Source organism: Pinus tabuliformis, chromosome Q (assembly GCF_031772625.1).
Source record: "Pinus tabuliformis cultivar Carrire ecotype Pingquan chromosome Q, CPIR1, whole genome shotgun sequence".
Lineage (NCBI taxonomy): Eukaryota > Viridiplantae > Streptophyta > Pinopsida > Pinales > Pinaceae > Pinus > Pinus tabuliformis.
The window spans coordinates 491,462,887-491,534,975 of NC_142296.1; the positions used below are offsets into that span (position 1 = coordinate 491,462,887).

Consider the following 72,089-nt stretch of genomic DNA (forward strand, 5'->3'; position numbering starts at 1 on the left):
ACGCTTATTCTGAACGAGGAACAATCCAATGATGGAGTTGGTGTTGCAGAACCAACATGCACTGGCATTCATGAAGAGTATGTGTGGGAGCTTGAGCATCAACAGTTAGTGAAGGATAACTGCCTTCCGTCTGAGGACCCTTCGTTCCTTCCTGACATATTCCGTGAACCTGCCATCCATGATTTCGCATGTGTATCTTCATCCATGGATGCACCCATCGTTGATCACTCGCAGGACACACGAATGTTATTCCATCATTCGACAACAGAGAGGATAAGTTACTCATTGAAAATCCACTTAATGTTTCATATGCCTTTTCCAGGAACACAGAGGATAAATTTGTTTGCTTCTCATCTACCCCTCTATTTGATTCATCAGATCATGAGGATGCCGATGAAGTCATCGATTTTTCGTGGCTGTCGTGATCCATTTTCTCCCATATTCGATCACGATCATGATTCTATCACCATTTATTTTTCAAAGCCACCAGTCTATGATGATCTATATGATGATGATGTTGAAACACTCTAGGCTGTCGAGGCACTTCAGCCCAAGATTATGGTCATGTTAGGCCCTCGCTGTCCGGAGGTCAGTTTCACTTCCGATTAGGAAATTGATCAATCACCCAAGGCTCCTCATCACTCATATGTATGCATTGAAGATCAATCTCACACATAGATCATGCTTCCTCCACTCGAACTGCACTATCCAATTGCTCATGCATTGGATGAATCTTCCATTGCAAGCACACGTGCATGACGCGAGTTGTCCTCATTTCTTTCGTTTGCTTGCATGTCACAGTCAAGAATGTGCATATTCTTCACAACTGCATGCAAGTATCACACAACACCATGATAAGTCCACAAACTTCTCCCCATGCACTTGCAGTCACTTATGTCAAGTGGGCACTTTGAAACATGAAGTGTGTTTCTCTTCATTGTTATATTTGTCTTGCTTGTCGGTTCGCACAACTGGGCTGATCACAGACCAAGCCTTCACCAACATGGGTCAACCGATGTGCTGATGGCTACATTGGAACTATCACTTCATGTGATCAGGCCCATGCATCATTAGCATAGGAGTAGGAGTAGTGTTTGCTTTCAGTTGGTTTTCTTGCATGCTTGTTTGCTTACTTGTTTTGTTTGTTTGTTTGTCTTCTTGCTTGTTTCCTTACTCACTTTGATTTCACTTTTGCTTCTACTTCTGCTTTGCTTTGTTTTTTTTTTCGCTTGCTTTTTTCATAGGTTAGTTTCGCATGAAACCATGTATGACTGTGGAAACAAGATAGGTAAAGTACAAGAGGCCTTGTGCTGCTATCACTACTTTCTTATATGTCATCCTACCTCTGTATGATGAACTTGTTATCTTTACTCCATGATATGTCAAAAGAAAATACATACTATTTGAAGTGAACCTTGATGAAAACACAACTCCTATGTGCTAACTAGTGTCACCTACTGTAGTCGGTTGTTTTTGGGTTAACCCTTGTCAGCTCAGTCAAGTAGAGTAAGGTGGGGTAAAACCTTAACAAGCACGTCAGAGGTACATAAACTAATTCTCTAAAGGAACAACCTCTTCTGCTCTCAATAAGTCGAGATCCCTCTTCTGCCTCTGAAATGAATAAGTGCTATGCACAGTTATGAAGATGAAAAATGAAAAAATGAAAAAGTGAAAAAAGTTTGAAAAAATGAAAAATGAGTAAGGCAAATGAAGAGAAAGGATTCTTGCGCAAAGAGGTGATGAAAGTAACTCCGCCGGGGTACTGACTAGTCTCGGTGATAGCAGAGCCATTCTTATGTTCCTACGTGACTCCATCGGGGTACTATCTAAGACTGTTGACAGCGGAGCAACACCAGAGATGAAACTATGACTATGATGACTATATTGCTTGTGCATCAATATACCCCTCAACCCAAATCGAAACAACTGTGTTTCCGTGGCTTGGAATGTGTGTCAATCGACCAAGAAGATGGATTATTCTACATCTTACAATCAAGCTATTGTGGAAACTAAGACGAACTGAGAACTGAACAATACTTCTGGAGGTGTTAGACTTGCTTTTCATGAACAAGGTTGATTCAGAGAGATGAATTTCTACCAGTGTGTCGCCAAGTGTTGTAGCAGCTACAACCACCCTCCAAAATTTTTCCTTAGCTTCATTTTGGAGCCTCCCTAGCAACCTTTCACAACAACATGTCTTGCTTCAAGTACACAAGCTTGAGTGATTTTCTTGTAAAATGACAACATATCCAACAAATCTTGTTGCATCCCCCTCACATATCGCTTCACCGGACTTGGTCTAGCTACAGGCTAAGTAGCTCCTTCAAGATTTGCCCAATTCTAGAGGGTAACCATCCTTCCCTCCAGGAATTGCACAACTCAGTCTCGCAGCCTGCTGTGCTCCATAATTGCGGAATTCTTCCAATCAAGCTTCATCTAAAAAATTGCACAATTCCTCCCAGTAGGGCTACTCAGCCCAGGAATTATGGAATCCTGGGCAACGGTCAACTACTCTACCCAGAAATTGCGTAAATCTCCTGGTCATCCATCCTAACTACCTTCCAAAAATGTGCATTTTCTCCCAGTAGTTGAGCAGGGCCTTGCATGTGTAGTTGAGTTGACCGGTTCCCTTCGGGACCGAGCAAAATTGATTTTCATGCATGGGCTCCTCCTCCCAAGGAAACATGCAAAGGCATCCCTGGATTCGGGGATTTATTTTTAGCAGTTGGAGGTTACATGCAAGGATCATCTCGAAAACATCGTGCCAAGTGTCGCTTTTCCTAGATTTTTGGCTTGCGGGGCACAACCTCGATCTTACCAAAACTCATCAACTTGATGCTGCAGAGCTCATTCATCACATCGACCTTGTGGCTCTGGAATCCCACATTGCATCTAGGAGTTGTCGGCACATTGAGCTCATTTTTCTTGGGGTAAGACCACCTTTCATGTCTTGTGTTGCATTTTTGTCGCTTTTTGTGTTTCACTTTGTGTGATTCATGTCTGCTTGATTTTAGTGAGTGCTTGTTGTCATTTTGATGCATGTTAGCTTATAGAAGCATCGTTTCAATTTCCGTTTGCGTCTCACTACTTTCGCATGCATGGAACTGTTTTTGCACAGACGGTCGTCGTTGCGGTGACTTGCTTAACACACTTGCATGCTCTCTCATTTCCTGAATCCTACACTTGTTGTTTACATGAATGATCACTCACTCTTGTTTGCACTCATCTCCTTATGCATTCACACTTCTCATATTTTCAATTTCCCGTTGGTCGAACTGCGCTACCTTGGCCCAAACCATGCCTTGCCCATCTAGCACTACACATTTCTGAAAGTGAAGGTTCTTCTTTCGCTCCAAAAATTGCACAAATCTAGCTAGGCACTGACCTCCAGGCTTGCATTGCGCAATTCTTAGAGGAAATATCTCAATGGCCAGAGAAACTGCATAATGCAGTTTGTTGGTTGCATGTCACTGCTGATTGAAATTGTGCATTACGTAGTTTCAGTCCCCAGTAGGCTAGGCTGGACTGTGCATTGCACAATTTCGAGCAGTCAATCAGCCTCTTGACAGCTTGGGTTGTGCCTTGCCCAGTTTTGGCTGTCAATCTCCCGACCTCCCGGTGGAAATTGTGTAACCTTCATGATCAGTCAGACAAGTATGTTGCAAGTACATTCTCAAGTTCATTTTGGTTTTCAACTGACAGATTGCTTTCCATGATTGTTTCCATGTCTCCAGGTATCGTAGGTGTTCATCTACCTCTCAGCAGCACATGTATAATGGTTTCCAGGAGATCAGAGTTGAAGACAGCGTTCAGAGCACACTTGGGGATGCAGTCGATCAAGTGTCTATGAACTTGCCTACCCATGAAGACATAAAGTTGTTCATAGACAAGGACATCAAGACATGATTACAGTAGCATTACAGCAACGAGCACCATGAACAATAGCTGAAAGCAACATACCAGATGCAACGAATGCAAGAGGAAGGTTGTTGACAACACAGAGGCGGAACAGAGTTGCAAACTCAAGCAGATCTACTTGGGGTTAGAGAAACATTGGAGACTTAGACTATGAGGTGACATCGCGACATGAAGATCACACGAAGGTAGAGAACAGGACAAACAAGGAGTTGCATGTGCTCAAGAAACAACTCAAGGAAGAACAGGAGCTGCACAGACGAGAGAATGAGTTGCAGTAGGAATAGGTATAACAGGGGGTGCAACATGCATAGACAGATCAAACTGTGCCCGTACAAGTTACAGATTCATCACAGTAGTTGACATGAAGCAGACACGGTGAGTGGTGTTGTCGATTGCATGCAAGGGAATTCAGAAGCATGCATGTCATTGTGCACACGCATGCGATCTAACCCATTTGGCACACTCACCGAGGCAAAGACAAGAAGCAAGGAAAACTGGAGCTGAACATGTAGTTGAAAATTGATGTGGATGACCACTACCACACACTAGAAGATCTACATGGACACTATTCATTAGTTTGTTGTTGGTTCGTCCGCACCCAAGAAGACCATGTAGATGCTAGCAGACGAGTTGGATGGAGGAGACATACCAATGCACCCGGATGCAATGGAGGCAAGAGTTCTCTTCAGCAAGATGTCACCATGGAGTGCATGCACACTGTCACGAACAACCAAGTTTGGCATGAGCTCACCATCTTCACCATCACAAGCATGTCAAAGAATTGGTCTCACCACAATGGATTGAGTGTTAGTGTTGTCTTGAATGACTTTCTCAAGCCATATTGTCTCACATGGGAACATGTGCATTGTAATGTAACGTCTTGTCAAGTGGAAGTTCAAGTCTTGATAGGTGGATGCAAGAGTCATAGAGTAGATGAAGAGTCATGATGGTAGATGAACTATCACAAAGGGGAATGTCAAGGGTCACCCCACCCTTTGCTATAAATAGAACCTCATAACCCATTGTAAAGACTTTTGGTCATCCAAGCTTCTGATAGGACTATCTTGGAGAGAGCTTGGACAATATCGTAACAAGCCTTGGCTTCTCCACTGTGTAGAGCTAGTATATCTCTTTGGAGGGGTAGGTAGTTGTGGCTATAACATTCCGCTATCAGAACTAGTGGTTGGACATGGATGTATTGTATGACTCGAACTTACACTTCTTAATATAACAAGAGCCAACACCTTTCATGCATATGTTGTATTGTATTCTATGCTATCTGGTTTACTCTAAATCATATATGTATTTGTTTACTTACACATGCATGTATAACTATCTGTGTATGTATGTATGAATCTTTCTGAAATGTGTTGTTGGTTTAACCATCACTTTGGATTGCTATCTAACTTTCCTTCCATGTTGTGATGCATCTTTGCTCATGTGCTCTCTTCTTAACTGTGTGCTATCACATGTTTCCAAGGGGTGCACTCATCTCAACCCACGTGTGTTAGAAACTCTCATGCACCTCCCTTGGCTCACTACAGCCATCACACCCTTACTACCAACAGAGTTATCTTACTTGCCTCTGTGCGAAATCGCTGTCAAGGCACTACCATACGATGCACTACTGGAACTCCTACACCAAATGGTCTGAGGTCTAATTGGGACTTGTTACCGGGGATATCCCCCGACATGTTGGCAGGTCTAGCACTGTTAACATGTAGTTAAAAAAATTAAAAAAATTGTCAATATTTTCAAGTTAGTATTTTCTATATGTTTATGTAATGTTACTATTTGAATGCACATCAAATAATTGTCACTAAAAAAACAATAATTTTAAACATATGAAAAAAAATTACATATTTTCAATATAAATATAATGAAAAAAATACACATTTTGGTACTTTTGTAAAAAATGACATGTCAAATAAATGAGTTTAATGGGAAAATCCTAACAATTTTTTTTTTTTAAATAACATTTTTTTATGAATTTTATGTTAAAAGATAATTTTAATCACATATGTTTAAAAAAAAATGATTCACATAAAAATTAAAGTGAAAATCAGATAATACAAATATTCAACATATAACAACAATAATCAAATGCTCATTCTTCTCATAAAATCTCAAAGAGAAGAATATGGGTCATCTTTATCTACATCCATTCATTCATCTGAAGATGTAGATTCTGATGGAATCCTATGGATGATTTTGAATAAATGTCTAAGCCATTTTATGTAAATGATGTTTGCATTGTAACTTGAAATACATATTTTGACTTCCATATGATCTTACATGAAGTTATGAGTCATTTCTATGTTTGTTGGATTATATGTTTTAATTATGAAGAATTCATATCTTTAGAGATGTTTGCATGGTAACTTGAAATAAATATTTTGACTTCCATATGATATTACATGAAGTTATGAGTCATTTCTATGTTTGTTGGATTATATGTTTTAATTATGAAGAATTCATATCTTTAGAGACGTTTGCATGGTAACTTGAAATAAATATTCTGACTTCCATATGATCTTACATGAAGTTATGAGTCATTTCTATTTTTGTTGGATTATATGTTTTAATTAAAAGGAATTCATATATTTAGAGATGTTTGCATGGTAATTTGAAATAAATATCTTGACTTCCATATGATCTTAAATGAAGTTATGCGTCATTTCTATGTTTATTGGATTTTATGTTTTAATTATGAATAATTCAACTCTTTAGAATATCCACAATGCAATCAGAGGGGATTCACTGGGGGAGCAATATCATACCATGTGGGTTCATATTGGGGGATATATATTGAAGAAATAATGACATAATATATTGGGGGATATATAGGGGGTAAAGAGTCTTCATATTGAAAAATATAAAAAATGGAGCTTAAAGTTAATGAGAAAATATAAATGGGTATAAAAAATGTTAATGAAAAAATAGATACCTACAATATCTAGTGAATCCATGGTGAATGCAAAAATGAATTACAAAAATAAAATGTATGTAATATTCAATCTACCAAAGTTGATATTTTGATTAAAAGTAAAGAAATATTAGAAATTAATGTTGATTTTTTAAATTATAACGTGATATTGCCATGATATTATTTATTATTATCATTTAGTATAAGATAGTTTTAAAAATGTTGAAATTTTAATGCCTCATTGAAAGGAAAATTTCGTTTTGATGGTTGGTTTTTAGGTTTTTGCTGCAATAGTATAGGTTGTCGTAGGATAAAATTTGAAAAGAGCTACAATTTTAGCCTTTGAAATAAAAATTACTCTTGGAATAATGAATCTTTCAATTACTTGTTTATTTTTAAAAATTGTTTTATTCATATAATTTGTCCATAATTTCATGATTGAAATATGTTAAAAACTTAAATTTTTTAATTCCATGGTTAAAAAATTGTCAAAATATTAAGGTTTTTTTGAGTTATGATATTTTATCTTTAATGCTATTGTTGAAAACAATTACAGTTTCAGGGTATTTTAGAGTCAAGATATTTTATCTTTAACAACATGGATGAAAATTGTTGGAATTATCACAATTTGAGATATGATATTTTATCTTAAACATCATGTCCAATAATTGTTGGAATTTTACAGTTTTTTAAAGTCCTGATATCTTATCTTTAATTCCATTCTTAAAAAGTGTCAAAATTATAACCTAATTTTTTTGTTATTGTTCCAACATCAACATTTATCTTTTTGAGGTTGTTTTTTTCATCCATTTTGCAAAAAATGTTGAAAATTTACCCTAAAAAAGACATCATTCTGGCATATGCAATTTTCATTTTTGGGTTGTTTTTTCATTTTTTTGGGGGTTTTTGGGCTAGAGTACCCATTTTGAGGTAATAGTTCCCGTTTGATCGGTAACTATGTTAAAAGTGAAAAATGCATATTTACTGATTACAATAAGTAATCAAAATATTACAAATTGTATAACCCTGTCACCAAGAAGACCATAATTAGTAGGGATGTTGTGTTCAAAGAGCATGAGTCATGGAATGAGACTGTAGACAAAATACTTGACGTGCAAGTACAACTAATCGAAGAAGATGATGTAGCAGAAAAGGAGTAGTGAGAATCACATGTGAAGACACCAAACAGAGACACGCCAACAAGGCCTCTAAGATTTTTTGAGCAACATGGATCTTCAAGCAGATCAACAGATCGAGATTCTCCTAGCAATCAATCAGGTGATGAATCAAGCAATGGTAAGAGAAAGATGAGAAGTCTGAAAGATATTTATGATGATTTGGATGTTAATTTAAATTTTGCATTGTTGTCATTATAACCTTCTTTGTTTGAAGAAGCAACAAGAGATGAAAATTGGGTGCAAAACATGGATGAAGAAATTGAATCTATTGAAAAGAATGACACTTGGGATTTGGTTGATTTTCCAAGAGACAAAAATCTCATTGGTGTAAAATGGGTGTACAAGGAAAAGTTGAATGAGAAAGGTGAAATTGACAGATGTAAAGCAAGACTTGTAGTAAAAAGATTCTCGCAACAACTAAGAATGGATTTTGGAGAAATGTTTGCTCCTGTAACCAGATTAGATACTGTAAGAGCAGTTCTAGCCACAATAGCTTAGAACAAGTGGAAAGTATATCAGATGGATGTGAAATCGATGTTCTTAAATGGAGTTCTGGAAGAAGAAAGTTATGTGCAACAACCTCCAGGATATGAAGTTGAAGGTAAACAAGATAAAGTTTACACGTTGAAGCAAGTGCTCTATGGACTCAAGCAAGCACCTAGAGCTTGGTATAGAATAACTGATAGCTACATGATCAAGAATGGATTTTGCAAAAGCAACATTGAGCCTACCCTGTACACAATGGTAAATGAACATTGACAAATTTTTATTGTTTGCTTATACGTTGATGACATGATTTATATAGGTGACTTTGAATTGGATGAATTTAAGGCAACCATGATGAAATAATTTGAGATGATAGATCTTGGTCTCTTGAAATATTTTCTTGGCATAGAAGTTGAGCAATCTGAAAAATGAATTTTTATTTGTCAAAATAAATATACTAGAGATTTGCTGAAAATATTCAGGATGGGAAATTGCAAACCTGTCCCTACACCATTTGCAACAGGTACAAAGTTAAGCAAGGATGATGAAGGATCAAATGCCAATCCAACTCTATTCAAAAGATTGGTTTACCACGTCATGTATCTCACAGCTACAAGACCAAATATTATTCAAGGAGTGAGTTTGATTTTTAGATTTATGGAGACTCCAAAAGACACACATTGGCGAGTAGGAAAAAGAATTTTGAGATACTAGTAGCAACTAGAGATTGTAGAATAATGTATGCAAACATGGAAAAGAAGGATTTGATTGGATATACCGACAGTGAGTTGGTAGGTAGTATGGATGATAGGAACAACACTTTTGGTTATGTGTTTCATCTTGGTTCATGTATGATTTCATGGGCATCTAAGAAGCAACCTATTGTAACACTTACGTCAGTAAAAGTAGAATATGTAGCAACAACATCAGCAACATGTCAAGCAGTGTTGTTAAGAAGAGTATTTGATGGAGTCAAGCAGAACAACATGGATCAACAACAATATATTGTGACAACAGCTCAGCGATTGCACTATCCAAGATAGTGTGTTTCATCAAAAGAGCAAGCATATTGATACTAGATATCGCTTTGTTAGAGAACTTGTGAGCAATGGAGAAGTTCACTTGAAGCCTTGTAAATTTAGTGATCAATTGGCTGATATATTTACTAAGTCATTAGCAAAAGATGTGTTTGAGTTCCATAGAAGAAACTTGGGTTTTGTAAGCATAACTGATACTTAGACCAACAAACATGTTTGAATTGTCATGATTCATGTCTTAGTTTAGTGGTCGTAATTAAAGGGAAGTGTTAAAATAGCTAATTAACTCCCACATGGAGATTGTTCTAAAATTAGAGAGTTGGTTAACTGAGCATTGAGTCATGTGGAGTTAAGTCATAGTTGAATTTAGTGTATCATCGCATGTCAAGTTATTTTAGGCGAGTCACTAGTTGGAAAAGGTTAAAAAACCTTCATTCGGTTCATTGTAATAATCAAATTAAGGTTAAAAAACCTTCACCAGATTCATTGTAATAATGAAATTTTGTGTGATCAATAAAAGAACTACAGCTCGTGTTTTGTATGTGAAATTTGTGTTTTGGCTCTTTTGTCTTGCCAAAACCATGACACAAAACCCATCTTCATGTGAAGAAACGGGTTCCCCTTTTAAAAAAAATAATCTTCGAACAAAAGAGCATCAAAAGAAGGACATCTGTAGCCCACTGATCCATGTGAATGTCCCCATGAGTATTGGGCAAACATTAATTCTTCAAAATTGCCACTGAGGACGACCGGGGCTGCTATTTCTACTTTTCCGGCGCATATGCTATTAAGTTTACAGGTTTTGGTGGCCACTCTTCGTAAAACAAAGCAAGAAACTGTACTCAAATGTGTTATGATTCAGGAGCCTCTCTTGGCACTACTATTCAAAAGAGAAGAAAATCCAGTTTTAAATTTTCGTAACTGCTACCTTCAGCTTTTAATTTTTCATATAACTTTCTTAACAATGATGGCCTTTTCCCAGGCTACACAGCCTCCTGAAAGGCCCCAGTATCATAATTGCTCATACCATAGTAAAACAAATATAGAATATTGTGTTTCTGTTTGTAGTGTTGTATTCATAAATATTACAGATTTATTTTCCACATGTGGGTGACAAAAGAATATTATGACTGTACTAACAAGGTATTGACTGCTAATCCCCATAAAAGTTGCATAAACTATGTTGTCCAGAGGCTATATTGGTTTCTCCAATTATTTTAAAATTTGCTGTAAACAATGAATTTCTGCGGACAGCACTTCTGAGAACATACCGTCCGAGACTATACATATGCTGCTTAAAACTTTTTTGATGGAATGATTAGAGTGGTCGTTTTTGTTAGTGATATGTTATGGGTTTATATGCTGGCTTCATCTTAGTCATCTATTTAAGTACGTGGTATTTGTTTTCCGAATTTATATTGGAAATTTATTTTTACACATGTTGATTCGTTTTAGAATAATCATCTTGGATTTTTGAGAAAATTAATAGATTGAGGTAAATAAATAATTAACCGTACACGAAAAGTTGAATATACATATGCATACCTGTATATATGAATTTTTATTAAAAGAAAGTAAGAACGGACTTTTTTTGATAAGTTTTCATTAAAAATTTTGTTAAATTTTATTATATAAATTTTAATATAGAAAAAAGTATTGAAAATTATAAGATATGTGATTATGATTATTAGTGTTTATATATTTATCCATTATTGTGATTTCAAAATAGATTTCTTAAAAATAAAAACTTAAGGAACTTGCTATTTCCATAAATATTTTGAAAATTAAATTGAATATGAATATAACATGGACAATTAAAAAAAAAATGTTTTTTATTTTTCATACTTTTAATGTTACAAAAGTGACACACTATTTCATCCATGGTATTTTGGATACTAATCAACTCATTTTCACTATATTTTAAGTAATTAAAAGTTTTTACATTAAAATAAATTTATATTGATGTATTTTTAACAATTAATTTATTTGAATCATAAAAAAAATAAAAATTATAATTAATATGGTTTGAATTTTATATTTCTATTTCTTTTCAATTTAATTTTTTAAACATAAATTTTATAATTATTTTTATTAAAAAATATTTCGTCTATATAATATTTATGATTATTTTAATTTAAATACATAAAAAAAATTAACATATTACCATTTTTAAAGTTACAAAAAAATTATAATTACTATAATCTTATTTTATTTTAAATACATGAAAAAATAACATATTACAATTTTTAAAGATATACAAAAATTATAATTACCGTAGTCATTTAAACTAAATAATTAGTTGATGTAGGTAAATATTAAAACATTTATTTTATTATATTTTTGAATAAACAAATATAATAAAACATAAAAATAAGTTAAATTATAACTTTATTTCAAATTATTGTTATTATTATTGATTATAAAAAAAAAATTAATATACGAGATCATATATATAGATTTCAAAAAAAATATGTAACAAGATTTTGAGGAAATAGGTTAACAGCTTAAAACCCAGAGGCATTTCAGAAGAGTGAAAGTCTGCCCGTTATGACGAGTTATTCTACTTGCCGTGGATTTCGTTGAATAACAGTGATGAGTGAACCTGCATTCCTTATTGCAATCAGTGATGGTTGTACTCACTTTGATCATTGAGTTGTGATAGGTTTTCCCATGGTGTAAAAAAACTATAGATACTTTCCCTACTTTATTATAGAAATTTTGAACTTAGGAATAAACTTTGTTACAATACCATGACCTTTTTTTCCCTACTTTATTATAGAAATTTTGAACTTAGTAATAAACTTTGTTACGATACCATGGGTCAGTACCAAGGGTTATTAATACCACAAGCCTAAAAAAATCAAAACTCATTAATTATTTTGAAATAAATCTTAATTTTTGATATGTCAATATTACTAAAAACTTCTAAAATATTACATGGAGAATAAATTTTTACCACCTTTCTAAATCCAATTCCAAAATAAACACATGCTTTGAACTAATTAAATAATTAAAAATTATATTTTATTTTTCAATTAAAAAAAATAAATCTTTTCAAATAAATCTCTGCTAATAAATTATTAAAAATATATATATTATATACCGGTAAATAACAGCCGTCATCCAAATAAAATTAATAACCCGTCGCTGAGTTCCATGGAGTGAAGAGGCTTTTATCGCCAACGTGGAAGCTGTAACAGGCCAATGCGTGGCAATAAGGGCCCGACTCCACACAGTTCATTTGTTATTGAGAGATTCCTCCTGTTGCAGCACCGTCTATGTATCAGCCGTTTATCAAAATTTGACAAAGCCGATGCTACAAAAGGCTGATGGTTTGGAAAGAGAAAAGATGCTTACATGTTAAAACCTGTCGAAGCTTTTCCATCTTAATTTCTGGTTTCTAGTCATTCGTGACCCAATGCCACCGACGACACTACATACAACTGCTAACATTTGAATGAAAAAAAATCTAATGGAATTCTCTACCAGTTATCTAGTTATTAATGTCATAACATTAGATTTATAATATTTAGTCGTCCGACATTTTTTTGGCTTGCCCTTTATTGCACACATGCTGGTAACAAATAACTATATCACTGGTTGTTGAAATAGTGAATTAGTTGCCACTCCTTAGCTGAAATCCCAAGGGGCAGCGTGAAATTGTGAAAAGTTATCACTGCCTCAACTGGTTGAAATCCGAAGTGGTAGTGTGAAATTGTGAAAAGTTATCACTGCCTCAACTGGTTGAAATCCGAAGTGGTTGTGTGAAACCGTGAAAAGCTACTACTGTCTCCGTTCGTTGAAATCCAAAGGAGGAGGAGCACCCCATAGAATTTACTTCAGTTTTGTCATTCTACCCAATCGAAATTCGATGGTTATCAATGGGGCAATTTAATTTTTTAATCTAATTAACCTACTGAAAATTATGTATAAATTTAGATAAATGCAACACTGAAAATTATGTATAAATTTAGATGAATGCAACAGAAAGAAGAAGACAGAGAGAGTAGGGGAATAAAAACATAGTATTTTTGTTTAGCTATAGATGGCCATTGCTATCTTTTCCTCTCAACTCAGCAAAAAATCATCTTAATTCAAGAAACCATGCATAGCAAACCTGTATCCATCTCCTATTTTAGGAAAATGTTTCCAACCTAGCACCTGGTTGCTTCGGAAGCCAAAGGCCTTTCTAGGGGGCTGGCGGTTTTGTGGGACCCTGTTTGGATTAGAGCAAAAGCATATAAATGTTTTGCGAGCATTCTCTTATCAGCCTCTATCAGAGGAAAAGACAGTCCCATTAATATCTTGAATATCTACGCCCCTTACAAGAACAGATTCCCTTTCTAGGAAAAATTATTTGCATCAGAAATTTTTGATATTGAAACATTGATGGTTGCAGGCGATCTAAATGTAACTCTAAATTTGGATGAACAATGGGGGAAAAGCAAAAAAAAAGACCCGCTCGCAGATCGTATCAGATATGAACTTCTACACAGGGATCTTGTGGACATAAACCCTTCTAAATTGATGCCAACATGGGACAATGGAAGGATAGAAGAAGCGTACATTTCAAAAAGAATTGATCGTTTTATTGTACATGTCAGCATTATTGACAGAATGGGTATGCCTTACTCCTCCATTGGAAATGTCTTCATATCAGACCATAGGCCGATATATCTCAGCTGGAGAGAAGAGGGTTTTAGGAAAGGGTACCCTTTTAAATTTAATAAGTCATGGTTAGAAGAACCAGAATTTAATGAAGTCATAACAAGAACCTGGAAGGATTTGTTAGCAAAAGATAAAATACGCCCTTTTTTTACCTTTAGGGACATACTATCCTCTATCAGAAAGGTTGTAAAAGAATGGTAGTTTAAGAAAAGACATCTGAACAGAATGGTCTTTCAGGAAATACAAATGGAACTAGATAGTATCTCTGGAGTTTTGGCTGCTAATACACTTCCATTTAATATGAGATGCCGCATAAAAGAGCTTGAAAGGAAAAAACAAAAAATTCTGAAGCAGGAAGAAGCTTCATGGAGACTTAAGAGCAGGGCGATTTGGCTCAAGGAAGGTGACAAAAACACAAAATTTTTCCATAGGTATGCAAATTCCAGGCGTGAGAAAAATTCCATATGGAAAATAAGTGATGGTCAGGGGGGCTTCCTATTCTCTCAACAAGACATCTCAAAGCAAGCTGTGAGATACTTTGAAAACCAATATAAAAGAATGGATGTTTGCAGGTTTCAGGATATTTTATGGGGCATTGATCTATTCCCACAAATGTTTGATGATGAAAAAAATGAATGCCTTTTCTAGCCCATAACAGAGGAAGAACTGCTAGGAGTTATGAAATCCTTCAAGAAGGATAAATGCCCTGGCCCGGATGGCTGGACAATAGAATTCTTTATCCACTTCTTTGATCTTATCAAACAAGATTTGCTAAGGATGGTCGAAGCAGCGAGAATCTCAGGCAGCATACATCAGATAATTTCCTCCACTCAAATAGCACTTATCCCAAAGAAAATGGAAGCTGAATCTTTTCAAGACTTTAGGCCGATTTCCCTCTGCAATATAACTTTCAAAATCATTTCAAAAATTATTGCTGAAAGGATCAAAGCTACCTTAGCTAGTTTTTTAACAAAGGATCAGCATGCCTTTTTAAAGGGAAGGAATATATTGGATGTTGTCGCCAATACACAAGAAAGCTTGTTCACCATGCTTTCAAAAAAAGCGAAGCTACCATATTGAAAATTGATCTACAAAAGGCATATGATTGTTTAGATTGGGGATTTATTAGATGCTTACTTGCAAAGATCGGTCTGAAATCTAATATAATAAATTGGATCATGGCATGTGTGGAGAAAGTAAACTATGTTGTGATTATAAATGGGATTCCTTCCTCTTATTTTCTAGCAGAAAGAGGACTGCGTCAAGGCTGTCCCCTATCCCCTCTTTTGTTTATCCTAGCAATGAATTCATTAAGTCTTCATATTAACAAAGCAGTCAGTGAAAACAGGTGTTGGCCTATGAAGATTTGCAGAAACAACTACATCTCGCATAACTTATTTGTAGATGATGTGCTCATATTTGCAATGCTATGCAGAATCACTTGGATATGTATTCATGACATTCTAAAAAGATTCCAAAATGCCACTGGTCTTCAAATAAACAAATCAAAATCTATCCTCTTCCATAATGATGTCAATTTGGAAATAGTAGAATGGATATCTGTGTTGTTCGGGATAGAGACGCAGTCCATCAAGAATGGATTAAAATATCTGGGATTTCAGCTAAAAGCAAAGGGATACACTAAAGTGGATTGGCAATGGATAATAGACAGGTACTATAAAAAGATATCAGCATGGGAATGCAAATGGCTATCATTGGCAGGAAGAATTGTTCTAACACAAGTAGTATTAACTCAACTTGTTGTATACTAGGCACACTTATTCTTCCTCCCTGCAAGTATCATCCAGAAAATGAAAAAGATAATTGCAAACTTTATATGGGGTGGCAAATCAGAACAAAGAAAATATCACCTTGCTAGAATGGCAAAGATCTCTATGCCAAAGAGTTCAGGTGAATGGGGACTATTGGACTTGAGGACTTTTGGGAAGGCACTCTTGTGTAAATCACTGTGGAGAGGGATTTATGGACAGGGTCTCTGGAGCATCACAATAAAGAAGAAATATATGGGTGGCAAAGATATTGCACACTGGTACAGATTAGGGAGGATCAGAGCCACGTATGGGTCAGCTATATGGTTAAGCTTTGGCAAGATTGAAAATTATTTTCTAAGGAATTTGGTATGGAGCTTCCAATATAGTAGTAGTATTCTCATTGGAATAGACCCTTTCATGTGTGGACGAGAGAAGATAACTCTACCTAAAAGACTCCTAAATTTCTTCCATAGGAAAGGTTTTTTCACCTGGGATAAACTCATAGCAGTATGGCAGGGCCCTATCCCTCTTTGGAAAGAGGCTGACAGTCTGGGGATGTCTGAGTCTTTGGCAAGGCAATGGAACATAATCAGAGATGGCTTGAGAAGCTGTGGTATACATCGTTCTAAGCTAGAAGATGTTCTTATCTGGAAAGTGCCAAAAGCAAGTGCTCAGGTACGTGTAAAAGACATTTACACTAACTTGATTGGATTAAAGATCGCTCATACCAGCCCAACTTTCCCACCAATTTTTTGGAAATCCGGATGTCCTCCCAAATTAATATATTTCTCATTGCTGGTCTTCTATAATAAAAACCTGTCCTGAGAAAATTTGAAAAGAGAAATTGGCATGGGCCGGGCTTTTGCTTAATGTGCGAATCAACTGAGGAAAGCAACTATCATATGTTCTTCCACTGCCAAAAAACTTCACAATTATGGCATGATCTGGCAGTATTATTCGGTTTCCCTCTTGTGTCTCATGCATCCACACAAGAAGCTTTTGATTGGTGGAGTGGGCAGAAAGATGCGTGGAGACCAATAATTATCATAGTTCTTTGGTGTGCATGGAAGTGGAGAAACAACATAATTTTCAAAGCCAGGAAAGAGCCTCTAAAGGAAATTCTACAAAATATTGTATCCTTCTATGATTCCTTGCCAGAAAAGCAACACAAACGGAAAAATGCCAATCGAAAAGAGCAAAAAGATAATCACTCAAGGATCCCAAGAGCGTACTTTGATGGTGCGGCTCAGCAAAATTCTTGTGGCTGCGGGGTACATATCATAATGGACGAGAACCTTCAATATCTCATTTCATGGAATGGGGGAAAGGGCTCTAACTGCATGGCTGAGGCGATGGCTCTAGCGGGTCTTCTTGCCTTCTGCCTCTTTTTTGATATTCAGTTTGTTACAATTTTTGGGGACTCCAAAATCATGGTTGATCATGTTCTGGGAAAATGCCACATCAGAAACCCACACCTTGCAGGTTGGATGGACAGAATCATGTATTTATGGGGAATCGTGAAAGGATGCACCATTCAACACATTTATAGATCCCAGAACCAGCAAGCAGACATCTTATCAAAGGAAGGTCTTCTATCAGAAATAGGTACCTGGAACATGAAGGTAATATATGACGAGAAATCCTTCTCCATCCAGGATTTCTCCATCCCTGGTACTTAATTCACTTTTTGCTTCTCTCCAGGTATGCACTGTTATTTTGTCCTTCTGCTTTATCTCCTCGAATATGTATGGTTTATGAATGGTCGAGCTATCTCTGCAACAAGTTTATTCTTCAGAAAATCTCATGTGCTGTGTAAAAAGTCTTGTATATGTTAGCTGTGTGACAGCTCAAATCGCTTCCATTCTGGATGGACATCTCATCTAGTTTTGTTTTTTGATACAGTTTTCTCCAGCTTTTTAAAGCTTTATGATGTACTATCTGGTTTCTTTATATTGTCTCAATATAATACAATCATGCTTTTTTTGTTCTGAAAATAGATGGCCATTGCTACAACTCCGTTCACTATCTATTGCGACAACTTTGTTCTCTGTCTGTTGCTGCAATTCCATTCAATTACATCGCTCCAACTCCATTGACAGTAGTGGTTATTGTTGATTCAACTCCATTGTCTTCTTGTTGGAACTCCGTTGCCTATAGCTATTATTGTTGTTGCAACTCCTTTCACTATAGCATATCATTGTTGCAGCTCTCTTGGCTTGTTGCTGCAACTTTGTTAGTTGTTGTTACAATTCCATTGTAACTAGTTATTGTGAACAATGTATTGTATCTATTATAGAGGATAATTCATTTGATGAAATCTTTTGTTTTATATGTTGCAATTTTTTTGCTACTCTGTGGTTTCTATCTATATGGTCAATATTTGTTTGTGGGATGGAAATTGTACCGGTGTATTACTTTGTGCCATGTTTTCAATTTGGTATGAGAGCTGCCATGTTTTTCAATTTGGTATGAGAGGTAGAAAGCACTGCTGCCTCTTTTTGAACATTTCAACTGGAAGATAAGTTGAAATGGTGTCAAACATTACTATGGCTTAGTGACAAGTTCCTATTTTGACTGAGAAAAATTATGAATCTTGGTTTATCTGAATGAGAACAACACTGCATTCTCATGACCTTTCGGGATTTCTCATTGATGTGTATCTAGAGCTGTTGATCATGCAACAAAAATGACTCTAATTAATGTTGAGTGAACTCTATTAAAAGAGAAAAAAAATGGATAAAAAATGTTCTTGGTCTTGTTCATCAAGGCTTAAATGACATCATATTTCCAAAGGTGTCAAGTGCAGAGTCTTCAAAGAAGGCTTGGGACACTCTTGAAACATGTTATCAGGTTGTATCCAAAGTGAAGAATATCAAATTACATAATTTGAAGAGCGATTTTAGAATCTGAAAATGAGATATAGTGAGACTGAATAGTTCTCTTACTTATGTTATGAGCATTGTTAATCAATTGAGACAATAAGGTGATGAAAAATCAGATAACAAAATGATTGAGAAAGTCCTCTAAAGTTCTTCAAAGAAATTTGAGGATGTGGTTGTATCCATAGAATAGTTATATATACTAGTCAAATGCAAATTGGTAATTTGACTAGTTCTTTGGTTGCACATGAACTCGAGATAACATGATATGATGATAATACAATGGAGAATGCATTCAAATCTCACTTGCAACTTACTAAGGTAAGAGGTAGAGGAAGGTCAAGTAATAGAGGAAGAGGAGACAAAATAACTGATCAAAGAGACAACAAAAACAATTCTAAATATGAGGAGAAATATTAGTAGCATCATTTTAAGTTAAGGGGGGGTAACATCAAAACCTGGGAGCAAGGAAATCAGAAGAATGATAAGTCTAATGTATAATGTTATTATTGCAAAAAGGAGGGTCATTTTTCCAACAAGTCCTAGAAGAAGTAGGGAGATTCTAAAAAATAGTTTGCACATATTACATAGGGCTCTAAAAATAATTAGAAACATGTGCTTTTATCATGTAAAGAATAGTAAGTTCAAGGGATGTTTTGTTTTTTGATAGCACATGCAACAATTCACATGACTAGAACATATATTTTTTCCATTCGAGACACTAGTATTCACTTCGATGTACATTCTGGAAATTATTATAAGGCATGTGTTAAAGGTAAAGGAGTGATTATTATATATACTATAAATGGTGAAAGAAGAAATTTTGATGATCTGTATTATGTACATAGTTTAAAATGCATTCTTCTGAGAATTGAACAACTAATAGAGAAAATATACAAAGTGTTCTTCAAGAACAAGGTATGTACAATCATTGATAAGTACCCAAGTAAGTAGTTGATAGAAAGGGTGGAGATGAAAAAGAATAGGATGTTTCCACTTATAATGAGAAATAAATTAACTGACTCTTTGAATGCTTATAAAACTAAGGGTTTGGATGAATCTTGGTTATGGCATTTAAGATATGGTCATTTATATTTTCGTGGTCTAGATTTGTTGCAAAAGAAGTTGATGGTGAAAGGGTTTCCTAATATTCAACAACCAGTAAGCTCATGTGAGAGTTGTATACTTGCAAAGCATCACAGAGAGAAATTTGTATCTAGAGTTTTGTATAGGGAAAAAACTCCATTGGAGATTCTACACACATATTTGTGTGGACCAATGCAAACACGTTCATTGGTTGGTAATTTTTATTTTTTAAATTTTGTTAACGATTACAATAAAAAACTTGGGTTTATCTTCTGAAACAAAAGTCTAAATCTTTTAATGTATTCAAAAGTTTTAAAGTCATAGTTGAAAAGTAAATAGGCAAATATATTAAAGTTTTAAGATGATATAGAGGTGGTGAATATATTCTAAATGATTTCATGGAGTTTTGTTAGTATCATAGAATCAAGAGACCATTTACTACATGTTATACTCCATAACAAAATGGAGTGGCTGAAAGGAAGAATCAAACCATTATGAATATGGCTCAAAGCAAGATGAAGGAAAATAATCTTGAAAATGAATATTAACGAGAAGGAGTTAATATTTGTTTATTTTATATTTTCAATAGGAATCTGACTAGGAGTTTGAAGGACAAAGTTCCTGAAGAAGCTTCAAGTAATAAGAGTTGCAATATATCCAATTTGAGGATTTTTGGGTGTGTGGCTTATGCACATGTACCTAAAGAGATGAAAAGAAAGTTGGATGATAGAAGTAAGAAGTGTATCTTTACTGGATACAATGAGGAGTCTAAGAAATATAGTCTCTATAATCAAAGTGCCAAGAAATATATTATCAACAGAGATGTTGAGTTCAAGGTAGAAGAAGCTTGGGATGGAATCACAAATAAATTTGTTGTGCAAAGAATTTTATTCTCATGGAGATGATGATATAGACAAGTAGGATGTATAAGGTGGAAAATTGATTCGATATACAATTTTTACAAGTACTTCAACAAGGAAATCACTAAGAGTCAACACATTATAGTTCAAAACAACCATAACTCAAGAACATGGTGAACAAACTCGTTTTGGTAGGAAAAAAATAACAAGTTCGGAGGTAAGTAATGAATCAAATCTCATGTTAGCTAGATTAAGGAACATAATTAAATATAAGAATACTAGAAGTTAAGAGAATTATATGAGAAGAATGATGAAATAGATCAAGTTTGAAATTTTGTATTAATTGAATAAAATCTTGTAAAGTTTGAAGAAACCATTAAATAATAGGTTTGGGTAAAGGTTATGGATGAAGAGCCATAGAAATAAATAATACTTGGGATCCTGTAGGTATACTTAAAGGAAAAAATTGTATAGGTGTTAAATGAATTTACCTAACCAAATTGAATGCTAAAGGTTAAGTTGAGAAATAAAACTTCATTCAACAACCCCACATTGATTATAATGAAACTTTTACACCTATAGTGAGACTTGACACATTAAGGATGGTGTTACCTATTGCAACATAAAACAAATGGAAAATGTATTGGATAAAAGTTAAGTTTGCATTTTTAAAAGGATTTTTGGAAGAGGAGATTTATGTGAAAGATCTTGTAGGATTTGAAATTGATAGACAAGATGATAAAGTCTACAACTTGAAGAAATAATTATATGGACTTAAATAAGCACTCTAAGTATGGTACATTAGGATTGATAAATATTGGAATAATAAAGGACCCAATATAAGTCCAAGTATGCCAACCCTATATACTAAGGTAAATCAAGAAGGTAAATTTTGATAGTTTGTTTGTATGTTGATGATTTGATTTTCATCTGAGATCTTTCAATATATGATTTTAAAAAGATCATGAAAACATATTTTGAATGAATGATATGGGGATGATGAAATATTTTGTTCGTATTGAAATAACTCAATATGAAGATGGTATTTTTGTTTTTCAATCTAAGTATGAAAAAGATATATTGAAAAGGTTTAGGATGGTGAATTGTAAGGAAATTGTAACGCCAATTGCAACTTGGACAAAACTCAGTAAGAAGGATCAAGGATCAAGTTTTGATCTAACCTTGTACAAGAAATTGGTTGGAACTCTCATGTAGTTGTCTATAATAAGTCATGACATAATGTTTCCTATAAGTTTAATTTCCATATTTATGGAGTCTTCGAAGACTACCATTTGGCAAGATGGAAAAAGGATCATAAGATATATTACTCGAACAACAAATTATGGTATCATGTATACATCACATCTAGAGTTTAAGTTGAATGGAAATATATATAGTGGTTTTGTCAGTAGTGTTGATAATAGGAAGAGCACATACGTGTATGTGTTCAGTTTTGGATCAGGTGTAGTAGCATGGGAATTAAAGAAGCAATCCATTGAGGATTTATCATCTATTGAGGTAGAGTATGTTGTTGCACCTTTAGCAACTTGTCAAACTATATGGATGAGAATATTCTTGACTAATTTTTTGCATGAACAAGAAGAACCAACACATATATTTTGTGGCAAAAAAGATTTTATTTCATTATCAATAAATCATGTTTTCCGTAAAAAAGTAAGCATATTGATACAAGGTATCATTTCATTCAAGAATTAGTAAACACTAATGAAATTTGTATGGAGTTTTGCAGATTAGAAGATCAATTTGCATATATGTTTACAAAACCCTTGGAAAAGGAGTTATTCAAAATTCATAGGAAAAATATAGGGGTGTGTATGGTGTAACAACATTTTTGATGTAACAACAATTTTTTTCCTTTTGGGTGAAATAATTAAGGGGGAGAATGTTAGTAATAGTAATTATTTCACAAATGGCCAAAATTGTGAAGAGTTACCACCAACTTAACTTGTTAAAATATGAAGGGGAAACATGAAATTGTGGAGAGCTATGACTGCCTCAATTCATTGAAATCACAACGAGCAGCACCACTATATAATTTATTTCATCTTTGTCCTTTTACCCAATTGAATTTCGAAGGGTTATCGGCCAAGGGGATTTTTTTTTTTTAAATCTAATTAACCAACTAGAGATTATGTATAAATGTGCATGAATGAAAAAAAATAAAGAACATAGAAAGATTAATGAAATAAGAAAAAAAAAATTGTTCAGTTGTAGTTGTCCATTGTTGCAACTTTATTCATTGTCTATTGCAAATCCACTCACTATATGTTGTTGCAACTCCATTCTTTGTACTTTGTTGCAACTCCATTCTTTGTACTTTATTGCAACTTCATTCTTTGTATGTTGCTACAACTATATTCTTTGTACGTTACTGCAACCCCCTTTGTTGTATGTTTTTGCAACTCCATTGATTGTAGTTGGTATTGTTGTTGCAATTGCGTTGTCTTATTGTTGCAACTCCACTGGACATAGGATGTTTTGTTGTAGCTCTATTGTCTTGTTCCTACAACTATGTTAGCTCTTACCATTGTTGCAACTTTGTCATCTTTTATTGCATATCTATTGTAACTAGTTGTTGTGAAAAGAGTATTGTATTTATTATAAACTACAATTCAATTGATGCAATCTTGTGTTTTATATGTTGCAATTTTCTTCATACTTTGTAGTTTTTGTCTACATGTTGAATATTTGTTTTTGAGTTGGCAGTTTTATATGTGCATTTTTTTATTCCCTCTCTCTTTCAATTAGATTGTTTTTAGGGAGTTATTTCTCTTACATCTCTTTTATTCCTTCAGTTTAGAGAAGAAAAATGGGAATTAGGGTCATTCTTATTTGGAAGAATACCTTATGATCACAGATAACTACACATTTGTCAACAAATAATGATAATGAGATTGAAATTTTCTTGAATTCATCCATATAGAAACTTAGTCAACTAGGCATAGATTCCAATACACACATACCCATCAATAAGGTTGTGAATGAATTTGGTGAGAAGTTATCATTTGAGACTCATAATATTTCACTCAGTCAATGTTTAGGATTCTTGTATTGATCTAGTGCTGATGGGGAAATGAGTTGTGAAGATAAATGCTAAAAACCTAGTGCAATCAGTGATATCTCATTTCTTTGGAAACAATTCTTAGATACCAACATTTGTGCCAGGATCTCATCCGAAGGTTCAAGAAATGAATAATCATATTCATAGTGAAGAATCCAACTACATACAACCAAAAAAATTCCATTGGCTACATTTTGGATCAACAACTTCCAAAACACATAGATCTCCATAAATATTCATCTATCCATGAAAGGGATTTTTTCAAAGTGAGAGAAATTGATTCTGCCATAATTACCACTTGATATAAAACAAATCAACTCAAAATATGAATATGATACATTGTGATGCAGTTATTATTGTTAGGTTATGGCCATCAGTTAACCCATTGATCTAAGACCACATTAACTTTCCCTTTTAATCTTTCCTCTTTGAATGATCAACATTGTTTGAAGAACTATCATTCAATAATAATTGGCCCCACCAGCCTGAATAGTAGATTTTATATATGTAATCTAAGTATTATACATTTTCCCCCTCAACTTTACTTAAAATTCAATATTAATTTGTTGAAATTCCAAATGTTAGTTGTATAATCTAGACAATTTCAGTGTTTTAGGAGTTTTTCAAGTGTTAAATTCATTCATTTACTAAAAAATAATGAAAAATCAAAATCTTGCAAAAATTGTATTTTCACATTTGGACTAAAGAAGCCACATTTTAAAAACAACATCTAACACTTCAAAATATCGCCATGGATAGAAACCAGGCGCAATTTCTATTATTCAAATCTTGTAAACAAAACCATTCACAATGCGAATAACACAAAACTATACGGAGTAATACATAATATTTACATGGTAAAATCATGACAACTTGTCAAGGAAACATCCATAGGCAAGGAAATTAGGGTTTTATTCTTCAGAATAAATACTACATTTATGCTTACCATATAACCTCATCATGTCATAGATCGTATATGAAGTAAGATTATTTACAATAGTTTTTGTAACAATATTTTTGGTTCATAAAATCGAATAACCATAAAAACATTCACTGGAGTAAACTTAAATTTACACTTACATATTGTTGTCATATTTTAACAATCTCCACCTTGATAAAAAAAATTGTAATGCCTTACAAAATTCCTATCACCTTTTCTGTAAAAAATAGGAAGAAAGACACCACCACAACTTCTCTATTAGCACTGGTTTTGTAAACATTCCTAGACAATTTTCTCAAGTGTGAACCTTTATGAGATCTACTCCACCTCCATCGATAACTTGTCTTACAAAATGGTACTTTATATCAATATGTTTGGTCTTGCTATGGTAAACTAGATTTGTAGCCAAATGTAGCACACTTGAATATCATAGAATATAGTTACACTATTATGTTTTATCCCAATTTCACCTAGAAGCCCCTTTAACCAAATTGATTCTTTGCAAGCATGTGAAACAACAATGTATATTTCTTATGTGGTGGATCATGTAACTAATTCTTGCAACTTCAACATAAAACTGATGGATCCCCCTAGAAGAGTAAAGGCATATCCTTAAGTGGACCTCCTCTTTTCCAAATTACTTGCAAAATATGAGTCAACATATCCAAAGACATAATTTTTACAACCATTAAACCTGATACAAAAACAATTGGTGCCTCTAAGATATTGAAACACCCATTTCACTACAACCTAATGTTCTTTTCCTAGATTTTCCACGAACCTACTAACAATTCCCACTACATTTTGAAATATCATGTTTAGTACAAACCATTGCATGCATCATACTTTCTACTGCATTAACATATGGTACATGAGACATATACTTATTTTCTTATTCATTACTAGCAAATAAGGTGCAAGAAAGCTTAAAATGGGAAGAGAAAGTGATATTAACTGGTTTCACATTTTTCACCTCGAACTTTCTAAGTGTTTTCTCCACACACTTCTGCTGTGAATAACTATGCTTACCATTTTTTTTGTCTTTATGTATTTTAATTCCCAATATTTTATTTTTAGCTCCTAGATCCTTCATATCAAACATCTTATCCATATAAGTATTCAACATATTGATATCTTCCATGATTTTACTTACAATGAGCATATTGCCAACATAAAACACTAAGATAATGAATATGCCATTAAATATTTTAAATTACACAGAATGATAATACTCACTTTTAGTATAATTTGGACTCAACATGATGGCATCAAACTTATCCTACCATTTCCTAGGTGACTGCTTTAGGCCATACAATTATTTCTTGAGATTGCAAACTAATATTTTGTTGCAATGTTAAATAAAAACTTTTGGATATTCCATGTACATCTCCTCATCTAAATCTCCATGCAAGAATTTTGTTTTAACATATAATAGTTCTTACTCCAAATCAAGCAAACAGATTAGTGCTAACACAATGTGAACAAAATTAAGTTTAACAACTGGTGAAAAACATTCATGGAAATAGGGCTCGTTTATTTGGGCTTTGTCATATCTAAAAGTGGCTTGAAGATGGACCCTAAGGATTTAAGAGCAATTGTTGAATGCCCTTCTCCTAAGAATATATTTGAAGTTATATTTTTTCATAGTTTGGCCATTTTTTACAATAAGTTCATCAAAAACTTTAGTTGGATGAGCGCACCAATGATAGACACCATAAAGAAGGAGAAACAACCATTCCAATGGAATGTGAAGCTGACAAAGGATTATAATTGCTGAAAAAGAAAGTTATAGATTAGTCGCTCTGATGTTGACAGATTTCAATAAACCTTTTCAAGTAAAGTGTGATGCCAACGGTGAAGAAATTAGATCCACACTAAGTAAAAAGATGAGAATCCCATTACATATTTTAGCAAAAAGTTAAATGAGAAGAGTAGGAAGTACTCTTCCTATGATAACGAGTTTTATGTTCTGGTCTAAGCATTGAAGCAATGACAAGAATATTTAATGTCAAGAAAGTTTATTTAATACATAGATAATCATTCCTTATAATATATAATGCAATAGCCTAAATTGAGCTAAAAACATGTTAAATGGATAGAGTTTTTACAAAGTGTTACTTTTTTTAAAACATATTAGTGGACAAGCTAATTGAATTGTAGATGCCTCAAACGGAAGGAGATTGATAATGCAGGAAAGATGGATAGTGGTAATGGGATTCAATTTTATGAAAGAAGTGTATGAAGTTGATAGAGAATTTAGAGACTTATGAAGCATGTAAAAACCCAACAATCAAGGATAGAAGCAAGTGTCTTGAATACATGTTGCAGGATGGGCTAATGTTTAAAAGTACCCAACTTTACATTCTAAAATGTTCAATGAAAGAAAATCTAATCAACAAGAAGCATAGTGGAGGCTTAGGTACACATTTTCGGCATGATAAGACATGAATAGTTGAAGCATTTTTATTTTTGGCCAAGGATGAGGACTCGCATTCATAATTTTGTAAAAAATTGCAAAGTTTGTAAACATGCAAAAGGAAACAACTAAAATATAGGCTTTTATACCCCAATACCAATTCCCAATAGGCCCTCGGATTCACTAAGTATGGAATTTGTGTAGGGATTGCCAAAAACAAAAAAAGGTAATGATTCCATTTTTGTAGTGGTTGATAGATTCTAAAAAATGTCCCATTTTATTCCTTGCTTTCAAATCAATGATGCTACCCAAATTGTTAATTTTTTTTTGAAAGAAGTGGTAAGACGACATAGAGTACCTAAGAGCATTGTTTCAAACAAAGATACTAGATTCTTGGGACATTTCTAGAATAAATTATGGAGAAAACTTGGAGCGTAATTTATTTTTAGTTCAAATTATCACCCTCAAATTAAGGGACAAGTTGAGGTAGTAAACAAAAACTTGGGAAATATTTTAAGAAGCTTAGTTGGAGAGCATCCCAAATAATGGGAATAAATGTTAACTCAAGCAAGATGTGCCTATAAACAATTCTCCAAATAGAGGTACTCGTCAAATTCCAGTCGAAATTATATATGTAATGCATCCTAGAGGAGTTCATGAGCTCATAAATTTTGGACGAAATGTTCAAAGGAGTGTTGAAGGGGAAGAATTTGCTACAGCTATGCAGGAAGTTCATGATCAAGTAAAACATAAGCTATAAGAAAGTAGCCTCAAGTAGAAGAGAAGAGCAAATTTGAAAGGGAGAGAACAAATTTTTGAAGTTGGTGAATTAGTCTTAGCACATTTGAGGAAGTAATGATTTCCCTAGGGTGAATAAAATAAACTTAAACTCAAGAAAATTGGACCTTGCAAGATCCTTAGAAAATATTCAAGCAATGCCTACGAGATAGAGTTTCCACCAGTTATTGACGTCTCTCCTATTTTTAAGTTTGTAGACTCGTATAAGTATCAACTAAATGAAATAAGTCAACTAGAAGACAATAATATAAACAAATATATTCAATCGAAAAATAAATTACTAGTAGCAGAACCTCTACAGCCTAAAAAAATTGTAAACACAAGGTTTGTGATGAACAAAAGGGGAAAATGGTATTATGAATATTTGGTTAAGTGGAAGAATCGTTCATTAGAAGATGCTACTTGGAAGACTTCTACATTACTACAAGAAAGTGGTAGTTCAGTTGGAGAACCCATGGCCAAGAGCCCATGAACAATTTGTTCTTTGGGAGTATGATGCATGGGCATTGGTTAGATTCTAGTTTGACCTATATAAGTTCAAAATAATTTACTAGAGAAGTTGGTTCCTCAATTGTAGAATTATGTAAATTAGGGGAATTTAGTTTGAATTTCCAAGCAATCTTTATTAATAATATTTTTGTTAATTTGTTTAGGATAGAGGCTCGAGGCTAGATCTAAAGCCAATAAATTGGCCCATCTTATCCTATTCTCTAGGATCTAGATGAAACATAATGTATTTATTAGACTTCAAGCTAATAAATAATGTTGGATTTGGTGCGCATAATAAAACTTGTAGCATATATTGTGTATTGATGTTGAACACATTCAATCCGTGTACGAGTTATTCTATAGCATTAAAATTCCTCCATTCCATTTTATTTTGTATTTGATCGAGATATCCTAAGGGTGCAATGGGAATGTATTCAGTCGTTGAGTTTTTGAAATAAATAAAAGCCTATTATAAGCCTAAAATCAAAGCCTATATATACATTAAATTGAAAAGCAATCGCAAGTTTGCACCATAAGTACTCACATTCATCACTGGCCATTGTCACAAAATTCTTACTCCTACCACCTAATAACTTATACAACCCTTGTTGTGCTAATACCGTATGCAACCCTTGTTGTACTAGAAGCTCCCAAATTTTTAACTTCCAAAATTCATAATTGCTTTTCCCATTAAATTTTTCAACTTCAAATTTTTGATTTCCCATAATTATTTACGTAGAATCTTCTCAAATGAACAATTTAAATATGTCTTCAAGCCCCTTTCTTATTAATAAAATTCTATTTAGAAAACCCCTTTTTCAAAAAATATATTTTCTTTAAATAGTTCTCAAACCCTATTATAAAAATCCCCTTTCTTATTAATAAAAATCTATTCAGAAAACCCCTTTTTCAAAAAAAATATATTTTCTTTAAATAGTTCTCAAACCCTATTATAAAAATTTCATTACTTGTTACATAAAACCTACTCTGTTTTTACAAATCCCTAATTATTTAAAAATTTGTTCTCCTAAAAATATTTTAATAAAAGGATTTCTTTCACAATTTGTTTCCTTAAAGTGTTTTCCTTTCTTCAAACAAAAAGTTTGATTCAAAAAAATGTCACTAGGTTTTATGCTTAAAGAAAATTACGTAGTGTCCTTATGAATTCAAGTGCTATGGTTTCATCCAGTATTTGACGCACAAACTGGATTGGACACTTCCAAAGAATATTTCAGCGTTTTCGCTTCTTCTATGCTCAAAATTTCCAAATCTTCAAAATGTGGGTCTTAGTGTGGCTCCAATAAAAAATTGGCTTGATATATTTCTCTTGTATGCAAGATCCTTTAGAGATTGTTTTGATGCTTCATTAACAAGGGCTTCAACTTTTCTTGGGTTTGTTAACGGTTGGGTCAGAATTGGCTTGATATATTTCTCTTGTATGCAAGATCCTTTAGAGATTGTTTTGATGCTTCATTAACAAGGGCTTCAACTTTTCTTGGGTTTGTTAACGGTTGGGTCAGAATTCCACTGGTGGTTTTTTTTCTCTCTACTGCATGACACAATATCTTAGGGATCCTATGCAGTCATGCACTCTTGGCGATGGATCCTAACTTTTTATGCTGATTCATTCAGTTGTAGCACCTATTACTCAATTCCCAATTTCCAAAAAAAAATGCATCACTTTTGATCTAGTTCAACTATCCCTCTTCAATTTGTTTTGACAAAATGTACTTCTATGAAATGCCACACCGGATGCGTGTCTCTTTGGTGAATCACTGATGAATGAATGAATTGGTTGATTTTCACCCTATTTGTTCCTCTCTACACGTCTGAAGGAATCTCTTTTCACTATGCTTTGAAACCACTTGTTATTCAGAGTCTGTAAACAAAATCAGTCACGACCAAAATTACACATAATTATGTACATAGTAGTACACCAAATTTATATGGTAAAACCATAGTAACTTTTTAAAAAAACATCCATGGGTAACAAAATTAAGATTGTATTCTTCAGGAAAATAATTACATTTAGGCTTACCATAAAACCTCATCTCTCTGAACATATATGAAATACGCTCCATTAAAATAGTTTTCATAACTATATTTTTGGTTCATAAATTGACAAATTGCAACAATGTTTATTTTGAGTAAACCCAAATTTACATTTACATATATTTGTCATATTTTAACAATTTTTTTTTCTTCTTAGCGGTTTAAACCTAGAATGGTGCACAAGGGCCCATTGGAGCACAAAAGTGTATGAAGAGCTACAATATATGGTGTTGGCGATACATGATGAAGTTATGATTGATAATGACGGTGGTAATGTTTTTGAAATTCACAATATTGGAGGTTGGGAATGTAGAATTTTGTAACTTGCTGAGTGGCATGTAATCCATTCTCAGGGAGTAAGCATGATGTTGTCAAGGAAGGGAAGTAGAGGGTACAAATGGTATTTAACAAAAGTTGGGTAAGTTGGGTTTGTTAAGGCATATAGCGATGTAGAGGGTACAAATTTCCTTTAACGACTGATGGGATTGTTAAGGTATAGTGTTATGATTCTTATTTTGAAGTTGAGCATTTCTAATGCTTTTTCTATTTTTTTGTATAATCACTATCACTATTTTTCTTGTGTAGTTGTTAGCTTAGAGGTAGATTTATACACACACAAATATACAACATGATTTATTTTTCTTCCTTTATTTTCTTTTTTCTCTTTCTATTTTTATTTTTATTCTTCTATTCTTCTTTTTCACATTTTTCTAAACAGTAGACATAAAATTTCCTCCTACATGTTTTCTAGCTAGGATTCTGTCTTAGATGCCTCTTCTTTTTTTAGGGCTCACATGAATTGAGAGTAGTCAATCACATCCAAAATTTTCTTCTTCACCATTATTTTATTAGGGGCTTCTTGTAAACCTTAAGCCTAAACCATTCACTAATAATGGGATTTATTCCTCATCTATGATTTTGATTTTTAACAAGCCATTAACTTAAAAAATTTCAACTATGTATGTTTTAATTCATCTAGTCTTGATTTTCCCCTTGAAATCCTAAAATTTAGATTAATATGGTAATGTCTAGTATCCTTTCTTGAAAATGTCGGGTTTGATGCATTTTTTATACCATTTTTTTCTTTATAGCTAGAATTTCTCTATGTGGAAGAGATTTTGCACCCTTTGTTCATCTAATGCATTAAGTTGTTGTATTGTTTTTTCCTATGTACCTAACAAATTGATGTCCTACTTGGAAGCTACCCTCAAGGTAGAAAACTCAAACTCAATGGAAAACATTCCTTTTTCACCATAAGCCACCTCATAGGGAGTAATCCCTATAGTGGCATTCCATGTGGTAATAGATGCTTATGCCACTTCTATCAATCTGTTGGCACAATCCTTCTTTCTTAAGCTAACTATCTCCTTGAATATGCTTTCCAACTCCCTATTGATTATGTCGACTTTTCCATTGCATTGTTGATGGCAAGGAGTGGAGTTTTAATGTTGAATGTGGTGCTACTTAATGATCCACTGAATTAGATTTTAATTGAATTAAGTACTTTGATCAGTGAATACTTCCCTTGGAAACCTAAACTTGTAGAAGATGTTTTCGCTCCATAATTCAATTACTTTTCTCTATATATTTGTTGTAACTTTCTTGAGTTTAATCCATTTGGTTAAGTAATTAGTGCATACTAAGATATATCTCTTTTTAGTTGATGGAGGATTTATAGGCCCTATAAAGTTCAAACCCCATGTTTCAAAAGGTTACAATGACACTTGTGGGTAAAGTGGCATCTCACTTATTCTTGTGGGTTTCCCAATCCTTTGAGATTCATCATAGTGAAAAGTGTATCTAAGAACGTCTTCATATAGGATAAGCTGAAAGTAGCTAGCCTTCAAGATGCTGTAAAGTATCATTTTTGTAGCATATTTTTTTCCACATGATTCATCATGACATGCATGGAGGATGTAATGCACTTCATCCTCCCTCACACATTTCTCAAGATCTAATTTGATTATGGCTTACACAAACATCTTGTAATCTAACTGTAATGCGCAATTTTCCTTACCAGTATGCATCTTTCTCTATAAGAAAAGAGTGAAAGAAACCTCTCTATTGTCAGATAGTTAGCTATGTCAGAAAACTAGGAGGTATGTATTGAGATGGAAAAGACATGTTCATATGGGAATTAACCATCTATCATTTCCCCATCTACAAGATTGGTTAGTCTTGATAAAAAATGCAATAACATTTTGACTTCCTAGCTTGTCAACTATAGTGAAATCAAATTGTTGTAATAATAGAAGCCATCTAATCATTATTCCATTAATATCATGCTTTCAGCAGTTATCAGTTATTAGATGGAATCATGGTATGTATTTACAAATACCTAGTAGGCAATAACATAATGTCTAAACTTCTCAATATTATAAACCAATGCAAGGAATTCTTTTTTAGTTACTCTGTAGTTTCATTTTAAATTGGCAAAAGTAAATAGAATAAGGCATCTTATTCTATTGTTGTCCCAACATTGCTCCCACTAGTATATTCTAAGCATGAGTATGAATATGTAAACAAAGATTCTAGTTGGAGCCTTGTACGATTTGTGCTAATGTGAATTTTTATTTTATGTCCTCAAAATATTTTTAACATTATGGAGTTCAAAAAGATTTCTTTCTCTATGGTTAACTCATACCAATTATATATAAATTTTAAAGTTTTCTTTCATTAGTTATTATGTTTGCTAAGTTGTGTGAGTCTGATATGATTGCACACTTAACTTTTGGCTTGAGAAATCATGTCCTAAGGGCATCTAAGTCGTCAAAATCACTTGGGGATCGTACTCATCCTCGGCCACACCATCCCTTAACATGGCTAGATTTTTTCCCGTGGAATTTGGAACTAATAACCTTCACATCACAAAGTCCATAACAATACACCCCATCACCATCTATTCTACACCACATGGGCAAATTTTCGTTCATTATTATTATTTTTCTTAATATTCAATTTTAATGGTTGTATTTTTATAATTAAAATATTTTAAAAACTAAAATACTTTATTTTTATATATCATACTGAGTAATCAATTATACCGTATTGAATAATCAATTGAAATTTAACCTTTTGATTAAAAAGAAATTTATTTTATTTAAAACTTAACGATTATATATATGGAATCTTTGTTGAATTAAACATATAATATTTAATATTTTTAATAAATAGAAAAAATATAATTTTAAATTAGTAATTTAATATATGTATATTTATGAAAAATATCTTAACATTTTTTTGTTAACATAATAAATCAAATTACATTTTTGGTTGATGCATAGATGAAAGTATGTATATCTGAAACAACTTTCATAGGCAAAATATTTCCTGAAAATAGAAAATATCTGAGAATGTTCACTTTGTTCCTAAATATTAGTTGATCCAAAGTGTTCACCTGTTTTTAAGTGAAAGCATAAATTTATAAGTACAGTACCAAACAAATCACAACCCAGAGAACAATTACAATTTCAAAGAGAGCCTTTTGTTTTAATGGACAGGAGGGGCCCCTCTCTGAATGGCCTATGATAGCATTCGTAGTGTTCCCCATTGGTTGTTTTCTTTATCTTCTATTGGCCCAAAATCATTTGAGTGCCCTCTTTAAAAAGAGCGTGTGCGTGTGTGTTCGATCTCTGTAGACTGACAGCCTGGCATGTTATCAAAGGAGTTTCTTATTAACAGTACATCCTTTAACAAAGGTAAAAGTATATGGTTGCCCCATCTTTGTATCTCTTTGAATTAGTTCATGACATTCATGACCAACCTAGAGTATCCAAAATTAATTTTATATATATATATGTTTTATTTTAAATTTTTAATTAATTAAATTGAAAGAAAATTATATAATATTAAAATGGATTAGGATTTTTTTTTAATTTTATCTAAAAAAATATATATTTATTTACTTTGTTTAAGTTAAATATTCAACTTAAAAGTTTGCATCAATGTAAGTTGACCAATTAACATAGTTATTCTTTTTTTTTAAAGACCGAACTTAAAGAAATTTACTCAAATACATTAATTTGTTTAGTGAAAAAAAAGTAAATCTAATATATTATATATCATCAGTCTATTTAATAACTACCAAAGAATTATCATAAATTTATAATAGCCGAAATCATTTTCCCTTAAATTTTGTATTCACTCTCAACCTTCACACAAAGCAGCCTTTTCTTCTAAGATGTTTTTAGTCAATATATTGCAGACAAATATGAGGATATTTCCTTTGTTGAGATTTCCCATCCATATATAGAAGATCTTCACAAGCTAATGGTAGAGAACGACCTGATCTACCACTCCAATGGGTTGTGGCCTCACAAGTTGGATCTTTATCAATGGATCCACTCTAATTGGACCAAATCCTGAAGGGTTCTCTTTTGTTCAAAGGGCTTCTTCATAGTTGTTTTTTTTTTCCGCAAAGAAGGTTATCAGAATGCTTTGTCTAAGGGATCATGCTTATGGGGAAAAGTGGGGTTCTTCATGTCCCCTTGGTTCTTAGACTTTGACCCCTCTATGATAGTAATCACAAAGTTCCCCATTTTGGTTCAACTTCCAAAATTTCCAACTCATCTATGACATCATTTAGTGTTTACAAGCATCAGAAACACCCAAGGTCGATTCCTAGCCACAAATCTTACGCAAGGTCAAAGTGGAGTTTATACTTATAGTTGGATTTGTGTATAACTAGACATAAGTAAAGACTTTCTTGAAAAAATCAACCTGAAAGTAGTTGATATCGACTAGACCTAGTTCTTGGACTATGAGAACACGGCTTTTCATTTTCACCTCTTCCATAAAAAAAGATACATATAGAATTCCTACATCTAAAAGTCAATAAAAAGGAAGACTAAATCTAAGGCTTGGAAGCCATGTAACACACCCCCTACACAGGAAGAGGACTACTCTTCTTTAGATGAATTAAATGATGACATTCCCTCTCAGATGAGGACTGTGAGGAGAGTAAGGAGAATACAGTTTTAGCAATTCGAAAAGAAATAATGAGTAATATTGTTTTGTTGGGATCAGTAAAGCGAGATCGCAAATCGGTTTCCTTAGAATTTGATAAGGGCGTATTAGTGTCTTGTCAAGAAATTCTTTAGCAAGCCTTGGTTACTCTTTTTCCAAATGGGGTGTGAAAGTAACCAAAAAGGAAGGGAAAAAAATGTATTTGAAAACTTGCCCCAAGTTAGATGATACTATTGTTTTCTATTAGTAGTTTACCTAGATGTATTCTTACATTTTGGTTTTGGTCTTTTTGTGAAAACTCTTCCTTCAGCGTGTATTGTAAACTCCATGTAAACTCATTTTAACTAAAAAAAATCCTTTACAGGAATTCAAAAAAAAAAAAACTAATAACCAAAATGATTTCTTTAAAGTTAAGGGCAGAAATCTTGGTTAAGTAATTCTCTACTTTACATTTGAATAAAAATTTTGAAGAAATAAATATTATAATTTCTTAAAAATAACAGATTTATTATTTTGTGAATGATTTAAATATTTAGAATAAAATATTTTAGTTATTTTTTTTTAATAATAAATTTGAAGTGAAAGATAAATTTACATTGATTTTAATATACTATATATTAATTTTATGCTAATTATAAAATGATTTACATATATCTTTCATATTAAACAATATATTATTATTGACATATTTTAATTATAATGCAGTAAAAGAAATATTGGTTTAAAAATAAATATTCAACCTAAATGTTTGCATCAATCTTAATATATTTAAAAATGTTAATCCTTTTGAAAAAGTAAAAGAAATTTGCTCCAATATATTGAATTGTTTCATCCGTAAACAGAATAAACGTTTTGAAGAAACTAAATATAAAGTTTTTGAGACATATTTTTGGTGAGAAAATGAATTTTGAAGTGATTTTCACCAAAAACATATCTCAAAAACTTATATGGATCACAGAAGTTTTAATTCAAAAACCAAATATCATTAATCAGTTTAATAACTACAAAAGAATTCTCATAAATTTATAATAACTATAAGCATTGTTAAATACTAGTCTACTCTAATTTTGAAATATATATTTTTTTTTAATAATTTTTTATAATTATAGATTTATTATTTTATGAATAAGCTAAATGTTTAGAAATATGTATTTTAATTAAATTTTATTTATAATAAATCTGAAGTTAAATATAAATTTACATTAATTTTTAATATATTATATATTGATTTTAGGTTAATTATGAATATCTTTTATATTAAACAATATATTATTGAAATAGTTTAATCATAATGTACTAAAAAAATCAACTTCTTAAAAATGCAAATTTTCTCTCAAAATTTGATTGATTCTTATTCAGGATAACTTTAAAGGTTAAATGGATTTATATTGATATTTAATATACCACATCTCAATTTCTTCTCTAAAAATTTAATTAGTATGCATGATATTTTTAAGTGTTAAAATGTATTTATATTTATATTTAAGATACCTCATCTCAATTTGTTCTCTCAAAATTTGATTAGGATGCATGATAGTTTTAAAAGTTAAAATGGATTTATATTGATATTTAATATACCACATCTCAAATTGCATGTTAAAATAAGAAACTAAATATACATCTATATCATATTTAATCTCACATTTACATTGAATAAGATGTTTTGACCATACTTTTTTTTCCTTTGCCCACACAAATATGTTATGTTATTAATTTATGATATATATATCTATGAACTCTATTGAGCATTAAAAAAATAAACATCTTCCTCATCTCCAATTATAAAATACATATTTTTAATAAAAATATATATAATATTTATTATTTATGATATATTAATATTTTTTTTTCTTTTATTATTAACATTAATTTTTTAAATAGGAGTAGAAAAAGAATTATTTGATTGGTTAAAAATTTATATTTATTAAAAATATATGTTTTCTAAAAAATTTTGTAATGTGATTAATCCTAAAAACAAATTTATTATCAATATAAATTATAAAACTCTAGGATTTAACAATAATGTTTTTATCACTAATCATCTTATTATATTTTATATTTTATATTTATTTTATTTTAAATTTTTCTATAATAAATTTTATAATAAAATCATATATATATATATATATTTATAAATTTAAGATTTTGAAAACTTTTAAATTAGAGTAATAATCTTTTTTGGAATATTGTGTTAAGGTTTGACAAAAGTCTAATATTTTGGGTGGACATTTTGTTCAAAAAAAAATTTATGCTATACTGTGTCTTCCCAACATGTTAGACTTTTTATTATTTCAACAAATTATTTTTCAAAAACATTTTTATTACAATATATTTACTTTTAAATTAATTTAATTATAATTTTAATAATTTAAATTTACAATTCCAAGTAAAACTTAAACTCAGCTTTGAAAATGGAAAATTTAAAGTTACGTGTAGCTGTATGTTGACTAAAGTTATTTTTCCTGTCTGGAGTTTATGGTTGATTTAGAGAACGCTCGTGTAGTTATACGTTCTCTAAAGATTTTTTTTTTAAAGAGATTATAGTTAATTTAGAGAACGATGGGCGTACAGAGAAACTATTTCTGTGGCATTTTGATTTATAAAACCATGTCCTTAGCAGTTAGATCCATGGAACCGAATTTTCCACGGTCGGAAATTAACGAAGTCCTCACAGTTTTGGATGAATAATATCCTACGCAGATGATTTACTAGGGTGACGTGTTTGGCCGCCAATAGAAACTGGGGCCGCCGGAAATTAAAGTTGAAAGGGAATATGGTGGGCGGAGCTTCATGTTCATTAGTGGTGTGTGGCGGTATATGCTACTAATCAAATAATGTATTTAGTGATATCTGACAAGTGGCATATACTGCCCGAGCATTATAACTCCATATATATTGAGAGGAGCCCACAGGCCGGCCAGCCAGGTAGGGCTATACTCAGGACCTAATGCTATACCTAATTTTTTTTTGTCGAATTTTTGTCCACCTTCCTAACCCTTTTTCTTTATTGATTGCGATCTTTGGATTCCGTATGAAAGCTACAACTTTATCGGAAGCCGCAGATTTCAACTTTAATCATAAAGGTTTTGTCTGTACTGAAACGTGTTCTGACTCCGAAGCCTCTTGGCACCGCCAGTCAAAAGAGAAGAAAATTAAAAAATACAATGAAGACTCCCATGTTCAGCTTTTAATTTTTCATTTAACTTTCTCATCAACATTGCTGATCACTATCAACGTTGCATAAACTATATTGTCCAGAGGCTATATTGGTTTCTCCCATTATTTGAAAATATGCTGTAAAAAATCTTGGGACAAAAGAGCGTGAAAAGGAAAGACATATGTAGCCCACCGGTCCATGTGAATGTTGGCATGAGTATTGGGCACACTTTAATTCTAAGAAACTTGACAGCGAGGGGGACCGGGACTGCTATTTCTACTGCCATCATCTGTGGCTCTTCTACTTCCAGCGCATATGCAATTAGGTTTACAGGTTCTGGTGGTCACGCACTGTACTACAAAGCAAGAAACAGCGATAGACTATTACACCCAGTGCATTGAACAACATATCATGGGCATGTTTAGTGTTCCGAATTCTCTAGTTTTATATAATGTTATATATTTCTCATCTGTTCAATTGACGGAAATTAGAATTTGCATTACAACAAGGAATTAAAGTGAGGCACTTTGTCGATTATTTCCAAGAGGGAAATGATTGGATGAGTCCAACCATAAGAATCTAATCTACGTTTATAAGCGAACTATAATTGAGAAATTGGCATAACCCCTATGCATTACGGGAAGATCCAGTTACATCCAAATTGACCGAATCTGCATTAACAGTCCAATCTAGTAATATAAATGGCCCACCACAAAGGACCATTTTTATCCTACACCCGTGTCCTTACAACAAAGGACGTTACTGGCTTTACGGAACCGGGGCTGAATTTTCCTAATTCATAGTATACTCCAAAGAGGTAGGATAATTAGTAAATTTGTTTTAAACCTTCCATTTATATATATATATATATTTTGCAATTTAATATTAAAAATTAAAATTTATAAAAAACAATGTAATATAATATAATATAATATAATATAATATAAGATAAGATAAAAAATAATATAATATTTTATTATATTTTCTTATTGAATATAAGCAGATTATTATTTTTTCATCTAAATTTTTATATTATGATCTTAAATGAAAAATCTTGACATATTTTTGTTGTCTTTGTAGTGTTGTATCAATATATGGAATTTCAAATATGAAGGTCCTTGCAATTCTAAATTCATGTTTATCTTTTCATATCTATTATGGTTAATTTATCCAATAACAAATGACATTCTATAGATATACTTTAATTGATATTATTATTTTTAAAAGGGAAAATTGATCTCTATCCACTTATACAACTATATTTGTTAATACAATTATGCTAGTATAGAATTAAAATAATATAATCATTATATATGTGTGTGTGTGAGAGAACATGATCTACACGGAGAGAACTAAGTTTTTCATATTAATTTTTTTCTTAAATGAAAATTTGTATTTTTTATTACTTTTCAAAGTTGGCTAAGAAATATTTCAATTGCATTTTGCAAACACGTATCTTCACATAAGGTTTTTTTCAATTATTTAAATAAATTAGAAAACCAAGCTTACCCTTTTGAAGGTGACTCATAAACATAGATAGTGGTATTTTTTGAAATTTTTTCCTTTTGTATATTTTATGCTATTGATTTTCTAATTAGCCTCTTTGAAACCGTCCAAAAAAATTTCAAGCATTATGTTTAAAATAAATTAGATGAAAAATATCATATCAATTCGAAAATTTCAAACTCATATGTCATTGTATAGAGGATTCATTCATGAATCCAACATGATCAACTTCGCCAAATAAGTACAAAATTTTCCCTAAGTCCACTAGGGTACCAAATGGTGCTACAGAAAATTTTCCAGAAGGGGTGCTGAAATTGCGCATTTTAAGACCTCAGGAGCTCGATTGAGTGCTTAAATTTTAAATTCAAATAGCTCGATCAAGCCCTTAAAAACTTCTTGATCCAGCTACTCGATTGAGTCCTCTTTTTTTCACCTAAAAACCTCCTCTCTTGCTAAAATGTGTGAAGTAGCTACATGCTATCACCCTATTATGTTTTCAAAGTTGGGTACATGAGCAAGTTTTCCTTTCCTCAAAACCCTGGCCTTTCTCTTAATACTAAAAAAACATTTCTCCATGGAAAAACACCTAACCATCTCAATCAATATTTTCATTTTGATAGTCTTTCTTTTACCTTACCATTGATTCTTACTACATTGCACATATACATGTAGCCTTTAAACCTAGACCTCTCAGTTCTCTGCATATTACATTGTATTATAATCTCTATAATGGGTGCTTATTTTTTTTATTGATTTTGCAAGAGAGGATGTACATGTCCAAGAAACGAGCTTACAAAGCTCTAATCTTTGAGACGTGTAATGAAGAAGAACCCAATAATTTTGTTGGGCCTGAGATGTAGAACTATCCATGTTTGATAAATAAATTCACCACATATGCATGGTCAAATACATATAGAATATTTCATAGAGAGAATTCAGTCATAGGTGACCTAGATTCAAAAATATACAAGACTACTAAGAGTTCCTGGATGCAAAAAGTGGATTCACATCCATTTGTGCTTCCATGTGCTGAAACTATAGAATGTCTTGTGAAACATGTAAACCTTGAAAAATACATGATAAAGGATAGTTGTTAGAGGCCCATTTCTTCTTTCATTGCCTCTAAGATAAAAATTTATTATGAGCTTCCTAGGGAAGAACTATGCTTAGATAAAGACTTGTTGATAAACCTTAGGAGTTTGCCTAGGTATTTGCTCAAGACATAGTGGAATAGTAGGAGGAGTTTTAGAACATGGGAGAATAAATAATATCCTATGAATATGTTGTAGACAAAATTTCATTTAGTGGTCACCATGTTGCGCTAGTTTTATGGTCGATTCAATGTTGAAACCTTCCATGAAGGTTGGATTCTATTCGTGTACACTATATCAGTAGAAGGGAGGATTTTCAACAAGGTTGACATATTATCAGCCTCTCTGCAATATATTATTAAATAGACTTAAAACCCTAAGAAAGTTAAACAACATCAAACTTCATGGCCTCCTATCTCCTAGACATAATCGTTGCTAAGATAGAATTCCCATCTTTAAACTAAAGATGGACAATTCACAAGGAGGAAATCCATATTCATTGCAAAATCCTCCGTGAGAATCACTATATACTGATGTATGCACATATTTTTGAAGATTTTCTAGTTCCCTTATATGAGGCTTTATTCAATGAAAATGCTCCATGTATGTTTAAAAGGTCTAGACACGTAGTACCCCCAATCCATTACTAGTTTGTGGACTAGGATGGCACTTACATTTGAGTCTTTGGAGCAACTAAATTTCCCCACCTACTTCCCATATTTGTAACTGATATAGTGGTGCTTCAAGAAATAACTTACTAGGTTTACACAGGGTTAGGTGGAGCTCTCTTATAGATGACAAAGTATCCTTGGCCACACATGACTTTCCATGTGTGAGAATATGAGTTAAAGGATATCAAGAGAGGCATTTATGCTTTTATGTTTTGGGAATTTGACATTCCATAAGTATGATCCAACATCTGCAATAGTTTATCATTACAGATAATGCAAGTATAGGTGGGAGTACCAGTTAGAGATTTAAGCAGAGGAAGAAGAGTAGAAGAATGGTTTAAATTTATTTAAAGCATTAAGCTTTAAAGTATAATTCTGAGGTATTATTCTTGAAAATGCACTATGCATGTTGGTGGGTCAATCACTATAAAAAGGATAATTATTCTAGAAATGTTGATTGTTCAGAGAGGAAGACTTAAGGTAAGTCAATAGTCTTAGATAAATAGGTGTGGGTGGTGGATTTAAGTAAATTGTAATATTTCATTGCTAAATTTATTTCGATTGTAGATTATAGAAATATTTCAGAATTTAATGGACAAGACAGATAGATGCTTCTTGTTGTAGAATATAACTAGGTTCGGTCTTCATAATGGCTTGTAATTATGAATTTATGAAGAAGAAAAATATAATGTATTTTGTAATACCTTCATCACGGGTTTCATGAGAAATGAGTTTTATTATAAGTCAAAGACTTCTTCTTGATGTCTTTAGGAGTTTTCCGCCTTGTCAAAAATATAATTAATAAGTCATGTATATAAAGTCATGTTACACATGGGATAGACATGTCATTTTATGTAAAACATTGCACTCAAAGACATTGTCACTATCCCACTTGCGGTCAGCTAAATGAAAAACTATATTCTCGTGGTGAAGAAGTCGTCTTACCTCCATGATCGTATGTCAGCCGAGATAACAAGAGTAAGTCACTATATAAAGAGTGACTTGACCTCATTGTAGCACCAAGCAATTCAAATATCTCATCGACAACAGTGCAGATCTCAGTGCAAAGTGACAAGGGTAATGAAGTGAGGAAGAAAAGCTTCAACAGTGTGTAAGTGTCTCATCTCTGCAATATTAACGAAGGACCAACGAAGGACTGAAGACTGTCTCATCTTCAAAAAGGATCGAAGACTGTTCTAAGACAATAGTCATTCAGTTGAGGGCTATAACAAGTGTGGAATAGTGCTGGAGGAAACCGAGACTCAAAGACTCTTTTGGACCGAAGAAAGAGATCAGTGAAGACCGAGACTCTGCCATACAGTGTGAAGGAGAAAAACTGTGTCAAAAACTACGAGATGAAGACCAAGACTCTGCCATACAATGCGAAGGAGAAAGACTATGTCAAAGGCTATGTCAAGGACTGTGAGAAAGAGATCGAGACTCTCTAGGTGATAGTGCCATATAGTGTGATGAAGAAGGACTGAAGTATCAATGTCGAGGAATGAAATATATAGTGACAAATGCCTTGAAGGTGAACTTGTGTCAAGTATCTTTGTCAAGGGTCTTGGTTTTTTTCAATTGAAGTATCTATAAGACAAGTCTTTGCAGGTTTTCCCCTCAAGAGGAGAGGTTTTATCCCTCACTTGGAGCCTAACTATTGTGTCACTGATGTTATTGTTTTGATAGTTGGTTGATGTATTGAACACTATAATAATGATGAACAAAGATAATAAGTAAAGATGTTACACAAGAAGTTATCATGTAAGAGAATTTAAATTAATGTTTGCCCTAACAAATTCTCAACATGGTATCAAAGCTATGGTTCAGTCAAGGGCATTTAGTTATAGTGACACACCAAGAATGACATCTAAGAAAATCTAGCATATCTCTATATAATCCATAGTCTCGGGCTAGGTTGAATTACAATCATAGTATACATTAATCACGTGTTCGGATCCTCTCTATACTGAGATACCTCCCTCAGTCTCGGTTCAGTGATACACAATTCTCAACATACCTTTACAAGTATAGGCATTGGAATTTGAATGGTCTACATGCTGGCTTAAGTTCGGATTCTAACCACAGTTTGGATAAATTCTCAGTATAAAAATGACATTACTCTCAGATCCTTTCAAGAAATATCTCAGAATCACGGTCAATAAGATGGGTAAACGTTCGATGGTACTATAGTGATATTTCTTCACTGTATAGGTGACATTTGACAATGGTATAACCTTTGTAATAAGAAGTCTGAAACAACGACAGTATTAATACCACAGAATGTCACAGTAATATGCCACACGATGTTGCTCAGTGTCAAGAGTAATCTCATCATTCACCTTTCTATTGCTAATTTATTACAATTGATCTCAAATAGTGATTGGTTCGACCTATATGACAATACCATAAGATGATCGGTGTCATATGTCATATCAATGATCATAAGAATCAAAAGTATGAGGATTCAAAGTATCTCAAGGATCAAGTTATCTCAAAAACATATAGTCTGATGCAGTTTGGGTAATATCATAATCATGCTATGGTGCTTGGCGCATGACAGTGCAAGGTCTTAAAGGAATTCTTGTAAAAGGATTTCAGTTGTGTCATGCTAGGTAGCTCAAGCAAGGATCTCCTTCAAGGAAGCATCAAGGTGAAGATCTCCTCTTCATGTGCCAAGTAAGTATATTTCATGTTTATAATCAATCCTTGGTTTAAATGACTTCGTTTTGCAAGGAAATGAATACATTGGTTGGGTAATCGAAGGTCCTTGCATGAAATAAGGAGGATAGTCATAGTCCTCAAAGATAAGAGAAGCCATTGAGCATATGAATCAAAAATGGTCTCCTCTGAATTCATAGGAACATAATCTTAAGGTTCTCTCACAAAAAAATATTCGAGACATCAAAGAGATATATGATGCAATAAAGCAGGTCATATTGAAGGTATCAAAGAATGAAGGGATATCTTCCTAAAATCTCAACTGTGAGATTAGGAGAGATCATAAGAATATAATCACCATTAGATAATAAGAAAGGTAACAAATTTCCATGGGACAAGAGAGTTTCCTCATTCGACAACTTGTGGGTTCTATGGTAGATGGAAGAAGACAAGTTGAGGACAAAAGTGTTGAAGATTAAAACACTCAAACATTTTCAGAAAGGAAAGGGAAGTCTAGAAAATTTGGTCTTCAGAAAATAAAGAAGAGTATAGCTAAGATTCAATGCTATATGGAAAGGAAGCTCATATCATTGGAAAGATGGAGGAAGCTGAGGAAAAAGACCAAGGAAAGTGGGAGTAACATATCTCTACTATGATTAAGATGGCCTCCCTCACAAAAGGATATTATCATAAGCTCCTAAATATTTTGTTATAGATATGACCATGATAAATAATAAGATGCATTGCGACATCATGGAAGCATTAGAAACAAGAGCTCGTGACATCACCATCGGGAATCATGAATGACGGATGGAACAAAACCCATGGCAGTCAAACATACATGATATAACTCTTGGGAACCTCATTGGAAATTTAAGGAAAGGAACAAGTTACCCAGCACAAGGCTCATCATACATCAAGTAAAAAAGAAACATCTTCCAGATGGGAATATGCAAGATCCTCAAGATTCTCTAATGGAATCCTCATCAGAGGGTTCACTAATCTAGAGAGGAAGCAAGCATTTCATCAGAAAATCCAACTTGTGGAATTCATAGGTGATGTTATGATGACATAAGAGATGAAGCAGATCAAGGGGTTTAAGACACTTCAATCAAGTTGCTAGAATAAGCCTAGATGACCTAAAGGTAAAATGAGGTATGTATGCCTGTATTTAATATTATAAAGTCATGCCATATGGTTGTAGGTAACATTGATCACTACTATTTTGAGAGGCATGATCAAGGGAAAAGGATCTCCTACTCTAAAAGGATGCAGGAAGGCATAAGTCACACTAGACAAAATCAATATAATATGTCCTCATATGAAGTATGAGGTGGTTGAATACAATTAAGGATCTCTAATTGGAATATCCTGGAAATGGATTGTGTAAGAAAGGAATAGATCATGAGATATGCAACCATGATGAAGGAAATCAACATTTAAAAGACCAAGAAGATTTTACTAGAAAATCTCCCGAAAAGATATGAAGACTTTGATGAGAGTCTGAAAAAGATGGAAACCTTGACAATGGGTATCTTTGGGAGATGTGTCAACATGTATGCGGGATGCTAATACCTACAGGAAGATGTCATGATGAAAATCCAACTCGTAAGGTACTATTTGATTTAATGTTATGTTTTGATTTCTTGAATAATATCTAGATGAGTTCATGCAGGGCTACTGGAACAAGAGATGTAAGAGAAAGTACAACTAGCATTCATGGGGTGGATGCAAATTTCAGGAGAAAAAAAAATAACAAAAACAAAAACAAAACAAAACAAAACAAAAAACAAAAAAAAACTTGATGAGAAAGAAGTAGCCATATGAAGAATATTCCAGATATGTACCAATAAGGCCATTTTCCATGAAGAAAGGAATGACATGAAAAACCAAGGAGGAAAATGATAAATGACTAATGCCCTACAAGGAAGAAGCTCAATTGAATTTCATGACATCAAGAAAAGAAATTGATCAAGTAGCTCAAAGACCCATGAAGAAGAAGTTATTGATGAAAAGGAGATTACCTAGTTAAGAGGGACCTCTAACAAGTCCCTAACTAAGAGGGATCTTGGGCAAGTTCTTAGCCAGAAGGAGCTTGGGTACATTCCTTTACAGGAACGGGCATATCTTCCCTAGTTGAGAGGGAGAGATAGCCACAACATTCTTGTCTTCACTTGGGAAGAAAGCATGAAGGATTGGGTAATCATCTAGAATCTAATGCTCTTTGAGGATGTGTAGGGAATCCAAGATAAGAGTAGGCAAGAGGATCGGTATTCTTTGATGGTTGGTAACCCAACATAAGAATAGTCCTAGAAGGTCATACTCAGTGAACACCCGTGTGGGTATGTACCTTGAGAGACAAAAATGAAGGTGTCTATAGTCATTGGTCTCGCCAACATTGTAGCTCATGGTCTCGTGGAGAGATGGAGCTGTTAGTAAAGGCCTTTCACTATGACAATGTTGGTTGATATGATGCTACACATATCGGATTACCAATCAGATTCTTCTTATGAGATTCTTCAGATAGAGAGTAACCATGTACCATTATGAATACCTCCCTAGTTAACAGGGAGTGTTGTAGAATGTAACTAGCTTCAGTCTTCATAATGTCTTGTAATTATGAATTGATGAAGAAGAAAAAGATAATGTATTTTTAATACTTGCATCATGGGTTTTATGAGCAAGAAGTTTTATTATAGGTCAAATACTTCTTCTTGATGTCTTTAAGAGTTTGTCGTATTGTCATAAATATAATTAAAAAGTCATGTATATAAAGTCATGTTACACATGTGGAAGACATGTCATTTATGTAAAAAGTTTTATTCCAAGACATTCTCACTATCTCTAGTGGTCGGTTTAAAGAAAAACTATATTCTGCTGGTGAGGAAGTTGTATTACCTCCAAGATCATATGTCATCCTAGAGAATAAGAATAAGTCACTATATAAAGAGTGACTTGACCTCATCGTAGCACCAAGAAATTCAGACATCTAATCAACAATAGTATGAATCTCAATGCGAAGTGACAAGGGTAATACAGTGATGAAGAAAAGCTTCAACAATGCGTAACTATCTCATCTCTGCAATATTAACAAAGGACCAATGAAGGACTGAAGACTGTATCATATTTGCAAAATACCGAAGACAGTTCTAGGACAATAGTCATTCGGTTGAGGGCTATAACAATAGTGGAATAGTGATGGAAGAAACTAAGACTCGGAGACTCTTCTGGACTAAAGAAAGAGATCAGTGAAGACCGAAACTCTTCCATACAGTGTGTAGGAGAAATACTGTGTCAAAGACCATGTTAAGAACTGCGAGATGAAGATCGAGACTCCGCCATACAGTGTGAAGGAGAAAGACTGTGTCTAGGAATGTGAGATAGAGAGTGAGACTCTCTAATGAACAGTGCCATATAGTGTGATGAAGAAGGACTAAAGTATGAATGCTAAGGAATGCAAGAGATAGAGACAAATGTCATGAAGGTGAAATTGTGTCAAGTATCGTTGTCAAGGGTATTGGTATTTGTCAATTTAAGTATCTATAAGAAGAGTCTTTGCAGGTTTTCCCCTCAAGAGGAGGGGTTTTAGCCCTGGCTTGGAGCCTAACTATTGTGTCACTGATGTTATTTTTTTGATATCTGTTTGATGTACTGAACACTGTAATAATGATGAACAAAGATAACAAGTAAAGATGTTACACAAGCAGTTATCATGTAAGAGAACTTAAATTAATGTTTTCCCTACCGAATTTCCAACCCTTGTTCCATCACATTAGACCATATGCATATTGTGAGCTAATTCACTTGAGTATGACTAAGTAATGTGTTCTAATTCTCTAACCCTGTTTCTAGAATATATGAAGGTTTCCACATATGTTTGTATTTTAAAAGTTGTTGAACAAGAAAATAGTTGTAACGAGGATTGTGTTGTCGTAACTAATTGGATCCTTCACCACGAACTTTGATTGTTCACTACATAAACATTAATAAGTCTAGAAAAGGCCTGGATCCAAGATTTTTTTTATGAAACACATTATTGACAATTCGAATGGGATTTAGGCATATATACTGAGAGGAGTGTACACAACAACTAGACAAATAAAAGGTTCCTCAATGTTGACTGAAACAGAAACATATTGATCCACGTCTAGCAATTCTTCATCAAAGCATTTGCAGTCACACTGATGTGCTTGTGAGTATTGGGATATATGAGTTGCTTCTTTTGTATGAATTTCATAAAATTTTAATCGCTTTATCATTACGCCCAACCCTATATTACCAGATACACTAAACGATGGGAAAGTTGGGGCATATTTTAACATCTGTGCATTTTCACTTTCCAAACGGTCATTCTTTTTATCACCTTTTTACCACCTTTGTCAAATTTAGATAAATATTCGATACACACAGTGGTGCGACCTAAGGAATCTATTAATAATGATTAAGTTTTGTGGATCTGGGTCCCTATTGCTAGGCATGATACCTATTGGACCCATTTCACCCTTCATGTTGTGTTTAAGTCTGGTTTTGTATATGGTTTTATTCTAAGCACACTGAATATATTCAATTTCGTTAGAGGTAACTTCAAAGATTCATCCTTGGGACTTTTGGAGGAAAATGTTATTACCTCTTTTACTTTTAAAGCTATACCATACTGGACATCTAAATTTCTAACAAATTTCATGCCTAAAGCATGGCTAAAAATTATCCATCTTGGACTATTTTTATCCTAAACCTTCCTCCTTACCACAAAGGATGTTACTAGCTTTATGGAACCAAGGATGAATTTTCCAAATTCACAGTAGACTCCAAGTGAGGTAGGATAATTAGTCAATTTGTTTCAAACCTTTGATTATATATATATATATATATATATATATATATATATATATATATATATATATATATATATATATATATATATATATATAGATAGATATATATTGCAATTTAATATTAAAAAATAAAATATATAAAAAAAAACATAATATTTTATGATATTTTTTATTTAGTGTGGGACAAATAATTTAATAATCTAAACTTTTATTTTGTGATCATAAATGAAAGTTGTTGATATATTTTTGTTGGCTCCTCTGTATCAATAGATGGAATTTCAAATATCAAGTTCCTTGCAATTCTAAATTCATGTTTATGTTTTCACATTTACTTAATATAATTAGGAAATTATCATAAAACTATCGAACAACAAATAACATTACACACACACACACACACACACTTACCTTAATTGATATTATTAATTTCAAACCGGAAAATTGATCCCTATCAACTTATACAACTATATTTGTTAATATATTATGCTAGTATATAATTAAATTAATGCAATAAAAAATTAGAGAGATAGAGAGAGAGAATTACTTGTTTATCTATTTTTCCACACTGGTCTACCACTAAGGAAACTAGAATAGAAGGAGAGTTTCGGTCCAAAAATTAACAAAGAGAAAGTGTTGGTTATACCAATTGCTTCCCAACATGATGATATCTAGAAAACTCTATAAGATAGCTAATCAAGCATAAACAATAGTACAAAAAGCTAACATAAATTGATAAAATAAAGATAACAAAACCATGGGCTTGAGCTGCGAAATTGTTAGTGATAAGGGTGACTCAGGAGGAGGTAGAGACTTCTATTAGTTATACAAGGGTCCCCAGTGAGGTTGATCTTTTGACCTTGTTTAGGAGGACCTCAATTCTAGCTAATTTGAGAGTCATGTCTCTATCCTCAAGGCCTAAGTTCCAATGCTGCAACTATAATTCATCAAACTACATTATAATCTCTCTCTTGGTCAAGTTATGTTCCAAGAGGACATTGCTAAGTGAGGATTTGATTTTCCAATATATTCATTTGTGCATAAATATTGATTCTAGTAACTCCAGGTATGACCTAGATCAGGCACGTAAGAAATAATTGAAGCTATACTGTACATAAATGTATTTCTCCCTATTTGTCTGGAACTTAGGCTCACCCTAATCAATTTCGTGTCGAATAAGCTCTAGAGTTTGGGATTGATATCATCTAGCAACATTGTCGGCCAAAAGATGAGAACATACATTATATTCCCCCTACTTAAGAAGCCTCTATGACCTTGTTCACTTTGGCATGACAAGGAGAAGGACATAGGCGAGGAAGTGAAAGTCTAAGGGAAAAGGGGGTTATTGGGGAAATCAAGGAAGGAGAAATAACAAAGGGGAAACCCCACATGATAATGGAAAAGAGCTAGATCAAGGAGAGGACTGAAAGGAAGCAATGGAATGCCTAAAGCAAGTGGAATGTCAAGGCTTGGGGTGGGGAATGACAAGGTCATGAGAGGGCCTTAAAGCATACCAAAAGTAGAAGCATGAAGTCTAGAAGAATTTCATCTAAATAACATAGGCAATAACAAGAGCATTTGCTCGCGAGACACTCAAACAACCAACAACCCAAACTTCTTTGCTAGCATAAAAAACCATTTATTATGGAGAAAATACCCTTTAAAGTTCACGATCAAAGGTTGATATACCTAATAATTGTCATCACTCTAAAAAATGTTAGCTTGGGAAGTGAGGACCAGGAACAGGACAATGCATCCAAGCCCACATGCATCAATTTTCAAACACCAGGGAAAGAGCATTGCTAGCCAAGGTAAATTGTGCTACTAACTATTTTTCCATTTTAATATTTGACACTATCAACAAGGTGATATAGTAAAAATAAATGGAGGAGGTCAGGTCAGGAGGTAGTACACTTGCCTCCCCTAAAGGAAAAGAAACAATGAAACAAAGATAGAAATGCACTCTAGTGAGAAAGAGAACCTCGACAAAGACATGCAATCTACAATCTATCGACATGAACATTGAAATGAGATAGAGTTCAACCATAGTCCCAGACATGTAGCTATTGAGAGAATTCAGTGGAGAAATCACCAAGAGCCATAAATGTGTCATGTAGATTACCATCATTCAAACTGATTGCAGGTGAGTTCATTGGATAAATGGAGGGTGGGATGACCACACCTCCCCCCTTGTTTGAGTGGGGTGCATGGAAAATTTTATGGATGGAAGTTTATCTTAAAGTTTAACAACCTGGGTGAATCTTACTAGTCACTAATATCCAAATTTTAAATTGTTTGATGATAATTTTGTAAAAATGTTTAGATTTATATTTATTTTATATTAGACAATATATAATATTAGCTATTTTTAAGGTAGAATAATTTTATACTATAAAATTTGGGTGAATTCATTTTTAGAAAAATGGAAATTTAGGAATATCTTTTTTGGAAAAAGCATGGAATATTAGCCCACCTCCAAATATTAGCCCCTAAAATTTTCCATGGTGAGGTGATTACTATGGTTGTGTGCCCCTCCACTTAATTTCTTGATTTATCACCCCATTTGGGGCAGTATTTCTGCTACTAGAAGAAGATTGAGCCTAATCTTTTGCGAGCAAAGAGAGAAAATTATTTAGAAGTGGAGAGGTAGAAGCTAAAGCCCAAGGGAAGGAAAGTGAGAGATTCTTGACGGAGTATACTAGATTCGTGAGGCAATCTACCACTTTACGAGTAAGATTGGGAGAATGTTACCCAACATTTTGTATCCAAAGTGTCATACACAACTAAATCGTATTCAAAAAAATAAAAAGTCATGCCAAGCATACAAAATTCTTAAATTTTTCTTTCATTGCAATTATTTTTGTTTTTCAATATTCAATTTTATTCATCCTCTTTTTTCATTATTTTTAAAAATACTTCAATTTATATCATATCAAAATATCAATTAAAATTTTAAATTTTAATTAAAAATGGACATATTTAATTTAAAAATTAACAATTTTATAAGCTTAGTCTATTTTATAGATGAAATAAGTTTTTTCAGAGCATTTTTTGCTTCTTAATTTTAACCAAATTCTCTCAAAGATTTTCAAAACTTGAGTTTAATTTTTTTAATTTGTAGAATTCCAGTGCCCTGGGGTTTTTCAAGATGCTACATCTATTTATGTATTCAAAATTGTATTTTAAACAAACAAAAATCAAAATCTTACTTCAAATTGTATTACGAGAGATTCCAGTGAAGAAAGATATTTCATGTATAAATTAGACTATTTCATGTATAAATTAGACTATGCCCAGTAATATAAACTAGCAATTGCACCAAATGTTGCAAAGGAAATGAAAAAAACATGTGAACCCTAATTGAAATCCAAATTATTTCATGATATCCCATCTTTTAGATACCCTGCATCTCAGTGCCGATGATATTTTCCACTCCCACTCCATGAGATCATTTGTCATCATGTTCTCATTTAATTAATCTCTTGAAAACTTCTCAATTGCGCTTGACATTAGGCTAAAGGATAATTAAGAAAGATTATGCACACAATATGAACTCTCTCATCACTCCCTAGATATTTCACCTTCTTCAATCTCTTCATATTTTTTTTGTTTCCCTTGATTCCTTCCACCAAAAAGGTCCTTTTGTGATTCTGCCAAAAAAGCTATTATTTCCACAGCAACAGACTACTTTTCAGCTAAATCTTGTTTTCTTTTCTTCTTTTAACCATGATCTTCTTGTGACTAAATCATGTTTTCGTTTCTTCTCTTTACCATGATCTTCTCGTAACTTATGATTAGGTCTCTTTCCTCTACTTGTATCCTACATATCAAGTCCCATATGCAAGGGAGAGTTTGAAAAGGATCAAAAACATCAAGGTGCACATTATCCAGACACCCAGTTAACATCTCAAGGCGGCAACTTACTGTAAGATCAGGTAACGAATTTTGAAGAAAATGAGTTGTTTCTTGTGCATTTAAGGTTGTCGTAGGACGTGCTACCAATGCATGAACAAACAAAACTTAGTCGTCGATAGGGAATTGTCCAGGGATCTATTTTTTTGTGCTAGCAATGCATGAACAAACAAAACTTTGTCGTCGATACGGAATGGTCCAGGGATCTATTTTCTTTTGGCATTTGTAGTAAATAGTAATAATCATTTTCATATGAAATCGATTAAATTTGCGTTGAGCCAAACTTGAAACTTCAAGCTCTAAAAATCAATGTGATTAGCATGCACAGGGGAAAATGGTGGGGAGAGTAAAATAATGAATCAAAGATACCTAAAATTGGAAAATGTTGTGCCCTCTTTAAAATTTTCTATAACCCTAATACCTACTATGGATTGAAGTACATGCAACAAGTATTTTCATAAATAAATTGAATGCTACGATAAAAAAGGAATTCATATAACCTCTTCTAGAATTAAAGACTTATGTCCCTCCAAGTTTCCAGAAAAGGGAGTGCAAGAGGAAGGAAACACACATGGGATGTATGGAAACACCCCAATTCATTGACATGGGAGCCGTTAATATCTTTAGTATAAGTCAATTCTCTAAAATTATAAATATAAATATAATAATGATAAAATCCCACAAAACAATTTATCCCATACAAACTTATTGTTGTACAATCTTGTGGATACACTTTATCTTTTCAACCCTAAAATCCTTAAAACTATTAAATTTACTGAATATTAAACTGTAAATAAATATGATATTCTACTTTTCCAATAATATTAAAACCAAGGTCATACATCTGAAAATAATTAATAACAATGTTAAAAGTTTAAATAAAAAAATATGATAAATGGAAAATATAGAACTATTATTCACCAAATTCCCACATCTTAAAATAATTAATAACAATGTTAAAAATTTAAATAAAGAAATATAATAAATGGAAAATATCGAACTATTATTCACCAAATTCCCACGCTCAACCATATGAAATTAAATGATTTTTTAAACTCAACCATATGAATTCGATAATAATTTGCTAATTAATTTATAAATGGAAAACACGTACGGGTAAAGTCCGTCTATGTCTTTCTTCCGTAAGGGAATTTGATAATTAGATCATTTAAGTTATAAATTATATAAAGATATAAACTGATATTATTGTTATTATGTCGTATTAAATTTCACAGTTATAATCGTATATTAAACTTATATATTGAATTCATTTGTAAATCTTTTATTAGATTTTATGAACTTGTATATTAAAGATGAAGCTTATAAATTATATGCTTGTAATTATTTTTGAAATGTCGTCATTAAAGTCTAATGTATAACAGAAATTATAAATTTTATTTTTAAAATAATAAAAATGTATTTATATTATTTGTGCTTGCTCCACTGTATCTATATTTCATCTTTTTAAAAATCCGTTGTATCGGCATCTGGTTTTGAATACAAAACCTGGTAACCTTCGTCTTGCTTTTTTCCACATAACAGCTATAATGCTTCAACCGCAACTAGTGAACTTGACTTCTCAGAATGTTATATCCACGATTTTAAATCTTAGTTCTATGCCCTAAATTTAAGCTTGAGATTGTCCATTTATTAGTAGTTTAATCCTCATCTTACTTGCAATTATTACTGAACTATAGTGCTGGACCCACACCTAGTGAACCCAACTGCTTCAACGTCTGTATCCATGACTGTAAAGTTAAACATTAGCCCTATGCTCTGAGGTTAAATTTAAGTTGGTACATTTATAAAAAAATTAATCTAATCTTATTTACCATTATTACTCAATATCAATGGACATTCAAGCACTTCCACTTACTTAATTTGTCCTGTTGGTTGGATTTCCATTTTTGAAAATTGAAGAAAGTTTTAAACAAAGTAGAACAACTTCTATAATAGAATCTAGATATCCTTGTATAACATTATCAACGTTTTCAAGATTACACTTTGGAAAGCCAACCATCAATCTATATTTATTTGAGAAATTCTAAAAAAATCGTGATTCTTTTGCATTCATAGTGCTCTTTGAAAGTATGACATGCAGCCATTGTGGGAAGGTTATTACACGAACCAAAAATTACCATTTATGTTGTTGCTTCTGTTCATTCACAAAGGCACTTGAGCTATATGCTAGTGTATTATATTCCTCAATAAGTCTACGTTGAAGGTTGACCATGTTGCTGGCATAGTTTGTACTTTCCAGGGAGAGTAATTGGAGAAACAAACCAAGTCATCAAAGCTACAAGATTATTTGTATAGACATTTTGCATCTAGTGGCATTCCAAAAGGCATGCATTATCTCACTCTTTGGTTAGCAGTTGAGTACTCCTCCAATGATCAATCAATGATCAATCCCAGAGACAACTATCAACCCTTGAATTGGTTCATACCATCACTTTGTTCTGGCAACTGACAATGTACTTGCAGAATTTGTGGTAGTTGCATCAACTATAAGAGCTTCATCCAACAGAGAAAAAGATAGTCTTTCATGCCATCATATACATAAATACATATGCAACAATGTTTTCATGGTTTGCTTTGAATAATCTTCCACCTTCCATTATAGAGGTAAAAGGAGTGCATCAATTTGACTGGTTGACAAAAGATAATGTGCTTGTCTCGGAAGCAATGGAGACTCATATTGAAATCCAAAGGTACTACCATGGAGACCATGTTGTTGGGACAAATTTAAATGACTCTCCAATGATTGTAGCTTCCAAACTGCAAGATCGAAGCCTAAAGTGCATATCAATAATGAATCACTTAGGCATCTATCTTCTGGAGGTAATTAAAATTTAGAAAATCTAAAAGCCTGATAGCAATATTTTAACTTTTCTTTTTTTCATATTAGATAAATTAATTAAGTGTAGACTTCTTTTGACTAGGAACATTATCAAAATAGAATTAGAGCACCACCTAATTGGGATATTTCCTCTTTCATGCATTTCCTTTAGAGAATGATGTTCGTGTCTATGTATATGTTTTAAAGTTTACTGAAGTTTAGCTCATTTTTGTGAACCACTCTTCCCAAACCTCCATAAGGTTATTTTTTTCGATGATGACATAGTTGTTCAACATGATTTATCTCCCCTATAGGATATTGACATTCATGGCAAGTTTAAAGGAGTAGTTGAAACATGTAGAGGTGATGACCACTAGGTTATGTCCAAATGATTTAGAACTTATTTGATTTTCTTTCATCCCCTTATATCAAATAATTTTGATCTAGAACAATGCGCATGGGCATGTGGAATGAACATCTTTGATTTTCAAATCTGGAGAAAGACAAACATTTGGGAAACTTATCATTATTGGCTTAAATAAGTAAGTTGAATGCTATCCTTGTTTGTTGAATTTTTTTATGAAGCTTAGATTATAAATTTTGGATTACCATTAGTATTCTATATCTATATCTACTAGTTAATAGTTCGATAAGCATGTACATGGTATTTTTGCATAATCTAAATTCCAATCTCTTTGAAATTTAGGGATTCTACCAGCAACATTGATTGCATTTATTGGTAATGTTCATCATATTAATCATGCTTGGCATATGTTGCAATTGGGATACTAGCCTTCAACAAATTTCAATAATGTTTGAAAAGTTGTTTTATCCACTACAATGGCCACACAAAGCCATGGCTAGATATTGTCTTCCCCAAGCTAAGACCATTGTTGACAAAATGTCTAAATTACTCCAAAGAGTTTATTAAAAATTGTCCTATTTTGGAGCCCTAGTTTTCACTTTTAGTAGGTTATTTTCATTCAATCTATTCATTTATGTCACTTTGTACATGAGTGGCTTGAGGGAAAGGGTGAAATAACCAACAATTTTTCCTGAATTTTTTCCCAATAAGCACAGGTACAATGAAGGCTCACATTACATGAGACATTCAATATGTTTTCCTTATTGTTCCTTTTTAGTTCTTTTTTAGCGTCAGTAAAAGTTGAGAAAATAGTGCTAATGGTAAATTCATCGAAATTGATATTTGTGGCAATTTAGGTTCTTGTTGAAAAGCAATTGCTGAGAAATTGCATTCAAACATTCAATTCGTTTGTATCAACGCAATCATTCTTCAATGAAACCATTCAACCAAATTTATGGGTGCCATTTTTCTATGAGAAAGCATTGCTTTCCTCTCACATCAAAGTGCATATGATTACTAACATAAAATTGATGTCTATACAACCATGCATGGATACAAAGAACAATGGTAACATAATTTTTTAAGAGGAAAATGGTTTCTATTTATATCTTTAGAAGGACGGAGAAAAAAATAATCTTTATTTGTGATGCAGGAGCATCCAGCTAAGGGCATCATGACCGGGTGTTGGTCTCAGCCAAGAAGGATAGGTTCAAAAACTTTAATTTCATTTACGTTTGATGAATAAAATAATGTCTAGGAATTAGTTTGTTTTATTATTAATTAGTTAAGAAGCATTAGAAACAGTACAGTTAGGGTAGTGTCATAACAGTTACATTGTTTTGTCATTTTCTTAGTCTATCTTACAGATGTCTATTCATGAACAAAAAGTATAATATTGTAACTCCTACAATACAAGAAAACCCAACAAGATTATCGACTATGTAACTATAAAGGGTAACTGTATGGTAACCGAGAACAGTTTGAGTAACTGTTCCAGCACAATATAAAAATCAATGTAATACAATCATGGAAGGGTTCAACGCATGAGAAAAAAATATAATACAGACAATAATTTCTCTCATCCAAGAACATTCGAGTCCATTTGTAACAGTTCACTGTGATATTCATTTACTTTTCCCTTAATCATTGAGTAAGCCAAACTAAGCAAACACTATGCATTCCTATACTTTCCTTTTATTTTTCCTTCTTAAATAACAGAACGCAAACAGAGAAATTGCACGAGTATTTTCCAGCACGAAGGCGGGCAATCAACATACAAAGTTCACAAACGAAAGCCAAGCACATTACGAATAGTTTGACTAAGAACGAGAATATAAATGCTGAGCAACAAAACCCAGGTTAGAGGTAACAAAGTATAACCAAATACATTGTTATTTCTTTTCATTCCAACAAAAAAAAAGATATTTGTATACATATAATAGTCCAAGGATAATCCTTCGAACGGCGAAAGAACCAAACGAACCAACAGAACCCTAAGGGTGAGGGTTTTGGATGGCCACCCTCCAAACAGTGTTTCACAATATCAAAATTGCTAGAGCACAAACGAGGGTTTGTACAAGACTAACCCAGGTCGCATAGCGACAACAGAGAAGTTCAAGTGGATGAGGATTGGGACTCTGCCCAGCAAACTGGTAGAGGCCAACTACTAAAAGCAAATTGATAATAGTAGCAGAGCCTACCGGGACAAGCCGTAGCGCTTACATCAACCACGCCAAAGAACGAAACCCCAACCTGCACAAGCAAAACAGGGCAACATTGTCAGCCCAAAGGTCAACGAAGTGAAAGGCGAGAAGCAAACGAAGAGTAAGGAATTGTATGTACAGTGAACAAATTTCTTACCTGGAGGTTTAGCCGTGTGGAAAGAATGCAAGCCCACTGAGTCACAATCCACGGTGATACCTTGAGACCAAGGAGCCATTTTTGTTAGAACCGTAGGAAGACAGAGAAGGAAAACGAATCATGGAGAGACAACATACCTGAAGAGAACTGTGAGCAGAGGAGACCACCGCGACTGTGACCTGTAGCATGCAAACCCATTTATCAAATTCAACAACTAGAAGAACCTCAATAAAATGAGAATAATGTAGTAGAAACAAGTTTAGCAACCGAACAAACAAAGATAGTAGCCATTCTCTTACACAAACGAGCAGAACCGTCACACTGTGCCCAAGGAACCGAGCAACAAAGCCACCAGAACAAACGAAGGTGCCATACCAACAAGTAGCACAACCCATAGTTGGGTGCACACAGAGCCCATGGCTCACCTCCATACATTTGCAGCACGAAACCTCACTTCCAAACCAAACGCTCAGCGCATCAAAGTCACAAGAGAAAAAAATGAAGAAATGACATAGAAGGTAGGGTTTTGCCATAAACCAAAGAGTGGGAAATAGTAACCGAGGTAAGTACCGCCAGCATATCAGAATTGAAGTCTATCATAAATGCCAACCTACGCAATCCAGAACCATCCTATGATTAAACCCTAATCACAGGTGTTAAGTCCCAAAACATTCTTTAAATCATTTAATTTTTTATTAGCACAATCACATATTATTGTCGACCATTATAGTGTGGAATTGCAAGCTTGTCCCATCATAGTGGTATCAACGCAGGATTTAGTGTTTTTTTTCTGAGAAATGGAAGTTGGAAGACGAGTATGTGGAAGAGGTGCTCGGAGAGCAGCAGATGAAGGATTTTGAGAGGAAATCAAGATCCTTATTGCCCATTTGGAGGTAGTTTAAGTAGGAAGGAGAAGGGATCCAGAGGTAGGAGATGATAGTGAAGAAGACGTTGTAGTGACAACAGATGGATCGGATGAAGAAGGGCTGGAAATGAAACTTTTGAGGTCGGTCTTATTGGCAAGTAGCTAAACTAAACTAAAAATCCCAAATTATGACAACAGCTTGTCCATAGAGGTTCTGTTGGATTGGATCAGTGAATTGGATAAATATTTCGAGTGTGAAGAGGTCAGTGAAGATCGGAAAGTTAAGTTCGCTGCAACAAATCTGAAGGGACATGTAGCCCTGTGGTGGGACAGTGTCCAAACAGAGAGAAGGAGGATGAACAAGTTGCTAATAAAGAAATGGTCAAGGATGGTGGCCAAGTTGAAAGGAATATTTCTGCCCAAGGATTACCAGATTGCACTGCATCGGCAAGTGCAGAATTTGAAGCAGAAAGGGATGACAGTAAGAGAGTACACTGAAGAATTCTACCGGGTAAATTTAAGAGATGGTTATACGGAGGACACCCCAGAGAAAACAACAAGGTATGTAAATGGTTTAAGGTTAGAAATATTAGATGAAATCAACATTCTTTCCCCGAAAAACATCGAAGAAGCATATCAAAGTGCTATGAAAGTAGAGGAGAAGATCACCAGAAAAAAAATGCTAGGAGAGGACAGGGAACTAGCAAAATAAGAGGACAGTCTTATGGCAGAGGGTGAACTGCCAACAATAGTGAAGAAGGCAGTAGTTCCAAAGCTTCTGGGATAGCAGAAAAAGGTGATAGCACAAGAGGTGGCAGGCCTTATCACCGAGGAAGAGGAAATGGTCGCGGTAGAGGAGCTAATTATCAATGTTACAGGTGCCACAAGTGGGGACACAGATCTTTTGAGTGTCCTGAGGCAGAACAAGTTGGACAGAGGGGTGTGTATGTCGCACAGCCAGAGGAAGCAGAGGCACCTCCCCAAGAAGCAGAAAATGTGCCGGAAATAGGGGAAGCCTTAGTTTTGAATAAGGCGTTGTTGAAACCAGCCAAAGAAACAGCTAAAAAAACTCAAAGGAAAGCCTTGTTCCGGATAGTTTGTAAGTCATAGGGTAAATTTTGTAAGCTGATTATCGATAGTGGGAGCACAGATAATCTGGTTGCCATGGAGATGGTGGAGAAGTTGGGGTTGAAGCAGTTGAAGCACCCCACTCCTTACAAGGTATCATGGCTGCAAAAAGGCCATCAACTGTTGGTGGATGAGCAATGCGAAGTGGAGTTCCATATCGGCAGATATAAGGATAAGGTCATTTGTGATATAATGCCGATGGATGTATGTCATATACTGCTAGGCAGGCCATGGTAGTATGACAGGAAGGTAGTACATGATGGGAAGACAAACTGTTATAAGTTTGTTAAGGATGGGATCAAGCACACACTTGTGCCCATCAAGGAAGATGAGACAGCGGAAACAAGCGGGACAAGAGTGTTACTAATGGGCAGAAAACAGTTTTTGAAGCAGATTGAAGACAGTGAAGTAAGCTATGCTGTTGTAAGAAGAGCAAAGACGGTGTTGCTACACACAGAGGTGTCAGATTTACCCACGGAAATTTAACAGATGCTACAGGAGTTCAGCGATATAGTAGTGGATGACTTGCCAGATAAATTGCCTCCCAAGAGAAGTATAAGTCATCATATTGACTTTATACCTGGAGCAAGTCTACCGAATAAGGCAGCATATCGAATGAGCCCCAAAGACAATGATGAAATCAGAAAACAGGTGCAGAAATTGCTAGATAAAGGGTTGATAAGGGAGAGTTTGAGCTCCTGCGCAGTTCCAATGGTTCTCACTCCCAAGAAAGGAGGAGAATGGCAAATGTGCAGAAATTCAAGGGCCATCAACAATATTACCATCTGATACAGATTTCCACTGGCACAGATGGACAACATGATAGACTGCCTGAGTGGGGCAACATATTTTTCAAAGATTTATTTAGAGAGTGGGTACCATCAGATTCGAATCTGAGAAGGGGATGAGTGGAAGACAGCCTTCAAAACTAATGAAGGACTGTATGAGTGGCTGGAAATGCCATTCGGACTAAGTAATGCACCCAGTACCTTTATGCGATTGATGAACGAAATGCTGAAAGAATTCATTGTGAAGTTTGTAATAGTGTACCTCGACGATATATTAATTTTCAGCAAGACGAGGGAGGAACACTTTCGACATGTTTGCAAAGTGTTGGAAAAATTGCAGCAGAATAAGCTACTGATAAATATGAAAAAGTGCACTTTTCTGCAAAAAGAATTGGTTTACCTGGGTTTTGTGATTGCAGAAAATGAGTTGAAGATGGACCCAAAGAAGATTGCAGCGATTGTCAACTGGCCATCCCCGAAAATTCTGTTTGAGGTACGTAGTTTTCATGGGTTGGCAAGTTTTTACCGAAAATTTATAAGAAATTTCAGTGAAATCTGCGCACCTATGTTGGACACTATAAAGAAGGCAAGTCAGCCTTTTCATTGGACCAAGGCAGTAGAAAGGAGTTTTCAGCTACTGAAGAAGAAGATCACAGAGAGACCGATCCTAAGATTGCCAGATTTTAAAAAGCTTTTTCAGGTTCACTGTGATGCAAGCAGTATGGCCATTGGAGCTATACTTAGCCAAGAAGACAAACCTGTTGCATTTTTCAGCGAAAATTTGAATGAAAGCAGGCAGAAGTATTCATCCTACGACAAGGAATTCTATGCTGTCATCCAAGCATTGAAGCATTGGAGACACTATCTGTTGGGGAATGAGTTTGTTTTATTCTCAGATAATTCTTCATTGTAATATGTGATGCAACAACACAAGCTGAATCACAAGCATGCTAAGTGGGTTGAATATTTGCAGAGTTTCACCTTTGTGTTGAAACACATCAACGGGTAGGCCAACAAGGTGGCAGATGCATTGAGCAGAAGAGCCTTACTCTTGCAGGAGAGTACGATACAAGTGCTGGGCTTTGAGCACTTGAAAGACTTGTATCAGACTGACACAGATTTCAAGGAGGCTTATGAAGCGTGTCAGAATCCTTTGGTAAGAAACAATAGTCCATGGTTGGACTATAATTTGCAGGAGAAGCTGTTGTTTAGAGGAGGACAGTTATGCATCCCCGATTGCTCAATGAGAGAGAATATCATTCGAGAGAAACACAGTGGAGGTCTAGCCGGACATTTCGACATAGACAAAACATTAGAGCAGCTCAACCATTTTTATTATTGGCCAAAAATGCGAAGGGATGTGCAGAGATTTGTGACCAAGTGTAAAGTGTGTCAGTTGGCAAAAGGACACAGTCAAAATATAGGACTCTACACGTCATTTCCCATTCCAAGTAGATCGTGGGACTTAGTCAGCTTGGACTTCGTCTTGGGTCTACCAAGGACACAACAGGGTTATGATTTGGTGATGGTAGTAGTGGACTGGTTTTCGAAGATGGTGCATTTCATCCCTTACAAAAAAACCAGCGATGCCACTCATGTGGCCCACTTATTCTTTACAGAAATCATCAAGCTACATGGTCTACCTAAGTCCATTTTCTCTGACAAGGACGTGAAGTTTACAGGGCACCTTTGGCGCACCCTGTGGAAGAAGATGGACACACATTTAAGTTTTAGCTTTGCTTATCACCCGCAGACCGACGGGCAAACAGAGGTGGTAAACAGGAGTCTGGGAAACCTGCTTCGAAGTCTGATCGGTGAAAATTCGCAAATGTGGGATCGAGTACTTGCCCAGGTGGAGTTCGCTTACAACGACTCACCCAATCACAGCACGGGTTACAGTGCTTTTCAGACCTTATATGGTATGCATCCTCACGGAGTACACGAATTACAAGATCTAGTACAGCAGGAAAGACGGAGTGATGATGGAGAGGATTTCGCTAAAGCAATGTATGATTTACACAAGTAGGTGAAAATAAAGTTGCAGGATAGCAGTCAAAAATATAAGGAGCGAGCAGATTTGAAACAGAGAGAGGTGCAATTTAATGTAGGGGATGAAGTCCTCGTGTTATAGACATTTTTTGGAACTGCAACCCCAATCATAAATGTCCATAAACCAAGGGCTCCAAAGTCCCTAAAGGTGTTGTTCCAACCCCTAAAAGAACAAGGTCAACTGATTACAACATCTCCCAGAAGTTCTCCATGAAAAACTACTCAGAAACTGGTCAAAACTGGACCATTTCACCTGCTCCATGGTCAAAGTGCATTGCATCCCACCTGAATACACACAGTAGGTGCGATGCATGTTGAAAAGCCCTTCTATGGGGTGCGATGGGCGAGAGTGGACAAATGGCAGGGTCAATCCGCAAGGTGGAGGATCATGGAATCTTCCAGAAACTTCTCCTGTGACACTTGCCTCTCTGCATTCGCCGAGGGATGAGTAAGAGATCATCAATCTCCAAGTGGAATCAAGAACTATCAGAGAGAGGACACTAATCAAATCTTAGAAGCTGACTCACCTCCCTTGCAAACATCTATATATGGATCCCTCATCCCAGAGATCCAGGAGGCTGGAATTTTGTATCTTGTAAGGAAGTGCTGTTGGTTTCTTGGTGCAATATCATAGTGTTGGGTGATCTAAGCTTTTCATGAGGTGAAGAAGGGCTTTCTTGCTGAGAGGATGATGCTGGGTCAGAACAATTGGTTGTAATCCTCTTTGCTCTTTCTTGATTATTAGTAAAGCTATTCAAGCTTTCCTCTACATTCTTGTATGATTGATGTTATATGCATTTGTGTGGTCAATATATATCTGGTCCTATATTGTTTATGATAATAGATCTATGTTCTTGGATAGTGTTATGTTGCTTTGATTCTACAAGTGCTCTTTGAAGCTGGGTAGACGAGGAAGCGAGTGGCGAAGACCTATCAGAAGGGAGAGGAATTGAGCAAGGAACCAAGCGCAAGACAGAGGTTGGTCTCCTTATTCCCCTCTTATCTATTTCTCATAAAGGAAAACGAAAGTAGTTTTTAGTTTGTTTGTTTCTAAGGTAGCTACCAGCCTTAGTGGGACTAGCAGCTCTGCATAGACACTAGTTTTCCCAATAACAAAATGGCGACTCCGCTGGGGAACGAATAGATTGTTTGTTTATCTACATTTGTTTACTTTATAAACTTACAGACGGAGCCTGAAGTCAAGCCAGCTAGCCTTCGAACTGCATTTTCTATGCAAGTGCAAAGTAGATCAATGCTGCTTCAATCTATCTCTGGGTTTTGTTTATGAATTAAACAATTGATTTACAAGCTCTCTAATTGCCCTTGTGGTGGCTCTAGTAACCTCCTTAGATCTACCCCTGTGATTGATTTACTGATTACCACTTGCTCGGCCTAAATCCCTGAACTGAGCTGCAAACTATGACCCGAAACCCAGCTAAAGTCTCGTCCCTAGTCCATCGCACTGTGTCTTCTTTGAAACCTGAATGCATCGCTCTTCCCGAGTGTAGTAGGTGCATTGTATTTCAGTTTCCCTGTGCTACAGGTGCGCTGATCAGACCTCTTCTGCTCTTAGATTTTGGCTTCTGTGTTCACTCTTTTCAGCTCTATTTGGGAGTTTTGTTGTCTATAGTCAGTATACCTCTGTTGGGAACCCCTTTCCTTGCCATTATTCCGCCTCCATTGTGCAAAGAACTGTAAATGTTTTTATCTATTTTGAGTCATTTTCAGTTCTCCTTTACAAAGAAGTAGCCTAATTGTACTGTCGTTTCTTGATTTGAAAGTGTCACAAGTGTCGTTTTCAGTCATAGAAGAGAATCTGATTGTTCTTGATAGTTGATTACACTGTTACTCTTGTATTTGATTTGAATTAGTAGTTTTTCAAGTGTCGAAAGCAATTTTTCAATTCCGAATAGCAAAGTGTCGTCATTGTCCTCATTTCGTCTTGAAAAGAAACTTGTTAGTAATGTTGCTTTGAAAAATAATTTAGATTTGCGCTTAGCTTTCTTTTTATCATTCACACATTAATAAGGCAGAAAACAAATACATGCATGTGCATTTGCATTTAGACTGTTTGTTGGTTTGATTTAGGACAAGTGCATATAGTGTGTGCTCCCTGCTCTTTGTTGAAAGAACGCCATCTCTCTTTCGTTAGTAGCTAGGATTTTCATTACAGAAAGAAGATTAAATGATTGTTTATCATCTTAGATTGCATTTTAGGAATTGTACAACTACATCACGCGGTGAACCTAAAAGGCAAATTTCTTAAGCAAGATCAACTATAAAATAAATTTAATGAATCTAAAAACGCTTTGGAACCTAACGCACAACATTTAGAAGTCTAGGCTAGAGACGTATTCCGGCGTTGTAAAGCCTGGTAACTGTTGTTTTCACTGTTGGTTGGGTGATTCCTCCACTTTGAGATGATAAGTGCCAGTACGCACTTGTGCTCCCAAGTACCGTCGAGTATATATTGGGAGACCACAATAGGCTTTATTCTTTATCCATAAGAAGCCGTGTCTGCCGCCCTATCGATCGCAATGCACTGAACAGAGCATTCGGGAAGATTGACTGCCGTACCGTAAAAAGTATTCTGCAGTTTTGCAATTAGTTTGGTAATCCCTCTGTCTAGATTTCCAGAGCAGTCCCTTTCGTTCCTTTTCAGACTCCTTAAAGGAAAAGGTCCATCTGAGTACTTGTCACTTCAGGCTCATTAAAAATCGAAGGCGACTAGAGTCATCTTTTGTTTTTCTCGACTCTTAAAAATTGAAAAAGCAAGTTGTGTCAAATCGTCTAAAATTCATCTAATTTGGAAACATACTTCCCCTTGATTTTTAGTTGATCGAGTAATCTGCAATCGTGGAAGAAAGTCAATTGAAACCCCATCGTTCGCGGAGGCTTACGAGTCAACCGTCTTTGTCTCCAGAGTCGAAACTGTTATGGACAAAGCGAACTCGTTTAACCGGTTCCAAATCCCCTGGTAAAGTTAGAACAAGTGTTCCAACACCATTGGAGATTCCGGTTACTCCAAACATTTCTGGTATCCCTGCCTTTATAGAAGAAGTTCAGCAGCCACCAAAGGACAGTAGAACTGATCCTAGTGTGAAGGTAAACACTTGTATTACTAAACCAGCTCCATCTACAGCTGATTCGGAAGGTGTTATTCCCCAAGCATCTGTCGCTGCAGATTCTATACCTTCTTCGGCACCAGAAATATTTTACGGACCAGACGGTCTACCTCTTCCACCTGGTCTGATTGCTATAGAAGAGATTGTGGAGGATCCTCCATCTAGTACTCCATCGCGATTTGGGGTCGGGATCACTCTATATCCTTCTTCATCAGAAATTAGTCTACCGTCATCGGAAGCTCCTGTAGAATCACTAGGCAATCTTTTGGATAGACTAGAAATGTCTGAACAACCGTCGACATCTAGGACTGTGTCATCCGACACAGCGATGGCAGAACTTCCTGCTGTCACTCCAACAATGTTCGTCGGCATACCATCTGTCCCAACTAGCTCTCAATCGCTAGAAGGAGCCCACTCAGGGGCTATTTTGACAGTATGGTCCGTTCCTGTTTGTTCATCCGGAATAGTATCTGGGAACTCTTATGTTGAGTCTCAGCAAATTGATCCTTCAGGGTGTCAATTTGGGCAGTCCGGTCCTCAAAGGCAAACCATTCCTTTAAGTACTGGATTACCATCATATGGGGGGCAATATACCCTTTCATTGTCTCCTCTGGGAGGACAACCATACGAGAGTTCACAACAAAATTCAGGTTATGCTGGAATTACATCTAGCGGTTGGGTGCCAATACTGCCTCAACAACCAAGAGTTGTATATTTGATACAACAATGTTTACCTATGTCAAATATACCAACCACGCCGGCTATTGTGACGGTGTCGCAAGTACAAGCGTTGCCTGTTGTATGCCAACCTCAGGTTTCTCAAGTTGTAATGCAACAGCTTATTGTCCCTGCGACTCAACCACAATCGCCAACTAGTGGAATGACATAGGCCCAAACGGGTACAATTACCCTTCATCTTGGTCAAACGGTTAGTATTGGACTACAGCACATGGCCTCGCAACCATGGCTGGTGCAATACCAACAACCGCAATTCCAACAAGTATACCAAGGATCTGAGCAACAAATCTTTGCAAATAGTGGGCAGCCATATATTCAAAACGGTCAAAATCAACCATTCTACAATGGTTATGCCCATCAACCTTACCAAAGTTACCAGCATCAAATGCATTATGCTGGTATGCAAAGACCAACCGCTCAGGCGATTCCATCTTATCCCGGGTATGCTTCGCCAAACCTGAATCAACAGTTACCCTTCGTGGCAACTTTAGAGTTACTAGATCTAAATCAGTTAACGAACGATCCAATTGCTTACGCCCCTTGGTGGCCAGCGATTCTTCATAAACTTCCTTCAGATATGTAGGAATTTACAGGGTAAGTTCCTCAGAAAGAATACCAAAGGGACACCGCTCACAACCAGATCTCAAATCAATACACCAGTATTTTTGACGTGGTTAAAACCCTCAAAGTGCAAGGAGGGAAACAGTCCACGGCTTGTCCCAACGTGGGTACTACAGGCAATTTATTAATCAAAGAATGAAAATTTACATAAGCTTCTCTCATGCACGGATTACCCGAACAATGACCCTCCATGCGCTTTAAATAGAACTCATGGACCAATCGGGTGTCAAGCCACGGATCAAGTGTCGGTAATACCGAGGTGAGAGTGAACCGTCAGATCACTACATATCGTGACCGTCGGATTGTAAATTACAAAATGTACAACGGTAAAGAAACACACTTTACCTAACTCTAACCTAACTCTATACTAGACCAAGTTGAACTTAACTATATCCTATGTGTCGGAATATCCTAACATCCCCCCTTAAGAACAACTTGGGATAGGATTGAAGGATTTACAAATATGACACAATAGGAGAAGGAAGGAGGCACTAGAGCCTATCCCCCCTTAGTGACAACTTCCTGAACTCCAAGCATATATCGAAGTTTAGTGAACTTCGCCTCTGTGAGAGCCTTTGTGAAGATGTCTGCAACCTGATCATCTGTTGGACAATATTGCACTTCAAGAACATGGTCATGAATGAGCTTTCTGATGAAGTGCATGTGTAGTTCAATGTGTTTGCTGCGCTGATGCTGGACTGGATCTTTGCATAGCTGAATGGCACTTTGATTATCACACCAAAGTGTGGTTGGATGCTACTGCTCAAAGCCAAACTCTGATAGGATCTGACGAAGCCACAAGGCTTCCTTACTAGCTTCCACGGCACCACGATACTCTGCTTCTGCTGACGAAAGAGAAATGGCAGCCTGTTTCTTACAAGCCCATGTAATAGGTCCTGAACCAAGAGTGAAGACATAACCAGCAGTAGACTTCCGATCATCAGGGTCACCAGCCCAGTCAGAATCAGTGAAACCAACTAACAGAGGAGCCGCTTTGGCACTGTAATGAATCCCAAACTGTACTGTACCTCGAACATAATGAAGTATTCTTTTAGCTGCTTTCCAATGACTTTCACGGGGGTTTTGCATAAAACGAGCAACAAGGCCAACAACAAAGGAAAGATCAGGACGAGTATGGGTTAAATACAAGAGTTTTCCAACAAGTTGACGGTATAAGGTAGCATCAACTTCAGGAGAAGTACAAGAGACTGAAAGTTTGACTCCAGACTGAAAGGGAGAAGGGGCTGGATTACAGTCTTCCATGTGAAAATGACGAAGAATATCACAAGCATACTTGGACTGGGAAAGGAAAATACCCTCTTGGGATTGCAAGACTTGAAGACCGAGAAAATAGTGTAAGTGTCCTAAGTTTGTCATTTCAAATTTCTTTTTAAGGCTGGACTTCACATGGTTTATAAGGTTGGGATCATTACCAGTAAGAATAAGATCATCAACATAAAGAACAAGGATGATAAGAGAGTTGCCCACTTTCTTGGTGTAGACAGTATTGTCAGAATGACACCTAGAAAAGCCAGATTCTAAAAGAAAGCTATCCATTTTGGCATACCAAGCCCGAGGAGCTTGCTTGAGGCCATAAAGGGATTTCTTAAGTCGACAAACAAGGCTGGAGTCTGTTTGTATGAAGCCAATGGGTTGTTCCATATAGATTTCTTCCTGCAAGTCCCCATGCAAGAAGGCAGATTTAACATCCATCTGATGGACTTCCCATTTTAAAGAGGCAGCAAGGGAAAGAACAAGGCGGATAGAGTTCATTTTGGCAACAGGGGAGAAGGTTTCAGTGTAGTCAATGCCTTCAACCTGTGAAAAGCCCTTAGCAACGAGACGAGCTTTATGTTTATCAACTTTCCCATCTGGTCCATACTTGGTTCTGTAAACCCATTTACATCTAACAAGTTTGTGTCCCTTTGGTAGAGGAACAAGATCCCATGTATCATTTGTCATCAATGAATGATATTCTTCATTCATAGCTGCTTCCCAATGTGGATGGCCTGAAGCTTCTGCAAAAGTGTCAGGATCATGATTTACTGGAGCTTGAGCCAGTAAAGAAGAGGCTCTTTCAAACTGAGAACGTGTACGTCGCTGATCTGTAGGATCACCAGCAAGATCACCTGCTGCATCCCGAGTAGCACGGACCCATCTTGGAAGTTGAGGATCCTAAGAAGGTGGGGGAGGATTATCATCCTCGCTTTCATCATCTGAAGAAGAAATGTTTTCAAAAGTAGAAGAGATAGGAAGAGGTGGCACATCCGCCAGACTAGGCTCGCAGGCCGATTTATTTTCATCAAATTTTACATCTCTTCTAATGATAACATTTTTGGACTTAAATGGAATAAGTATATAACCTTTTACATCTTCAGAATATCCAACAAAAGTACATTTCTCACTCTTAGGTTCTAAAGCTTTATGCTTTTCATCTGGAATATGGGCCCATGCTTCACTTCCAAACACACGAAAGTGACTTACATCTGGTTTAATGGAACTCCAAGCTTCTTCTGGAGTGATATTCTCTAGAACCTTAGTAGGAGTGCGATTGATTATATAATTTGCACAATTAATTGCTTCGGCCCAAAAAATAAGACTGAGTCCTTTAGATTGCAGCATACAATTAGCCATTTCCTTTAAGGTGCGATTTTTCCTTTCAGCTACACCATTTTGTTGTGGAGTGTATGGAACAGTATGTTGCATTTGAATTCCATTTTCGGTGCAAAAGTTGATGAATGTGTTTTTAACATATTCTCCACCATTATCAGTTCTTAGCTTAAGAATTTGATGTCCAGATTGTTTTTCAACAAAGGCTTTGAAGGCCAAAAAAGTGTTAAATACTTCGCTCTTGAGTTTTAAGAAGTATACCCAAGTGCGTCTGGAGAAATCATCAATGAAAGTTAAGAAGTACTTGCAGCCAGAGAATGAAGCAACAGGAAGAGGACCACATAAATCACTATGCACAAGCTGTAAAGGGGCTGAGGCGTGCCAAGAGGCACGTTTGTCAAAACTGTCCTGATGATGTTTTCCGAGTACACATCCGGAACAAACACCATCTCTGCAAGATACCATAGGAAGACCTGTCACCATATTTTCTTTACATAGATGCTGAAGGGAGCGATAGTTTAGGTGACCAAATCGCTCATGCCAAAGTTTGCTCACTTCATCATTATGAGCAAAAAATACTGAGGGAAGATTTGATGACCCAAAGTTGTGAAACTTATACAACCTTTTGGAATCATCAGCAAGACCAGTAGCTAGAATCTGTTTAGGATCTTATAGATCCTTGATTACAACATCATGAGGTGAAAATTCAACAATTTTACCTTCACTTGAATGAGTTATCTGATAGACAGATAGAAGGTTGCAGGATAAGGTTGGAACACATAATACATCATTAAACTGACCATTGTCTAGATGAACAGTTCCAGTCCCTACAACATTAAGAGATCTATCATCACCAATATATATATTTTTGGTGTTACAATCATTTAAAGAAGAAAACATGGCTTGGTTTTTGGCCATGTGACAAGAGGCTCTCCAATCAATGAGCCACTCATGAGAATGAGAAGAAGAAGAAGATACATTTAATGCATAACCAGACTGAGATGATTGACAATGACATGCAGAAAGTGCCATTCCGGAAGTTGAAGTTGAAGTAGGCTCCACATGGATGTTATGTTTCTTCATTGCGGCTTCCAAGGCTTCCATCTTCTTAAAGCATTTAGATTCTAAGTGGCCATCTCGATTACAAAAGTTACAATGTCTATCAGTCTTCTTCCATTTGTTTTTATTGGTCTTATCATTTTGCTGAAATGATCTTTCATTT

The 72,089-nt window shown here is 34.6% G+C and overlaps 1 pseudogene; it reads left to right on the forward strand.

Moving 5' to 3' along the window:
• The first annotated feature begins 17,268 nt into the window (after positions 1 to 17,268).
• Positions 17,269 to 57,174, forward strand: LOC149220322 (putative galacturonosyltransferase 13; annotated as a pseudogene).
• Positions 57,175 to 72,089: the final 14,915 nt, after the last annotated feature.